The sequence below is a fragment of the Triticum urartu genome, chromosome 1A (genome assembly GCF_056163025.1).
Source record: "Triticum urartu cultivar PI428250 chromosome 1A, HENAU_Tu73, whole genome shotgun sequence".
In the NCBI taxonomy this organism is placed as follows: domain Eukaryota; kingdom Viridiplantae; phylum Streptophyta; class Magnoliopsida; order Poales; family Poaceae; genus Triticum; species Triticum urartu.
The window spans coordinates 472,447,484-472,519,572 of record NC_141873.1 but is presented as its reverse complement, the minus strand read 5'-3'; positions in this window follow the sequence as shown (position 1 = coordinate 472,519,572).

Here is a 72,089-nt window from a genome sequence, read left to right as displayed (position 1 = left end):
CAATCCTAAATGCTTAGTATTGGATGCTAGTTTATCATCAGTGGCCCTACATTCTTGTCTGTCTGCCATGCTATACTATCGGGCCGTGATCACTAGGGAGATGATCACGGGTATATACTTATATACATTGTCGGAGTAATGGGCCACGGGTAGGCCAACCCGAAGCCCATGACCTTTCAAGACATCAAGGCAGGCTGCACCCCTCAAGGCCACAGGGTGAAGAGCTGCCTCCTAGGGAGTCTACGGCAAGACGGCCGACTGCCCGCTCATGGCCGAGTCCCAGGGACGACTTCTAGAGAAGCCGGCTTTGGGGAGTCGGCCGGCGACTCCAACAAATCGTGACCTCATCGAGGGGGACGGGGCAGGGGCATAGCTACAATGAAGCCCACTCCCCGCCCCTTACCAAGGGTAGGCATGGCTACAGCGCACCGTACTAGGGAAGATCTCCCTGCGGCGTGGCACTGTTGCCCAGCCGACCCTGACATTAGCATCACTGTACCTGGTCCTGCGCCCACGACGGCTTGTCTGTACGGCCTGGAGGTAGCGGGGCCCACCAGTCAGCGAGACCTCTGGAGACGGCGGGAGCACCGCCAGTCGGACCCGTCGGGAGTCGGCCCGGGGGAGTCGGCCGAGCCCTCCCCCCGGGCCCCCGCACCATTAATCAAGAAGAGATGGGGAGTGGCCATAGTGATCGCCCGCCAGGCGGCAGGGCTGTTGCCACGACCCCATGACCGAGCTTGCGTCATCAGGAGCACGGCTACAGTAACTAGCAGCCGGCAAGACCCGCCCACGGCGGACGCGGCCTGTCGGCTCCGTACCAGACCAGTCGACTGGCGGGCCCCAGCAGTCGGCGGAGAATCCGGAGGTCGAAGGCACTGACGGCTGGGGCCGCGCCCAGTCGAATTACCATTGTACCCCTGGGGGGTAGGCCTATATAAACCCCCCTAGGGCACCCATGCAAAGGGTTGGATCCCAGTAGTTCTATACCACACCAGATAGAGGGAGATAGCTAGCCTTGCCCTCTCCCACCACCAGACCCAGCTCAAGGGGCAACCGTGTAAACATTTGACCATAGTGATCACGCGGAGACCCTGCAGAGCAGCAGTAGGGGTGTTATCTCCCCGGAGAGCCCCGAAGCTGGGTAAGATTCGCCGGCATGCATGTCTTCGCCTCATCCTGTTTCCAGGCACCGGCGACGTTCTACTCGCCCCCAACATGATAAGCCATCTGTTGGCATATGTCGCACCCAACCCCCGACATTTGGCGCCCACCGTGGGGCTAGGTGCACCGCCGTCCGGAGATCTGTTCTGGACGGGAACCCTTTTCCTCCCTGGTGAGCGCAGCCAGCCTGGCACGCCAGACGAAGTTTGCGATGACGCGCTGCGCGGCGTTGAGATCGCCTGCGCCGCCAGCTACTTGGCCGAACTTGTCGGTGAAGTCTGCCTCTCCGACGAACCTGCGACCGACGCAGGCGCGGGCGGCCCCGAAAACCTCCTCGCGGGCCTCCTCGATCAACTCCATGTTTCCGGCGAGCCTGCCGTAGACTTGGACTCCGTAGGCTCCACCGACCCGATGTTGGTCGACTCCGACACCGCGTCGGTCGACGCGTTTGCCACCAACGTGGTGGTCTACGACGAACCCCTCCCCCACGCAGAGAGCGACGGAAGCACCGTCACTAAGGTGCTGGTCATTAGTCATGACGAGTTCCCTGGCGGAGGGGCGCCTGACTCGCTCGGCGCGGCACTGCAAGACCTAGCTGCGCCCATTCCGGAAGATGCTGACGTAGAGATGTTGGAAGCGCGCTGCCTTCAGCTTGTTGAAGGCGCGAAGAAGCTGGCCAGCATGAGACGCTTGTCAGAAGCTTACCAGCGGGAGATGGATCGCGCTGTTGGCGGCTCGCCGGCCCCGGCAGGGCCCAGCCGCCTTGGCACGGTTCAGCAGCGCGGCGTAGCCATCGCCAGCCTGTTTGGGGCTAGCCGCCCCGTGTATGCCACGCCAGCGGAGAACATCCGAGCCGCCCAGGCAGTGGCGGATGAGCTGGACAATTTCGAGGGCGGAGAGCGCCGCCTCATGATGGAGCGAGTCCAGCGGCTCCTCGACGCGGCCGCCGCGCAGAACGATGCTGGCTGCCGCACGGAGGTGCCCGAGGAAGAAAGGACAAGGAGCCGGCTGTCAGCCACAGTCGAACTCAGATTACCATAGAGCGTGACCGAGACGGCCGCCCGAGAGTAGTGGAACGACGGGACGACTGTCCGCCTCCTCCTCCCCACAAGGAGAGGCGAGTCTCCCCGCCGCCTGTTGACCATCCGACTCTCGGTGACCGCCTTGGCCGCCGAGAGGGAGTTGGAGAGAACGACGCCCGCCACCGGATCGACCGAATTCACCGGTCCCTGGCGCTGGAAGAAGAAGATGAGCTGGGTCCGCCTTGTTTCAGGCCCCGCATTCGGGACGAGCCCTTTCCCAGAGGGTTCACGCTCCCAAGAGACACGCCAAAGTATACCGGCTCCGTGAAGCCGGAAGACTGGCTAGTCGACTACTCCACGGCTGTCAGCATAGCAAACGGCAACAAGCGTGTCGCCATAAAGTACGTTCCGCTCATGCTCCAGGGCACAGCCCGGACATGGCTGAACAGCCTAAAGCCCCGCAGCATCAATAGCTGGGTCGACTTCACTGAAGCATTCGTCTGCAACTTCACCAGAACGTACAAGCGTCCTCCCAAGCCTCGTCAGCTCTCCTTGTGCGTGCAAGGTCCTGACGAGTCGACTCACGACTACCTCACGCGTTGGGCTGAGCTCCGGAACTCCTGCGAGGGCGTGCACAAGGTGCAGGCCATCGAGTACTTCACAGCCGGATGCCGAGAAGGCACCCTCCTCAAGCACAAGCTCCTCTGCGACGAGCCAGAGACCCTCGACGAGCTGCTGATCATAGCGGACAAGTACGCTACGGTCGACTCCTCCATGAAGACAGAAATTCAAATTAGCACGACTGGCAAAGTAGCTCCTCCGGCTCCAAGAACTCCGGCTGCGGACGCCGGCCGGCGATAACAGCAAGGCGACAACAAGCGCAAGGCCCCGCAGCCGGCTTCCAGCAGCCGGCAGGTCACGACCGTTGAAGCCCAGCAGCCAGAAGAGCAGCCTTCGCCCAAGCGACAGAAAGGCGGCAAGCCGAACTGGTTGCCGGCCTTCTCCTACGAGCAGATCTTGGATGGACCATGCAAGTTCCACAGCGGCGCGAAGCCGTCGAATCACACCACCCGGAAGTGCCACTGGCTCACCAGGATCGCCAAGGGAGACGGCCTCCTACCTCCCCGGCCTCCGCCCCAGTAGCTGGCAGTCAGGCCAGTCGGCGCAGTACAAGAAGAATACCCTGAAGAGCACGGAGCCTACGTGGTGTTCACTAGTGTGGCTGATGATCAACGCAGCAGGCGGCTGCAGCGACAAAAGGTGAACGCAGTAGCCTCAGAGATGCCAGAGTTCATGCACTAGTCTGAGAGGCCCATCAGCTGGAGCAGGGCTGACCACCTAGAAGTGATGCCGAGTCCGGGCTCCTACGCCTTGGTCCTGGATGCTACCTTTGCCACGGACAAATGGGCCGCGTGTTTCTCGCGAGTTCTGATAGATGGGGGCAGCAGCATCAACATCCTGTACAAGGACACCATGGAGAAGTTAGGAATCAAGCAGAGACAGCTTCAGAACAGTTGGACTGTGTTCCACGACATTGTTCCTGGGCTTTCCTGCTCACCAATCGGCAAGATCCTGACTGACGTCCTTTTTGGGGACAAAGTTCACTTCCGAAGAGAGTCTGTTTGGTTTGAGGTAGTGGACCTTGAGAGCCCATACCATGCGCTACTTAGCCGGCCCGCCTTGGCCAAGTTCATGGCGGTCCCCCACTACGCCTACCTCAAGATGAAGATGCCCAGTTCCAGGGGAATTCTAACTGTGGCCGGCGACTACCGGAAGTCGTCTGCTTGCGCGGCCGAGAGCAGTCGGCTGGCCGAGTCCCTGGTGATTGCAGCCGAGAAGCGACTCCTTGAACGAGTTGTGGCGATGGCCGGCAAGCAGCCGGAGATATCGCCTGACCCAAAGGAGTTGGAAGCCGAAGGTTCGTTCAAGCCGGCCAAAGAGACAAAGAAGATACCCTTGGATCCGGAGCACCCAGAGAGGTACGCCGTCGTAGGTGCAAACCTCGACAGCAAATAGGAAGGCGAGCTCGTCGATTTCCTCCGTGAGAATCGGGACATCTTCGCATGGTCTCCCAAGGACATGCCAGGTGTGCCGACGGATTTCGCCGAGCACAAATTACACGTCCGATCTGATGCAAAGTCGGTCAGGCAGCCCCTATGCTGCTTATCAGAAGAGAAGAGAAGAGTTGTCGGAGAAGAGATAGCCCGAATCCTAGCAGCCAGCTTCATTATGGAAGTTTTCTTCCCAGAGTGGCTGGCAAATCCGGTCCTGGTGCTAAAGAAGAACAAGCAATGTCGAATGTGTATTGACTACACGAGCCTCAACAAGGCCTGCCCCAAGGACCCGTTTGCTCTGCCGAGAATTGATCAGGTGATAGACTCCATAGCCGGATGCGAGCTGTTGAGTTTCTTGGATGTGTACTCGGGATATCACCAGATCAAGCTGAACCCGGCTGACAGATTGAAGACCGCCTTCATCATGCCGTTTGGAGCATTCTGCTACCTCACCGTGACATTCGGCTTGAGGAATGCCGGCGCCACCTTTCAGCGTTGCTTGCAGAAGTGCCTCCTCAAGCAGCTCGGCAGGAACGCCCATGTTTACGTGGACGACGTGGTGGTGAAGACAGAAAAGCGAGGAACATTGCTGGAAGACCTCAAGGAGACCTTTCAGAACCTGCGGCGGTTCCAGATCAAGCTCAACCCCGAGAAGTGTGTCTTCGGAGTACCAGCCGGCCAGCTGCTAGGTTTCCTGGTCTCTGAACGTGGCATAGAATGCAACCCAGTAAAAACCAAGGCCATCGAGGGAATGGAGGTACCTAGCCGACTGCTGGATGTGCAGAAGTTCACAGGCTGCTTGGCGTCCATCAGCCGATTCATCAGTCGGCTGGGCGAGAATGCTCTCCCCTTATACCAACTCATGAAGAAGACCACTTTTTTCGAGTGGAACCATAAGGCGGACGACGCTTTCCACCAGTTGAAGAAGATGCTGACTACCCTGCCCGTCCTGGCGGCTCTGACTCCCAAGGAACCTATGCTCCTGTACATCGCCGCCACCAGCCGAGTGGTCAGCACAGTCATTGTAGTAGAGAGCAAGGAGGAAGGCAAGGCGCTACCTGTCCAAAGACCAGTATATTACCTGAGCGAGGTACTGTCGACCTCCAAGCAGAACTACCCCCACTACCAGAAGATGTGCTATGGCGTGCACTTTGATGCCAAGAAATTGAAGCCTTACTTTCAAGAGCATCCAATCACGGTGGTCTGCACGGCTCCACTTGCCGAGATCATCAGTAGCCGAGATGCCTCTGGTCGAGTGGCCAAGTGGGCCATAGAGCTGGCTCCTTACACCATCTACTACCAGCCCCGCACCGCCATCAAATCACAAGCACTGTCCGACTTCCTCGTTGACTGGGCCGAGACCCAGTACCTGCCTCCAGCGCCTGACTCCACCCATTGGCGGATGCACTTCGACGGCTCCAAGATGCGCACCGGCTTGGGAGCCGGCGTCGTCCTCACCTCTCCCAAAGGCGACAAGCTCAAATATGCACTGCAAATCCATTTTTCCGCCTCCAACAACGTGGCCGAGTACGAGGCGCTCATTCACGGGCTCCGGCTTGCCAAAGAACTTGGCATCCGCTGGATCTTGTGTTATGGCGACTCGGACTTAGTGGTCCAGCAGTCATCTCGCGACTGGGACGCGAAAGACGCAAACATGGCGAGCTACCGTTTCCTCGTACAGCAACTCAGCGAATATTTCGAAGGGTGCGAGTTCCCCCATGTGCCAAGAAACGACAACGACCAAGCAGACGCCTTGGCACGAATTGGCTCTACCCGCCAAGCAATACCATCTGGCGTCGCCCTTCAACGCCTCCTCAAGCCGTCTATCAAGCCTTCACCAGAATCAGACTCCATTTTTGTGCCGGCTCCTCCCGAAGACAGCGGATCCGACTCCAAAGCTGCCACAGTCGAGCCCGGCCCGGGGACTGCGGTGATGGACTAGAAGATTCCAGAACTCGACCCAAGGACCCAGCCAGTCGGCCTGGGGACTTCATCAGCCCAGCAAGCGGCTGTTGACTCCAGCCTGCCGCCTCCCAGCCCAGCCGCCCTCGTCCAAGTCGCAGTTCTGGTAGTCGAAGAAATAGCAGCACCCTCATGGGCCCAGCCCATCCTCAAATTCCTAGTGAACAAAGAGCTACCAACTGATGAGACCTTAGCTCGGCAAGTACAACGCCGGGCAGCAGCCTATACCATAATCAACAGAGAGCTGGTCAGGCGCAGCATCACTGGTATCTACCAGCGCTGCGTAGAGCCAGAGCTAGGCCAGGCGATCCTCAAAGACATCCATCAAGGCGAATGTGGCCACCATGCGGCTTCAAGAGCACTCGTCGCCAAAGCTTTTCAGCACGGTTTCTTTTGGCCGACTGCCTTGGAAGAGGCCAGGGAGTTGGTCCAAAAATGCAAAGGATGCCAGAAGTTTAGCTCCAAGCCGCACCAGCCAGCTTCCGTGCTCAAGACCATCCCCACTGCTTGGCCTTTCGCAGTTTGGGGTCTAGACATGGTGGGACCATTCAAAACAGCACGACGTGGTCTAACTCACCTACTTGTCGCAGTGGACAAGTTCACCAAGTGGGTGGAAGTGAAGCCAATTAAGAAACTGAACCGTCCGACTTCCGTGACCTTCATCACCGATATCATAATTCTGTACGGCATACCACACAGCATCATCACCGACAACGGCACAAATTTTGCCAAAGGCGCCTTGGCCCGTTTCTGCGCAACACAGGGCATCTGACTGGACCTAGCATCCGTCGCCCACCCGCAGTCAAACGGCCAAGTGGAGCGAGCAAACAGACTCATCCTGTCCGGCATCAAGCCTCGGTTGATCGAGCCTCTAGAGCGCTCGGCTAGCTGCTGGCTCGACGAGCTGCCAGCCATCCTCTAGAGTCTGTGCATGACTCTAAACAAGTCAACCGGCTTCACGCCCTTCTTCCTTGTCTACGGTGCCGAAGCCGTCATCCCAACGAACATAGAGTTCGACTCCCCACGAGTCACCATGTACACCGAGGAGGAAGTAGAAGAAGCACGACAAGACGGCGTCGATTTGCTGGAAGAGGGCCGGCTGTTGCCACTTAGTCGGTCCAGCATCTACCAGCAGAGCCTGCGCCGATACCACAACAGGAAGGTCAGGCCAAGATCTTTCCAAGAAGGCGACCTTGTACTCCGGCTGATCCAGCGAACAGCCGGCCAGCACAAGCTGTCGCCACCTTGGGAAGGCCCTTTCATCATCAGCAAAGTACTAGGCAACGACTCCTACTACCTGATGGACGCTTAGAAGCCCCGAGCACGCAAGAGGGATGACTCCGGCAAGGAGACAGAGTGGCCATGGAATGCAAATCTTCTCCGAAGATTTTACAGTTGATGCAGTATGTACCACGCTACCTTTTGTATTAAAGTACCAAGACTTTGGGGCCCCCGAGACGAGCTCGGGGACTGCCCTCTTTTGTCTGTATGATAAAAAGTATGCCTACAAGTATGTTACTCTTTGTCATGCCGCTTGGCACCGGGCTCGACAAGTCAGCCCGGGGACTTGCCGCCTTGCACTATGAAATGCTTCCTGCAGCCGGACAAGTAGTGTGTAACACCTAAGCCGTCTTCTGTTAGAAACCACAGCTCGCAGAGCGACTGTACGGTGGGTAGAGGTAAGGTAGAATGGGTGCTCGCACGAAAAATGGCTAAGGACTCAAAGCGTAAAACATAGCTCAAGACAGCTTCCAGCCTTTCTCGCAAACTGACTCTCGGACAGTCGGATTGCCATTTTCTATCCAATTTGCTCAAACAATCTTGAAATCGGCTAAGTACTTGCTTTCCCAAAGTAGCCTAGCACTTGACCCAGCAACAGTCCGCAGAAGCGGCTGTCCGATTGGCAAGACAGGCAACTAAGAGAAAGCGGCAAAGGAAAACAGCCAAAAGAACAATGAGCAAGAAAAGATAGACATATATATATATAACATAGGCCCTTGGCCGAATTGTCGAGTAGAGGTTCAAAATACACCCCGCGGGTGGAATTGTGCGAAATAACAAGTTCTTCAAAAGACTACTGAAGCAGATAAAACAAAAGACACAGCGGCATCTTAGGAGGCGGTAGACGGATTCGGGGGGTCGGAGGAGGCGCCAGCGTCAGGCGTCGGGGCGGTCGGCCAGCTAGTCTCGGCTTGATCGCCTCCGGCAGCAGTCGGGTCGGTCGCACGCGGCTCGTTGCTGGAAGCGCGGTCAGGCTGAGGCTGGCCGTCTGCTCCGTCTTCTGGTGCCTCCACCTCGCCATCATCCTCCGCCTCATCCTCCTCCTCAACGCTGGAGCCAATCACCTCCGCCGAGTCTTTGTCGTAGTCTGGGTTCATCCCAAACCACTCCGGTGGTACCTCCTCACCGTCTTCAGACCGCTCGGGGACGAAGATGCTCGTGTCAGTGTGCTTGGCGATCGCCGCAGCATGCTTGACGAGGGCATCTTCCACAGCCGCCAGCTCCGGCTGGGCCTCCGACTGAAGCGTGGCCAACCGGTCTAGATCCAGCCCCGGGTACCACGCCTTGACGAACTCCAAGGCCCGGCGCGCTCCAGCCCGGGCCGAAGAGCCCTTCCAGGCCCCGAGGCGACCAGCCGCGACTTCCAACCAGTTGGCCGTCAGGCTGGGGCTGCATATCCGGCCAAAGGGCAGAAATCGCCTGGGCACCGACGCACTGAAGCCGGCGCAGCATCCGGTGAGCCGGCCGAAGGCGAGCCTCGATGCTCAAGATGTGCTCATCAAGAGTCCGGGGGGCATCGGCGGCGATCTCCGCGCCCTCCGCCCTCCGACTTTCGCGATCGGCCTCGATGACCTGGATAGCGGCCTGCGACTGCCCAGGGAAGAAGTCTGCAAAAGACACGAAGAAACGAAGAAGCAAGTCAAAAACCAGGAATCGGCACGATCTAAGTCGGCAGCTCGAAGAAAGAAAATAAAGAGACTCACCATCAACGATGTCTTCAATCTCGTGGAAGCCGGAGGACAGCAGCGCCTCCTTGTTAGACCAGGAGGAGCGCTCGCTCGCGAACTCGGCCAAGAGGGCGGTTTCCGTCTCCTCCGCCTCCCGCTGTGACTTCGCAAGCAGCTCCTTCTGCTCCGCCAATTGAGTGGCCAGCAGATCGCGCTCTGTGGCGAGCCTGCTGCACTCCTCCCCTTTGGCGAGCAGGGCGGAGTTGGCTTCGCTCAGCTGCTGTTGAAGAGCAGCATTGGCTCCTGGAGGAAAGAAAGAAAGATAACAGTCGTCAATAAAGAAGGTCGCCGGGGAGATCCGGCCCGACTGCTCAGCAGTCGGCCCGAATCTCGGGGACTACAGCCCGTGGGTGCGCTAGCGCGCCCCTGCAGAGAAGAAAAAGAGGGAAGGACTTACTCCGGCTCTCCGCCAAGTTGGCGGTCTGCTTGCCCAGCTCTTCAACATTACGGTTGAAGGCAGTGACGCGGAGGTTGTGGTAATCCTGCAACAAGCATTTCAGACAAAGTTAGTACCCAGAAGTTCATCAATTGGAGTTCCGGGCCGCCTGCTTAGCAGCCTGCCCGAAACTTGGGGACTACACCCAGTGGGTGCGCTGGCGCGCCCCCACAGAGAGGAACAAGAAAAACAAAGGCCCAAAGAAAAGACATACCCGGACGGCTGCCCGCGACGCTAGGAACGCCTTGGTGCAGCTTTGGAGGGCGTCGCCCTCAGCGCGGAGCTTCGCCTGGATGTCCAGGAGCGCCCGGTTCAGCGACCCTGTGCCGCCTCCCCGCACCCACCCAACAGGTGCGGCGCTTGTCGCTTCGGCGTCTGGAGCCGCCGAGCTGGCGGTGCCAGCTTCCAGGGGCGGGGTGCCGAAGTCGCCTTCTCCAGATAACGGCGCGCTGGCAAGCCGACCTGGAGGAGTAGCCTCGCCATGGCCTCGTCTTCGGTCGGCGGCATCGGAGGGTCCGCTGGCTGCTCGCCTTGCACGCCTTCAGACGACGGTGGAGGCGGCGGCAGAACGTTCGCGCCAGGAGTAGAGGGCTCGCCGCCTTCCCTCTCCTCGATGAGGTTCTCCCTGCCGGCTTCTCCAGTCTTCCCCGTGAACTCCGGGGGCGGCGGCGCAGAGTTCAGCAGGGTCACAAGCAAGGCCGACTGGCGGCGTGCGGCTTCCTCAGCCCGCTGCTTCGCCACGGCGGCGGCCTCGGCCTCCGCCTGTTTTTTCTTAGCGGAGGCCTCCGCCCTGTCGGCCTCCGCTTTCTCCAGGCGGAGGGCTTCGTCTTCGTTGCGCTTCTCCTGCGCATTCCGCTCCGTCGCCTCCCGGAGGTCGGCTGCGGGGTCTATCCGCCGAGTGGTGGCGGGCGTCTCCGCTGACCCCATGACGGAGGCGGCGGCGACCCGCTCAAGAGAGAGGGGAGCCCTGAAGAAAGAGGGGCGAGCAGAGACTCAGACAAAACACGAAGAAAGAATAATCTTTGAAGTCAGAATACTTACGCAGAGACCAACGACGGCTTCTTCACTTCCTTACGGAAGCGGATGGCCTTCGCGGCTGCCTCGTCCCGCCGAGTCGCCGCAGCCGAGCCCTTGGGCTTCTTCGGCCGGCTGCCGAACAAAGTCGGTGCAGCCCGGCGCTTCTTCCCGCTGCCTGGAGCGCCCGACGCGGCAGAAGAGTCCGCGCCCGGCTCACTGGCTCCTGGCCAATGGCGAGGGGTGACTCCTCCCTCGGCGTCGTCTTCAGGACAGTCGGCGAAGGTAGCCGAGGGCCTGAGGTCGCCTGTCGTCCCTCCTCCTCCCTCGGCATCATCTTCCAGAGCCGCCGCCCCCAGATCGGGGTCGTCGACGTCACTCTCCACCCGATCGGCGACGAACTCACGGGCCGGCCACGAGGTGCCGGCTGGTGGGTGAAGAAGGGGATTCTAACCAAAAGTAGACTGATCAGAACAAAACTCGGCGAGAAGAAGACAATCCAAAGAAAGAAAAGAAAGGCGACTCACCACGGGCGGGGGGTTGGCGCGGGAGTATGGCTCCTTGCCGAATCGCCAGTCCCCCGGGAGCCTGCTGTCCGAGAGGTAGTTCACCATAAGGGCCACCTCTCCATGAGGCATGTCCTTGGTGCACATCCGACTCGGGTCGCGGCCCCCGCTCATCTGGCATATCAGGTGAGGGCGGCCTTGGAGTGGGAGAACTCGGCGCGAGACGAAGGCGGCCAGCAGGTCCGTACCAGTCAGAACCTCCGACTGCGTCAGCAGCCGGAGTCGCGTGATGGCGTCGGCTCCCGCAGGCGTCAGCGACCTGGCCCGGTACGACCAGTTGCGCAGTCTGCAAGCCGGCGGGCCGGCTTCGAAAGCCGGCAGATTGACCCAGTCGCCACTCGTGGCGACGTTCCTGACGTAGAAGTAGGACCGCTGCCACATCTTCACCGACTTCAGCAGCGTGATGGAGGGGAAGTGGTTGTCGGCTCCTGTCCTTCGCACGGCGATGAAGGCGCCGCACTGAGCCGGCACGCCCGCGGCCTAGGTGCCGAGCTTGGAGAAGAAGAACTCCCCCCAGAGCTCGAGGGTGGGGAGGACTCCAAGGAAGCCTTCACACAGAGCCACGAAGGCGGACAGCAGCACCACTGTGTTGGGGGTGAGGTGGTGCGGCTGGAGGCCGTAGAACTCCATGAACGACCGGAAGAAGCTGCTCACCGGTAGCCCCAGCCCGCGCAGGCAGTGCGAGCGGAAGATGACCCACTTGCCCTCCTGCAGGGCGGGGGAAATCTCCCCCTCCGGCGCGAGACGCACCTGCACACGGTCCTCGCCGGGAAGCCGGCGGGTCCGGCGGAGGAACTCGATGTGGTCTTCATGGACTTCGGAACCATCCCAGGTGCCGGAGCGCACCGAGGGAGGCGCGGCCGCAGAGGAAGAGCTCATCGTGGGCTGTCGCTGCGGTGATCGCCGGAGCTTGGGCGTGCGGTAGGGCGAAGAAGAGGAGAGGAAGCAGGAGAGCGAGGAGCTGCGAGGAGGAAGAAAGCAAGGGGTAGTGGGAAGGAGGGGCGCGCATGCCCCCCTCTTCCCCCTACTTATAGCCCCATGGGCTGCGAAGCCGAGGGGCGGACGTGGGGATTTACTGTGCCCGCAACCCCACGCCCCCCATGATCCACGTAAAGTTACTATGCGCAGTAACTTCACGGGAATCCCAACCGTCCACCGGGCCGCAGTGGATCCGCTCAGGCGCCGAGGCGCGGTAGTGGCGGGCCCCACCTACGGGCCTGTCCCGTCACGCGCGTGGGCTGACAGGATGGCCTGGCCACGTGCCCTCGCGTGACAGGCCCAGAACGGGCGGCGGCCTGGAAGCTTAGCTAGCACGCCACTTGAAATACCGCCGAGACGTTCGAACTACTGAGCAAGTCGGAATTGAGTGAGTCCGAGTTGGGCGAGTCCGACTCCTTCTAGTCAGCCTGGCAGAAGTCAATCAAGACCGTGTGTTGAGCACCCGGAAAGAGAAACTGCTGAGGCTTCTCGGCCGATCGTCCGTGGCGCCTCACCAGCTTCGAGGACTACTGTCGGAGTAATGGGCCACGGGTAGGCCAACCCGAAGCCCGTGGCCTTTCAAGACATCGGGGCAGGCTGCGCCCCTCAAGGCCACAGGCGAAGAGCCGCCTCCTGGGGAGTCTATGGCAAGACGGCCGACTGCCCGCTCACGGCCGAGTCCCAGGGGCGACTTCCAGAGAAGCTGGCTTTGGGGAGTCGGCCGGCGACTCCAACAAACCGTGACCTCATCGAGGGGGACGGGGCAGTGGTGTAGCTACAATGAAGCCCACTACCCGCCCCTTACCAAGGGCAGGCATGGCTACAGCGCGCCGTACTAGGGAAGATCTCCTTGTGGCGTGGCACTGTTGCCCAGCCGGCCCTGACATCAGCATCACTGTACCTGGTCCTGCGCCCACGACGGCTTGTCTGTACGGCCTGGAGGTAGCGGGGCTGAAAGTGCAAATATCCCTAGGTGGTTTTGGTAATTCATAACAACATATAGCTCATTGAGCTAATACTATTCCAAGATAATTATTTCAGGAAAGCTCAATGATTGGCATGGCATGGATGTGAAAGTGGAACCCTCAAAATGCTAAGGACAAAGGATTGGCTCAAGCTCAAAAGCTCAAGACTCTTCATTTTATATTTTAGTGATCCAAGATCACATTGAGTCTTTAGGAAAAGCCAATACTATTAAGGAGGGATGAGGTGTTGCTTAATGAGCCTCTTGCTTCATGTGCTTAATGATATGCTCCAAAACCTTCAACTACTTTCCCATATCCACATATGACCTAAACCCTAAGCCAAACTCGGTCCTACCGATTCTTCCTATCCGGCGCCACCGAGTTTCACTTTTCATTAGCCACTGCCAAACCCTAGCAATTCGGTTCTACCGATAAGGATCTCGGTCTCACCGAGGTGGGGTTGCAAACTCTCTGTTTCCCTTTCGTAACTTTTCGGTCCCACCGAAAGAGCGAATCGGTCCCACCGAGATTGCAATGTAAACTCAGTGTTTCCCCTTTGTAACTTTTCGGTCTCACCGAGTTCCACTCGGTCTCACCGAAAGAGCAAATCGGTCCCACCGAGTTTGCCTGACCAACTCTTTGGTTAGCTAATTACCAAATTTGGTCTCACCGAGTTTGTGTAATCGGTCTCACCGAGATTACGTTATGCCCAAACCCTAACCATATCGGTCCTACCGAGTTGCATATCAGTCCCACCGAAATTCCTAACGGTCACTAGGTTTACTATTTCGGTCAGACCAAGTTTTCTGATTCGGTCCCACCGAGATTGGTAAATTGTGTAACGGTTGGATTTTGTGTGGAGGCTATATATACCCCTCCACCTTCTTCTCATTCAGTGAGAGAGCCATCAGAACACACACACCATTCCAACTCATATGTTCTGAGAGAGAACCACCTACTCATGTGTTGAGATCAAGACATTCCATTCCTACCATATGAATCTTGATCTCTAGCCTTCCCAAGTTGCTTTCCACTAAAACCCTCTTTCCACCAAATCCAAATCCTATGAGAGAGAGTTGAGTGTTGGGGAGACTATCATTTGAAGCACAAGAGCAAGGAGTTCATTACCTACACACCATTTGTTACTTCTTGGAGAGTGGTGTCTCCTAGATTGGCTAGGTGTCACTTGGGAGCCTCCGACAAGATTGTGGAGTTGAACCAAGGAGTTTGTAAGGGCAAGTCCTTCGTGGGCGATGGCCATGGTGGGATAGACAAGGTTGCTTCTTCGTGGACCCTTTGTGGGTGGTTGCTTCTTCGTGGACCCTTCGTGGGTGGAGCCCTGTGTGGACTCGCGCAACCGTTGCCCTTGGGTGGAGCCCTGTGTGGACTCGCGCAACTGTTACCCTTCGTGGGTTGAAGTCTCCATCAACGTGGATGTAGGATAGCACCACCTATCCGAACCACGGGAAAAACATCCGTGTCTCCAATAGCGTTTGAATTCTCCAAACCCTTCCCTTTACATTCTTGCAAGTTGCATGCTTTATTTTCCGCTGCCCATAAACTCTTTGCATGCTTGCTTGAGTGATGTGATGATTGCTTGACTTGTCCTAAATTAGCTAAAATCTGCCAAGAACTAAAATTGGGAAAAGGTTAAGTTTTATTTGGTCAAGTAGTCTAATCACCCCCCCCCCCTCTAGACATACTTTCGATCCTACAAGTGGTATCAGAGCTTTGGTCTCCATTTGCTTGATCTCCATAGCTTTTGGTGGTCATAGCCTTGGTTTCACAACCTAGGAGAGTATGGCGTCTAGCGAGGGAAATTATCACCGTAGAGGTGCTTACTTTGATGGTACTAATTTTGCTAGTTGGAAGCATAAAATGAAAATGCATATTCTTGGACATAACCCCGCTGTTTGGGCTATTGTGTGTGTTGGTTTGCAAGGTGACTTCTTTGACGGGAGAGAACCAAACCGTGAAGCTACCGCGGATGAGTTGAAGATGTTGCAATACAATGCTCAAGCTTGTGATATTCTCTTCAACGGATTGTGCCCCGAAGAATTCAACAAAATCAGCCGCCTTGAGAATGCAAAGGAAATTTGGGACACTTTGATTGATATGCACGAAGGTACCGACTCCGTCAAGGAATCCAAGTTGGATGTGCTTCAAAGCCAACTTGACAAGTTCAAGATGAAGGATGGTGAAGGTGTCGCTGAAATGTACTCTAGGCTTGCTCTCATCACAAATGAGATTGCCGGCTTAGGAAGTGAAGAGATGACCGATAGATTCATCATCAAGAAGATCCTAAGAGCCTTGGATGGAAAATATGATACCGTGTGCACATTGATCCAAATGATGCCCAATTACAAAGATCTCAAGCCAACGGAGGTGATTGGAAGAATTGTTGCTCATGAGATGTCACTTAAGGATAAAGAGGAACTTCACAACAAATCAAGTGGTGCCTATAAAGCCTCATGTGAAGCCCCTACATCATCAAGTGAGAAACAAGACTTCAATGAAGAATTGAGCTTAATGGTGAAGAACTTCAACAAGTTCTACAAGAGTAGAAGCAAAGATAGAAGCTCCAAGTCAAGGTCCTACAATGACAAAAGATCTTCTAGTCGAGAGCGAAACTGTTACAATTGTGGAAGACCCGGACACTAATCCAATGAGTGTACGGCTCCCTACAAGAGAAGAGAAGATTCTCCAAAAAGAAGAAGCAAAGGATCACCACCAAGAGAGAGAGAAGGAGTAGAGATGATCGTTATGAACGAAGATACTCACGGAGAAGCAAGGATTCGGAAAGGAAGGAAAAATCATCAAGGAGCTACACAAGACGAAGACATCAAGCTCATGTTGGTGAATGGGTATCCGGCTCCGACTCCGACAGCCACTCCGAGAGAAGTTATCACTCCGACTCCGAAGATACTCAAGATGAAGGTGTTGCCGGTCTAGCACTTGTGTCAACAAACCCCTGCGACATATTTGACTCACCAAATGAAGGAATTGGAAGATGCTTCATGGCCAAAGGTCCTAAGGTAACACACCCCGAGTATGTTGATTTCAATAGTGATGAAGATGACTTGTTAGGTGATGATTTGCTTGGTGACAACTCTAGTGATGAATACTATGATGAAAGACCAATTAATCGTGCTAATCAAGATAAAACGAATGACAATGATAAGGAGAAGATTGAGGCTCTAACTAAAGAACTAAAAACTCTTAAGTTAGCTCATGACACTATCTTCGAAGATCATCGAGAACTTTTAAGAGCTCATGAGAAACTACGCTTTGAAAAGCTCAATCTTGAGCAAGAGCATGAGTTCTTAAAGGCAATCAATGATGATCTCCGCAAGAAAAGTTCTTCTTACATTGCCAAGCGTTTACTCTTATCCACTTACATGCCTCAAGTCAAGTCTAACAAGAAAGATTCTTCCTCTAGTAGTAACAATGATCATGCTAAATCCAATATTGTTGCTTCTAGTAGTTCTCTTGATTCCACTAATGATCCTCTTAGCCAAGTTACACTTGAGCAAGAAAATAGCTTATTGAAGGGAATTATAGAGAAAGGAGTGTACAAAAGCCTTGCCGAGAGTAAGCAATTCGAGGAAATTGTGCGCAAGCAAGGAATGCACCGGAAGAATCAAGGTGTTGGTTTTGAACGAAAGTTCAATGCCAATGGAGTTGAATGGGAAGAAGATCAATACCCCAAGACAAAGTTTGTCCCTCAACAAGAGAAGTATACTTCTTTCAAGGGGACACAAGGTCAAGATGATCTTCCACCACAAGACTACGAGCAAAAAGGCAAGGACAAGCTTCAAGAGGAAATTGATGCATTTGAAGAAGCTCCTAAGACCTTAGTCAAGTGGATTCCCAAGACTACTTCAAGTTCCACTTCATCAAGTACGACTACAACTCCAAGGATTCCCATCAAGATGATGTGGATCCAAAAGAAGAAGAACTAGAGAGTTCTTGAGGGTGACTCCGCCAACATACTTCACTCTTATCATTTTGGCAAGAACAAGTGCAATCAACTTCCACATCTTGCACTAGTTCAAGGAGTCACAAACCCTCTTGTTGGTAAGACAAGGGACAAGGTAACCTAAAAGTTTTCATGGACATCATCTTTTGTGTGCATCACTCTATGTCTATGGATATCCTTGTTTGTTCCTTATGGGACTAACCCATGTAGGTATTGAAAGTGCAATTCACTCATATGGATAGCTCCAAGAGATCTACATCAACATTGAGCATCCACATCTTCAATATCTACATGAAGTCATCATCGACAAAACCCAAGGTTAGTTCATCCCTCTTAGGGGGGATATCACATCTAGGGGGAGCTTTACTCTAAGACTTGAGCTAAAGCAACTCTAAAGATGTGAACACAACAATGCTTTATGTAAAAGTGGTAACCCCACTTGAGCTTAAACGATGAGTATGACCTATGATCAAGTGTTCTCACTTGACTCCTAAGTCAATATACTCATATATAGATGACCTAGTCATCGCAAATTGCTTGATAGATGCTAGAATTGGTTGTGCATGCCTTGCCACATATTTCATTTGCCATCTTATTGTGTGAGCATGCTGATTGCATATTTTACTCATTCGAGGACATCCACTTGTTGTTTTGATTGCTTGGTTTTATCCTCTTTTACCAAGTGGATGGACAAGAATGCCTAAGAACGTCCTCTAGCTATCTATGCTTTTCTCGTCTCAAACTGTATTCATGCTGCATCACAAAATTTGATCAAGTCAGATTCGAACCACTCTGTGTGAGGAGCGCTCGAAGTCCCCGATTCGTCATAGACTTAAACTTCCAAAACCTCTTTATGATTCTCGGTCTGACCGATACTCCACTTTCGGTCCTACCGAGATCATTAAGTTGATCTAGGTTTTCGATCTCGGTGCAACCGATTTGAACCTTTCGGTCACACCGAGTTTCAGTAACTGCACGCAGCTATGAATCTCGGTGCCACCGAGTTGTTCCACTCGGTCACACCGACAGGGTCGGGCTATATATAGTCACGGGCAAAATTTGGAAATTTCTCCGAACCCCTTCGCCCGCGCGATAGCCTGCTCTGCCCTAGAGGTCTCCGGATCGTCTTCTCGCCGCCAGCAGCCTCCAGTCGCTGGTCTCCATCGCCGTCAACAGGAATTCTGCCCCGCCGTTGCCGCTGTAGCAAGTCCCCGCCGAACTAGGGTATGGACTTGATCTTTGTGCTATTCCTCAATCTGATTCCTAGCACATTGTGATCATATTGTTTCTAGCCACGTTTGATAAACTTCTATCCAGTCAAAACGCTCATAGATTAGGTTTGATTCGAAAATTCTAGGTTTAGGTTTCCGCCGAAACCATCTCGGACCCACCGAGTTGAAAAAATCGGTCCCACCGATTTGGCTTATGCCATTGCACAAGTGAGACTCGGTCTGACCGATAATTACTTATCGGTGTGACCGATTTTTGAACTCAGTGAAACCCTAGCAGTCTCGGTGCCACCGAACTGTGACTCGGTCCTACCGAGTTCACTAGTTTAGGTTCCAAAACTGCTTCGGTATCACCGAGTTTGAAAATCGGTAGATCCGAGATGATTTCAGTGGGAAACTAAAACTAAGTTTTTGGATCATTCTTTTTGCAAAAATCTCTGCATTTTGTGATGCTCATCCACTCTATCTCCTCTATAATCTATTCACAGGGTCAGCAGTCAGTTTGCAGCATGTCAGACCAGAGTGATAGCCAGAATCTGTCAGAGCAGCAAGTGGTGATGAGTGAGGGCACTAGTCCCTCCAGCTCATCTGATGAAGGCAGTAGGAGCACTCCTAGCAATTTGCCAAAGGCTTCCACGAGACAAAGGAAGAAGAAAACTTTAGACTCTGAAGATGAGGACTATGTGGCAGAGGAAGAGGCCACTTCCAAGAGAATTGAACCAGCTCAAGGCACTAAGCCAGGTCTGAAAATCAAAAGGCCAGCAGGCAGGCAGCCCATGTCAAAGGCTAGAGCCTCAACTGAGAAGCCACCTTCCCAAGAGCCAGCTGCATCTGAGGGCAAGAAAAGGAAGGAGAGGGTGAAGAAGACTATGGCTAGAGTGCCTGGCAAAGCTTCCATCATGGAAGAGGAAGAGGAAGAAGAGGCAGCTGCACCAGTGCCCAAGGCACCCAAGCTAATGGGAGATGCCATAAGGTCAGGGGGAGCTGCATCCAAGCCCAAGGAAGCACCTAAGGCTGCATCTAAGCCTAAGAGTGCACCAAAGAGAAACACAAGAAGCATCCCAGCCACTGAGAAGAACAAGGCCCCAGTGCCTGAAGCTGCAGAGGAAGAGGAAGAGAATGTCCTTCGGAAGCTCAAGCCCAAGATCCCAGACCACAATGATGCTCATCCTGTGGCTGAGGATATGAAGCTCAGGAGAGACTCAGGGCTCAGGAAGTGGAGAGAAGCAGATCCATATGCTTCTAGGAGAAGGACTGCAGTGGACTACAAGTTTCATACCAAGGAGCAGCAGGATTTCTATGAGACAGTGCTACTTGACAAGAAGCCAATTGTATGTGACATGAGATGGGTCGACTGGACCTATATCAAGGACAATGAAGAGTACTACCCTGGAGTATTTGACAGCTTTAGTGCGTGTGGAGTTGCAGACTTTGTTGGGAAGAAGCTCACAAAGTGGAACGAGGAGCTAATCATGCAATTCTACTCCACAGCACACTTTTATCCGGATGGCAGGATCACATGGATGTCAGAGGGTACAAGGTACCACTCTACTGTTGAGGAATGGGCGAAGCTGATCAATGCCCCAGAGGAGCAAGCAGATGACTTGGACATTTATGCCAATAAAAAGATGGACCACAACTCCATGTCCAACATGTACAAGGAGATTCCGAATGAAGCACTTGACACGTTCAAGTTTGGCTCATTGCATTATCTGCTATCAGGATTGCCTACGATCAACTGGATCCTTAGGCACACCCTTCTGCCCAAGTCTGGAGACAAGATGATCAGAGGTCACGTGATCAATTTGCTTCATGTCTTTGACGTGCCTCAAAAATTCAAAGTCATGAGCCTCATAGTGGAAACAATCAAAAGGACTGCGGCAGATCAGAAGAGGAGCTGTGGATATGCCCCTCAGATTCAGGAGCTCATCAACTCCAAGATGGGCATGGGCGTATATTTGTTGGATAAGGAACACCTGCCCATCCGTCCAGATTTCGAAGATAATCAAGTTGTTATGACTGAGAATGAACCATCATCGGCCCATGCACAAGCTCAGAAGGAAAAGGCGAAGAAGGAGAAAGCTGCCAGGATGCCTACTCAAGCAGAGGCATCTGATTACTTCCTGAAAACCAAACAAGAGCAGCTTGGTTACCTGATTGCGTCCACCCTACGGATTGAGCAGAGTATAGCCACCCTGACTCAGAACCAGGCGAGTTTAGAGAGGATCATGGAACAGAGGTTCTATGACTTGGACATCAAGGTGACAGAGATACAGACTGCTGTGGAGCAGCTCCAGGAGGACATGAATGAGAGGAGAGGTAGGACCACGACTGCTTTTGCGAGGGTGCCACGAGGTCCGAGGTCGTCTGCACTGCCAGTTGCTGACACCAGAGCTACAACGTCTGCACCAGCCACAGCCTCAGTTCCACCAGCTCCAGCATCCACTTCAACCTCGACTCCGACCACGTCTACCGAAGGCTTCGTCCTTGGAGTGCTCCAGACTCCACCACCACCTGAAGATCAAGCCTGAGCGTCGATCTAGTGCTATACATTTTCTAGGAACTTTTTGGTAACTTGTTGCCAAAGGGGGAGAAGATGTATAGATCATAGGCTTCGAGAGAGAGAGAGTGTTGCTTTTCTCTCTTGCTTTATTTGGTGGTTTTTCGAACTTATCTGCTTTTGAGTGCTTGAGATACTACGTCATTATTTGTGAGACATTGATGATCATGTGTTTGATCATAAGCTACACTTAATGCTTGCTTAATGCTATTATCTTATCTTATGTGATCATTCATTATTCTTGGTGATGAGTGCATGTATTTCATTCTTATCATTTTGAGCGCTCCACCAAGATGTATGTGACATGAAAGAGTAACCCATGACTCTAACTCTTTATGCATTTGCAGTCCAAAGCAAATTTTAAATATGCACAAATTTAGGGGGAGCTCTTACTTATCACATACTTCTCAAAGCGATGATATATTTCATGATTATTATCTTTTGTCAAAGCTTTGATCTATATGTTGTCATCAATTACCAAAAAGGGGGAGATTGAAAGTGCAACTATCCCTAGGTGGTTTTGGTAATTCATAACAACATATAGCTCATTGAGCTAATACTATTCCAAGATAATTATTTCAGGAAAGCTCAATGATTGGCATGGCATGGATGTGAAAGTGGAACCCTCAAAATGCTAAGGACAAAGGATTGGCTCAAGCTCAAAAGCTCAAGACTCTTCATTTTATATTTTAGTGATCCAAGATCACATTGAGTCTTTAGGAAAAGCCAATACTATTAAGGAGGGATGAGGTGTTGCTTAATGAGCCTCTTGCTTCATGTGCTTAATGATATGCTCCAAAACCCTCAACTACTTTCCCATATCCACATATGACCTAAACCCTAAGCCAAACTCGGTCCTACCGATTCTTCCTATCCGGCGCCACCGAGTTTCACTTGTCATTAGCCACTGCCAAACCCTAGCAATTCGGTTCTACCGATAAGGATCTCGGTCTCACCGAGATGGGGTTGCAAACTCTCTGTTTCCCTTTCGTAACTTTTCGGTCCCACCGAAAGAGCGAATCGGTCCCACCGAGATTGCAATGTAAACTCAGTGTTTCCCCTTTGTAACTTTTCGGTCTCACCGAGTTCCACTCGGTCTCACCGAAAGAGCAAATCGGTCCCACCGAGTTTGCCTGACCAACTCTCTGGTTAGCTAATTACCAAATTTGGTCTCACCGAGTTTGTGTAATCGGTCTCACCGAGATTACATTATGCCCAAACCCTAACCATATCGGTCCTACCGAGTTGCATATCAGTCCCACCGAAATTCCTAACGGTCACTAGGTTTACTATTTCGGTCAGACCGAGTTTTCTGATTCGGTCCCACCGAGATTGGTAAATTGTGTAACGGTTGGATTTTGTGTGGAGGCTATATATACCCCTCCACCTTCTTCTCATTCAGTGAGAGAGACATCAAAACATACACACCATTCCAACTCATATGTTCTGAGAGAGAACCACCTACTCATGTGTTGAGATCAAGACATCCCATTCCTACCATATGAATCTTGATCTCTAGCCTTCCCAAGTTGCTTTCCACTAAAACCCTCTTTCCACCAAATCCAAATCCTATGAGAGAGAGTTGAGTGTTGGGGAGACTATCATTTGAAGCACAAGAGCAAGGAGTTCATTACCTACACACCATTTGTTACTTCTTGGAGAGTGGTGTCTCCTAGATTGGCTAGGTGTCACTTGGGAGCCTCCGACAAGATTGTGGAGTTGAACCAAGGAGTTTGTAAGGGCAAGGAGATCGCCTACTTCGTGAAGATCTACCGCTAGTGAGGCAAGTCCTTCGTGGGCGATGGCCATGGTGGGATAGACAAGGTTGCTTCTTCGTGGACCCTTTGTGGGTGGTTGCTTCTTCGTGGACCCTTCGTGGGTGGAGCCCTGTGTGGACTCGCGCAACCGTTGCCCTTGGGTGGAGCCCTGTGTGGACTCGCGCAACTGTTACCCTTCGTGGGTTGAAGTCTCCATCAACGTGGATGTAGGATAGCACCACCTATCCGAACCACGGGAAAAACATCCGTGTCTCCAATAGCGTTTGAATTCTCCAAACCCTTCCCTTTACATTCTTGCAAGTTGCATGCTTTATTTTCCGCTGCCCATAAACTCTTTGCATGCTTGCTTGAGTGATGTGATGATTGCTTGACTTGTCCTAAATTAGCTAAAATCTGCCAAGAACTAAAATTGGGAAAAGGTTAAGTTTTATTTGGTCAAGTAGTCTAATCACCCCCCCTCTAGACATACTTTCGATCCTACAAGGGCCCACCAGTCTGCGAGACCTCGGGAGACAGCGGGAGCACCGCCAGTCGGACCCATCGGGAGTCGGCCCGGGGGAGTCGGCCGAGCCCTCCCCCGGGGCCCCCGCGCCATTAATCAAGAAGAGATGAGGAGTGGCCACATTGATCGCCCGCCAGGCAGCGGGGCTGTTGCCACGACCCCATGACCGAGCTTGCATCATCAGGAGCACGGCTACAGTAACTAGCAGCCGGCAAGACCCGCCCGCGGCGGACGCGGCCTGTTGGCTCCGTACCAGACCAGTCGGCAGGGCCCACCAGTCGGCGGACCCCAGCAGTCGGCGGAGAAGTCGGAGGTTGGAGGCACTGATGGCTGGGGCCGCGCCTAGTCGAATTACCATTGTACCCCTGGGGGTTAGGCCTATATAAACCCCCCAGGGCACCCATGCAAAGGGTTGGATCCCAGTAGTTCTATACCACACCAGATAGAGGGAGAGAGCTAGCCTTGCCCTCTCCCACCACCAGACCCAGCTCAAGGGGCAACCGTGTAAACATTTGACCATAGTGATCATGCGGAGACCCCGTAGAGCAGCAGTAGTGGTGTTATCTCCTCGGAGAGCCCCGAAGCTGGGTAAGATTTGCCGGCGTGCATGTCTTCGCCTCATCCCATTTCCAGGCACCGGCGACGTTCTACTCGCCCCCACCATGATAAGCCATCCGTTGGCATATGTCGCACCCAACACGGGTCGGCTCGTAGAGTACCCGTGAGTTATTCACAGATTGGGGGTTGAAAGGACCTTTGTCTCGATGGCCCTCTGGGTGGATCTTTGTGGCGGAGCGACAGTCCAGGTTGAGACCACCCAGGAGAGAGGTGAGCCTGGTCATGGTCGGCGTTCACGGTTACTTCAAGATAACACGCTTAACGAGATCTTGGTATTTGATCTGAGTCTGGACACTGGCCTATACGCACTAACCAACTACGCGGGAACAGTTATGGGCACTCGACATCGTGGTATCAGCCGAATCCTTCGTGACGTTAGCGACTAAGCGGTGCGTGCCAGGTTGGACTGCGTAACGCAACTTCCTTTGTGATGGAGGTTGCTAGGTCTCACCGGCCGCGTACGCAACGTGCAGGTGTGCAATGGGCGATGGGCCCAGACCCCTGCATGCATAGGATTTAGACCGGCGTGCTGACCTCTCTGTTGTGCCTAGGTGGGGCTGCGACGTGTTGATCTTTTGAGGCCGGGCATGACCCAGGAAAGTCTGTCCGGCCAAAGGGGATCGAGCGTGTTGGGAAATGTGGTGCACCCCTGTAGGGAAGTTTATCTAATCGAATAGCCGTGTCTCTTGGTAAAAGGATGACCCGGAGTTGTACCTTGACCTTATGACAACTAGAACCGGATACTTAATAAAATACACCCTTCCAAGTGCCAGATACAACCCGGTGATCGCTCTCTCATAGGGCGACGAGGGGAGGATCGCCGGGTAGGATTATGCTACACAATTCTACTTGGTGAACTTACCATCTACTCCCTTCTACATGTTGCAAGGTGGAGGCTGCCAGAAGCGTAGTCTTTGATAGGACTAGCTATCCCCCTCTTATTCTGGCATTCTACAATTCAGTGCACCGATATGGCCCCATTTCATTGATACCAATGCATATGTAGTGTAGATCCTTGCTTGCGAGTACTTTGGATGAGTACTCACGGTTTCTTTCCTACTTCTTTTTCCTCTTTTCCCGGTTATTGCAATCATATAATGGAGTCCAGGAGCCAGTGGATCTTGAGGATGATTCTACATGGAGTTCGACTTCAAGGAGTAGTTAGGAGGTCCCAGGCAGGAGGCCTTTCCTTTTCGATCGTTGCTACATTTGTGCTAGCCTTCTTAAGGCAAACATGTTTAACTTATGTCTGTACTCTGATATTGTTGCTTTCACCGACTCTTGTGCCTTTGAGCATTTTTATTCGAGCCTTCGAGGCCCCTGGCTTGTAATATAAAGCTTGTATTATTTTATTTTGTGTCCAGAGTTGTGTTGTGATATCTTCCCGTGAGTTCCTACTCTTGGTCGTACACATTTGCGTGCATGATTAGTGTACGGTCAAATCGGGGGTGTCACAAGTTGGTATCGGAGACGACTGCCTGTAGGAATCCCCCTTCCACACTCCTTGGCCGAAGTCGAGTCTAGTCACTGAAAAACTTTTACTAACATGGATGTGTGCCTTACGGGCCCACGTTGCCATTTGGGTGGTATTAGGATCTTTTATTCCTCGTCTATACTCTGGGACTCTGATCTCTCTATCGGAGTAATGGGCCACGGGTAGGCCAACCCAAGCCCCAGAACCTTTCAAGACATCGGGGCAGGCTGCGCCCCTCAAGACCCCAGGGTGAAGAGACGCCTTCTAAGGAGTCGACGGCAAGACGGCCGACTGCCCACTCTGGCCGAGTCCCAGGGACGACTTCAGGGTAAGCCGACTCCTGACTGGCGACTTCCAGAGAAGCCGGCTTTGGGGAGTCGGCCTGCGACTCCAACAAACCCCATGTCCTCATCGGGAGGGACAAGACCGGAGAGTGGCTACAGTAAAACCCGCTCCCGCCCCTTACCAAGGGCAGGCATGGGCACAGTACGCCGTACCCAGGGAGATCTCCGTGCGGCGTGACACTGTTGCCGTGTCGGCTCTGGCATCAGCACCGCAGGACCGAATCTAGCGCCCACGACGGCTTGTCTGTACGGCCCGGAGGCAGCGGGTCCCACCAGTCAGTGAGACCCCAGGAGACAGCAAGTGTGCCGCCAGTCAGCCCCCGGAGTCGGCCAAGCACTCCCCCGGGGGCGCACGCGCCATTAATCAGATGTGATGGAGAGTGGCAATAGTGATCGCCCGCCAGGCGGCGGGGCTGTTGCCACGACTCCATGATCAAGCCCGCATCATTAGAAGCACGGCTACAGTAATCAGCAGCCGGCAAGACCCGCCCGCGGCGGACGCGGCCTGTCGGCTCCATACCAGACCAGTCGGCAGGCCCCAGCAATCGGCGGAGAAGACAGAGGCCAGAGCCATTGATGGCTGGGCCCGTGTCCAGCCAGATTACCATTGTACCCCTGGGGGGGTAGGCCTATATAAACTCCCCAGGGCACCCATGCAAAGGGTTGTAATCCATTAGCTCTAGACCAGATCATATAGGAGGGAGAGAGCTAGCCCTGCCCTCTCCTACCTCTAGAAAACAGCTCAAGGAGCAATCGTGTAAACACTTGGCCATAGTGATCATGCGGAGACCCCGCAGAGCAGCAGTAGGGGTATTATCTCCCCGAAGAGCCCTGAAGCTGGGTAAGATTCGTCGGCGTGCATGTCTTCGCCTCATCCCGTTTCCAGGCACCGGCAACGTTCTACTCACCCCCACCATGATAATCCATCCTTTGGCATATGTCGCACCCAACCCCCGAAATTTGGCACCCACCATGGGGCCTGGTGCACCGTCGTCTGGAGACCTGTTCTGGACGGGAACCCTTTTCCTCCCTGGCGAGCGCAGCCAGCCAGGCACGCCAGATGGAGTTTGCGCCGACGCGCTGCGCGGCGTTGAGATCGCCTGCGCAGCCAGTTGCCTCGCCAAACTTGTCGAAGAGGTTCGCCTCTCCGACGAACCTGCATCCAACACAGGCACGGGCGGCTCCGAGAGCCTCCTTGCGGGCCTCCTCGATCAACTCCACGTTTCCGGCGAGCCTGCCGTAGACTTGGAGTTTGTAGGCTCCACCGACCCGATGCTGGTCGACTCCGACACCGCGTCGCTCGACGCGTTCCCCACTAATGTGGTGGTCTACGACGAACCTCTCCCTCGCGCGGAGAGCGACGGAAGCACCATCACCGAGGTGCTCGTCATCAGTCATGACGAGCTCCCCGGCGGAGGAGCGCACGACTCACTTGGCGCGGCGCTACAAGACCTAACTGCGCCCATTCCGGAGGACGCTGACGCAGAGACGTTGGAGGCGCGCTGCCTTCAGCTCGTCGAAGGCGCGAAGAAGCTGGCCAGCATAAGACGCTTGTCAGAAGCCTACCAGCGGGAGATGGATCGCGACGTTGGTGGCTCGCCGGCCCCGGCAGGGCCCAGCCGCCTTGGCGCGGTCCAGCAGCGCGACGTAGCCATCGCCAACCTATTTGGGGCCAGCCGCCATGTGTACGCTACACCAGCGGAGAACATCCGAGCAGCCCAGGCAGCGGCGGACGAGCTGGACAATTTCGAGGGCGAACAACGCCGCCTGATGATGGAGCGAGTCCAGCGGCTCCTCGACGCGGCTGCCGCACGGAGGCGCCGCAGCGGCAAAACGACGACCTTCGCCGAGATCAAGGCGCGACGTCTCGGACGCCGACTAGCGGTGCCCGAGGAAGAAGAGATAAGGATCCGGCTGTCAGCCACAGTCGGACTCACATTACCATAGAGCGCGACCGAGACGGCCGCCCGAGAGCAGTGGAACGACGGGACGACTGTCTACCTCCTCCTCCTCGCAAGGAGAGGCGAGTCTCCCCGCCGCCTGTTGACCATCCGACTCTCGGTGATCGCCTTGGCCGCCGAGAGCGAGTCGGAGAAAATGACGCCCGCCACCGGATCGACCGACTTCACCGATCCGTAGCGCTGGAAGAAGAAGGCGAGTTGGGTCCGCCTTGTTTCGGACCCCGCATTCGAGACGAGCCCTTTCCTAGAGGGTTCATGCTCCCAAGGGACACGCCCAAGTATACCGGCTCCGTGAAGCTCGAAGACTAGCTGGTCGACTACTCCACGGCTGTCAACATAGCAAACGGCAACAAGCGTGTCACCGTAAAATACGTTCCGCTCATGCTCCAGGGCATGACACGGACATGGCTGAATAGCCTGAAGCCCCGCAGCATCAACAGCTGGGTCGACTTCACCGAAGCGTTCGTCTGCAACTTCACCAGCACGTACAAGCGTCCTCCCAAGCCTCGTCAGCTCTCCTTGTGTGTGCAAGGTCCCGACGAGTCGACTCGCGACTACCTCACGTGTTGGGCCGAGCTTCGGAACTCCTGCGAGGGCGTGCACGAGGTGCAGGCCATCGAGTACTTCACGGCCGGGTGCAGAGAAGGCACCCTCCTCAAGCACAAGCTCCTCTGCGACGAGCCAGAAACCCTCGATGAGCTGCTGATCATAGCGGACAAGTACGCCACGGCCGACTCCTCCATGAAGGCGGAGATTCAAGTCAACACAACTGGCAAAGTGGCCCCTCAAGCTCCAAGAACTCCGGCGGGAGACACCAATCAGCGACAACAGCAGGGCGACCACAAGCGCAAGGCCCTGCTGCCGGCTTCCAGCAGCCGGCAGGTCGCGACCGTTGAAGCCTAGCAGCCGGATGGGCAGCCTCCGCCCAAGCGATAGAAAGGCGGCAAGCCCAACTGGTTGCCGGCCTTCTCCTACGAGCAGACTCTGGATGGACCTTGCAAGTTCTATAGCGGCGCAAAGCCGTCGAATCGCACCACCCGGAAGTGCCACTGGCTCACCAGGATTGCCAAGGGAGACGGCCTCCTACCTCCCCGGCCTGCTGGGCAGCCGCCTCCGCCTCCGCCCCAGCAGCCGGCTGTCAGGCCAGTCGGCGCAGTACAAGACGAATACCCTGAAGAACACGGAGCCTACGTGGTGTTTACCAGTATGGCCGATGATCCATGCAGCAGGCGGCTGCAGCGACAAGAGGTGAATGCAGTAGCATCAGAGACGCCAGAGTTCATGCACTGGTCCGAGAAGCCCATCAGCTGGAGCAGGGCTGACCACCCAGAGGTGATGCCGAGTCCGGGCTCCTATGCCTTGGTCTTGGACGCCACCTTTGCTACGGATAGACGAGTCGCGCGTTTTTCGCGAGTTCTGATAGACGGAGGCAGCAGCATCAATATCCTATACAAGGACACCATGGAGAAGTTAGGAATCATGCAAAGACAGCTTCAGAACAGCCGGACTGTGTTCCACGGCATTGTTCCTGGGCTTTCCTTCTCACCAATCGGCAAGATTTTGATGGACGTCCTCTTCGGAGACAAAGATCACTTCTGCCGAGAGTCGGTTTGGTTTGAGGTGGTGGACCTTGAGAGCCCATACCATGCGCTACTCGGCCGACCCGCCTTGGCCAAGTTCATGGCGGTCCCCTGCTACGCCTACCTCAAAATGAAGATGCCCAGTTCCAGGGGAATTCTGACTGTAGCCGGCGACTACCGGAAGTCGTCTGCCTGCGCGGCTGAGAGCAGTCGGCTAGCCGAGTCCCTGGTGATCGCGGCCGAGAAGCGGCTCCTTGAGCGAGTTGTGGAGATGGCCGGCAAGCAGCCAGAGGTATCGCCCAACCCAAAGGAGTGGGAGGCTGAGGGTTCGTTCAAGCCGGCCAAAGAGACAAAGAAGATACCCTTGGATCCGGAGCACCCAGAGAGGTACGCTGTCGTAGGCGCAAACCTCGATAGCAAATAGGAAGGCGAGCTCGTCGATTTCCTCCGTGAGAATCGGGACATCTTCGCATGGTCCCCCAAAGACATGCCAGGTGTACCGACAGAATTCGCCCAGCACAAGTTACATGTCCGATCTGATGCAAAGCCGGTCAGGCAGCCCCTGCGCCGCCTATCAGAAGAGAAGAGAAGAGTTGTTGGAGAAGAGATAGCCCGACTCCTAGCAGCCGGGTTCATTATGGAAGTATTCTTTCTAGAATGGCAAGCAAATCCGGTCCTGGTACTGAAGAAGAACAAGCAGTGGCGAATGTGTATTGACTACACGAGCCTCAACAAGGCCTGCCCTAAGGACCCGTTTGCTCTACCAAGAATTGGTCAGGTGATAGACTCCACAGCCGGATGCGAGCTATTGAGTTTTTTGGATGCATACCCAGGATATCACCAGATCAAGCTGAACCCGGCTGACAGACTGAAGACCGCCTTCATCACGCCGTTTGGAGCCTTCTGCTACCTCACCATGACGTTCGGCTTAAGGAATGCCGGCGCCACCTTTCAGCGTTGCATGTAGAAGTGCCTCCTCAAGCAGCTCGGCAGGAACGCCCACGTCTACGTGGAGGACGTGGTGGTGAAGACAGAAAAACTTGGAACACTGCTGGAAGACCTCAAGGAGACCTTTGAGAACCTGCGCCGATTCCAGATCAAGCTCAATCCCGAGAAGTGTGTCTTCGGGGTACCAGCCGGCCAGCTCCTTGGCTTCCTGGTCTCTGAACACGGCATAGAGTGCAACCCTGTAAAGATCAAGGCCATTGAGAGAATGGAGGTACCCAGCCGACTGCTAGATGTGCAAAAGTTCACCGGCTGCTTGGCGTCCATCAGCCGATTCATCAGTCGGCTGGGCGAGAAAGCTCTCCCCTTATACCAACTCATGAAGAAGACCACTTTTTTCGAGTGGAACCATAAGGCGGACGAAGATTTTCTCCAGTTGAAGAAGATGTTGAATACTCCACCCATCCTGGCGGCTCCGACTCCCAAGGAACCCATGCTCCTGTACATCGCCGCCACCAGCCGGGTAGTCAGCACGGTCATTGTAGTGGAACGCAAGGAGGAAGGCAAGGCACTAACTGTCCAGAGACCGGTATATTACCTGAGCGAAGTACTATCGACCTCCAAGCAAAACTACCCCCACTACCAGAAGATGTGCTATGGCGTACACTTTACTGCCAAGAAATTGAAGCCTTACTTTCAAGAGCATCCGATCACTATGGTCTGCACGGCCCCACTTGCCGAGATCATCGGAAGCCGAGATGCTTCTGGCCGAGTGGCCAAGTGGGCCATAGAGCTGGCTCCCTACACCATCCACTACCAGCCCCGCACCGCTATCAAGTCACAAGCACTGGCCGACTTCCTCGTCGACTGGGCCGAGACCCAGTACCTACCTCCAGCGCCTGACTCCACCCATTGGCGGATGCATTTCGACGGCTCCAAGATGCGCACCGGCTTGGGAGCCGGCGTCATACTCACCTCTCCTAAAGGCGACAAGCTCAAATATGCACTGCAAATCCATTTTGCCGCCTCCAACAACGTCGCCGAGTATGAGGCGCTCATTCACGGGCTCCGGCTTGCCAAAGAACTTGGCATCCGCCGGATCTTGTGTTATGGTGACTCGGACTTAGTGGTCCAGCAGTCATCTGGCGACTGGGACGCGAAAGATGCAAACATGGCGAGTTACCGTTTCCTCGTACAGCAACTCAGCGGGTATTTCGAAGGGTGCGAGTTCCTCCATGTGCCAAGAAACGACAACGACCAAGCAGACGCCTTGGCACGAATCGGCTCTACCCGCCAAGCAATACCATCCGGCGTCGCCCTTCAACGCCTCCTCAAGCCGTCTGTCAAGCCTTCACCAGAGTCAGACTCCATCTTTGTGCCGGCTCCTCCCGAAGACGTCGGATCCGACTCCCGAGCCCCGGCAGACCGTACGGGGATTTTGGCAGATGGCTCCAAAGCCGCCACAGTCGAACCCGGCACGGGGACTGCGGGTGCGGACTCGAAGACTCCAGAACTCGACCCAAGGGCCGCGCCAGTCGGCCTGGGGACTTCATTAGCCCAGCAAGCGGTTGTTGACTCCAACCCGCCGCCTCCCAGCCCAACCGCCCTCGTCCAAGTCGCAGTTCTGGTAGTCGAAGAAATAGCAGCATCCTCATGGGCCCAGCCCATCCTCAAATTCCTGGTGAGCAAAGAGCTGCCGACTGATGAGACCTCAGCTCGACAAGTACAACGTCGTGCGACAGCCTACACCACAGTCAATAGAGAGCTGTTCAGGCGCAGCGTCACTGGTGTCTACTAGCGCTGCGTAGAGCCAGAGCAAGGCCAAGCAATTCTCAAAGACATCCATCAAGGCGAGTGCGGCCACCATGCGGCTTTAAGAGCACTCGTCGCAAAAGCCTTTCGACACGGTTTCTTCTGGCCGACTGCCTGAGAAGAGGCCAAGGAATTGGTCCAAAAATGCAAAGGGTGCCAGAAGTTCAGCTCCAAGCCGCACCAGCCGGCTTCTGCACTCAAGACCATCCCCATTGCCTGGCCTTTCGCAGTTTGGGGTCTAGACATGGTGGGACCATTCAAGACAGCACGAGGTGGCTTAACTCACTTACTCGTCGCAGTGGACAAGTTCACCAAGTGGATAGAAGCAAAGCCAATCAAGAAGCTGAATGGTCCGACTGCCATAACTTTCATCTCCGATATCACAATTCGGTACGGCATACCACACAGCATCATCACCGACAACGGCACAAATTTTGCCAAAGGCGCCTTGGCCCGTTTCTGCGCAACACAGGGCATCCGACTGGACCTAGCGTCCGTCGCCCACCCACATTCAAACGGCCAGGTGGAGCGAGCAGACGGCCTCATCCTATCCGGCATCAAACCCCGGCTGATCGAGCCTCTGGAGCGCTCGGCTGGCTGCTGGCTCGACGAGCTACCAGCCATCCTCTGGAGTCTGCGCACGACTCCAAACAAGTCAACCGGCTTCACGCCTTTCTTCCTCGTCTACGGTTCCGAAGCCGTCATCCCAACGGACATAGAGTTCGACTACCCACGAGTCACCATGTTCACCAAGGAGGAAGCAGAAGAAGCACGACAAGACGGCGTCGATCTGCTGGAAGAGGGCCGGTTGTTGGCACTCAGCCAGTCCAGCATCTACCAGCAGAGCCTGCGCCGATACCACAACAGGAAGGTCAAGCCAAGATCTTTCCAAGAAGGCGACCTTGTGCTCCGGCTGATCCAGCGAACAGCCGGCCAGCACAAGTTGTCGGCGCCTTGGGAAGGCCCTTTCATCATCAGCAAAGTACTGGGCAACGAATCCTACTACCTGATTGACGCTCAGAAGCCCCGAGCACGCAAGAGGGACGACTCCGGCAAGGAGACAGAGCGGCCATGGAATGCAAATCTCCTCCGAAGATTTTACAGTTGATGCAGTATGTACCATGCTACCTTTTGTATTAAAATACCAAGACTTCGGGCCCCCGAGATGAGCTCGGGGACTGCCCTCTTTTGTCTGTATGATAAAAATTATGCCTACAAGTATGTTACTCTTTGTTATGCCGCTTGGCACTGGGCTCGACAAGTCGGCCCGGGGACTTGCCGCCTTGCACTGTGAAATGCTTCCTACAGCCGGACAAGTAGTGTGTAACACCTAAACCGTCTCCTGTCAGAAGCCGCAGCTCGTAGAGCGACTGTACGGTGGGCAGAAGTAAGGTAGAATGGGCGTTCGCATGAAAAATGGCTAATGACTCAAAGCATAAAACATAGCTCAAGACGGCTTCCAGCCTTTTTTTCGCAAACCGAACCTCGAATAGTCAGATTGCCGCCTTCTATTCAACTTGCTCAAAAACTCTTAAAAACGGCTAAGTACTTGCCTTCCCAAAGTAGCCAAGCATTTGATCCAGCGGCAGTCCGTAGAGCAGCTGTCCGATTGGCAAGGCAGACAACTAAGAGAAAGCGGCAAAGGAAAAAAGCCAAAAGAGCAATGAGCAAGAAAAGATAGAACTCAGATAAATATATTTACATAACGTAGGCCCTTGGACGAATCTTCGAGCAGAAGTTCAAAATACACCCCGCAGGTGGAATTGTGCGAATTAACAAGTTCTTCAAAGACTACTAAAGTACATAAAGTAAAGATAAGGCGACAGCTTAGGAAGCAGCAGACGGATTCGGAGGATTGGAGGAGGCGGCGGCGTCAGGCGTCGGGGCGGCCGGCTGGGTAGTCTCGGCTTGATCGCCTCCGGCGGCAGTCGGCTCGGTCGCACGCGGCTCGTTGCTGGAGGCGCGGTCAAGCTGAGGCTGGCCGTCTGCTCCGTCTTCTGGTGCCTCCGTCTCGCCTCCGTCCTCCGCCTCGCCTTCCTCCTCGACGCGGGAGCCAATCACCTCCACCGAGTCCTCGCCGTAGTCTGGGTTCATCCCAAACCAGTCCGGCGGTACCTCATCGCCGTCTTCAGACCGCTCGGGGACGAAGATGCTGGTGTCGGTGTACTCGGTGATCGCCGCAGCACGCTTGACGAGGGCGTCTTCCGCAGCTGCCAGCTCCGGCTGGGCCTCCGACCAAAGTGTGGCCAGACGGTCTAGATCCAGCCCCGGATACCACGCCTTGACGAACTCCAAGGCCCGGCGCGCTGCGGCTCGGGCCGAAGAGCCCTTCCAGGCCTCAAGACGACCAGTCGCGACCTCTAGCCAGTCGGCCGTCAGGCTGGGGGTGCATGGAGCCTGCATGTCCGGCCACAGGGCGGCAATCGCCTGGGCACCGACACGCTGAAGCCGGCGCAGCATCCGGTGAGTCGGCCGAAGGCGAGCCTCGATGCTCAGGATGTGCTCGTCAAGGGTTCGGGGGGCGTCGGCGGTGATCTCTGCGCCCTCCGCCCTCCGACCTTCATGGTCAGCCTCGATGGCTTGGATGGCGGCCTGCGAGTGCCCAGGAAAGAAGTCTGCCAAGACGGAAGAAACGAAGAAGCAAGTCAAAAACCAGGAGTCGGCACGACTTATAATTGGCAGCTCGAAGAAAGAAAGTAAAGAAACTCACCATCAACGATGTCTTCAATCTCATGGAAGCCGGAGGCCAGCATCGCCTCCTTGTCAGACCAGGAGGAGCGCTCGCTCGCGAACTCGGCCAGGAGGGCGGTTTCCGTCTCTTCCGCCTCCCTCTACATCTTCGCAAGCAGCCCCCTCTGCTCTGCCAATTGAGTGGCCAGCAGATCACACTCTGTGGCGAGCTTGCTGCACTCCTCCCCTTTGGCGCACAATGCGGAGTTGGCTTCGCTCAGCTGCTGTTGAAGAGCAGCGTTGGCTCCTGAAAAGAAGGAAGAAAGAAGGCGTTAAGTCATCAATAAAGAAGGTCGCCGGGGAGATCCGTCTCGACTGCTCAGCAGTCGGCCTGAATCTCGGGGACTACAGCCCGCAGGTGTGCCAGCGCGCCCCCGCAAAGAAGAAAAAGGACTTACTCCGACTCTCTGACAAATCGGCGGTCCGCTTGCCCAGCTCTTCAACATTACGGTTGAAGGCAGTGACACAGAGGTTGTGGTAATCCTGCGACAAGCATTTCAGACAAAAAGTTAATACCCAGAGTTCATCAATTGGAGTTCCGGGCCGCCTGCCCAGCAGCCAGCCCGAAACTCGGGGACTACACCCAGTGGGTGCGCTGGCGCCCCCCCACAGAGAGGAACAAGAAAACAAGGACCAAAGGAAAAACATACCCGAACGGCTGCCCGCGATACCAGGTACGCCTTGGTGCAATTTTGGAGAGCGTCTCCCTCAGCACGAAGCTTCGCCTGGACGTCCAGAAGCGCCTGGTTCAGCGGCCCTGTGCTGCCTCCTCGCACCCACCCAATGGGCGCGGCGCTCGTTGCTTCGGCGTCTGGGATCACCGAGCTGGCGGTGCCGGCCTCCAGGGGGCGGGGTGCCGAAGTCGCCTTCTCCAGATGGCGGCACGTTGGTGAGCCGACTTGGAGGAGTAGCCTCGCCACGGCCTCGTCTTCGGTCGGCGGCACCAGAGGGTCCGCTGGCTGTTTGCCTTGTGGGCTCCCAGACGGCGGGGAGGCGGCGGCGAAACGATCACGTCTGGCGTAGAGGAGTCGTCGCCTTCCCTCTCCATGACGGGGTTCTCGCCGCCGGCTTCCCCAGTCTGCCCCGTGAACTCCGGAGGCAGCGGCGCAGAGTTCAGCAGGGTGACGAACACCGCCGATTGGCGGCGCGCGGCCTCCTCAGCCTGCCGCTTCGTCGCGGCGACGGCTTCGGCCTCCGCCAGTTTCTTCTTGGCGGAGGCCTCCGCCCTATCGGTCTCCGCCTTCTCCAGGCGAGCGGCCTCTTCTTCATTGCGCTTCTCCTGCGCATTTCGCTCTGTTGCCTCCCGGAGGTCAGCAGCGGGGTCAATCCGCCGTGTGGTGGCGGACGTCTCCACTGACCCTATGACGGAGGCGGCGGTGACCCTCTCAAGAGTGAGGGGAGCCCTGAAGCAAGGGAAGCAAGCAAAAGACTTAGACAAAGCCACAAAGAAAGAATAAAGCATTGAGATAGAATACTCACGCGGAGACCAGCGGCGGCTTCTTCACTTCCTTACGGAAGCGGATGGCCTTCGCACCCGCCTCGTCCTGCCGGGTCGCCGCGGCCGAAGCCTTGGGTTTCTTCGGCTGACTGCCGAACAAATTCGGCACGGCCCTACGCTTCTTCCCGCCGCTCAGAGCGCCCGGCGCGGCAGAAGAGCCCGCGCCAGGCTGGCTGACTCCTGGCCGATGGCGGGGGGCGACTTCTCCCTCGGCATCGTCGTCAGGCCAGTCGGCGAAAGTGGCCAAAGGCCTGGAGCCGCCTGCTGCTCCTCCTCCTCCCTCGGCGTCGTCCTCCAGAGCCGCCGCCCCCAGATCGGGGTCGTCGATGACGCTCTCCGCCCGGTCGGCAAGGAACTCGCGGGCCGGCCCCGAGGTGCCGGCTGGTGGATGGAGGAGGGGATTCTGACCAAAGCCGACTGGTCAAAACAAACTCGGCAAGAAAGAAGACAATCCAAAGAAAGAAAGAAAAGGCAACTCACCACGGGCGGGGGGTTGGCGCGGGAGTACGGCTCCTTGCCGAACCGCCAATCCTCCAGGAGCTTGCTGTCCGAGAGGTAGTTCACCATGTAGGCCACCTCCTCGTGAGGCATCTCCTTGGTGCACATCCAACTCGGGTCGTGGCGCCCACTCATTTGGCATATCATGTGGGGGCGACCTTGGAGCGGGAGAACTCGGCGCGCCACGAAGGCGGCCAGCAGGTCTGGACCAGTCAAGCCCTCCGACTGCGTCAGCACTCGGAGTCGCGCGACGGCGTCGGCTCTCGCAGGCGTCAGCGACTTGGCCCGGTACGACCAGTTGGGTAGCCTCCCAGCCGGCGGGCCGGCTTCGAAAGCCGGCAGGTTGACCCAGTCGCCCCTCGCGGAGACGCTCCTGACGTAGAAGTACGATCTCTGCCACATCTTCACCGACTTAATCAGCGAGATGGTGGGGAAGGGGTTGTCGGCCCCCAACCTTCGCACAGCTATGAAAGCGCCGCATTGAGCCGGCACGCCTGCAGCCTGGGTGCCGAGCTTGGATAAGAAGAACTCCCCCCAGAGCTCGAGGGTGGGGAGGACTCCGAGGAAGCCTTCGCACAAGGCCACAAAGACGGACAGCAGCACCACCGTGTTGGGGGTGAGGTGGTGCGGCTGGAGGCTGTAGAACTCCAGGAAGGAGCGGAAGAAACTGCTCGCCGGCAGCCCCAACCCACGCAAGCAGTGCGAGCAGAAGATGACCCGCTCGCCCTCATGTGGCGCGGGGGAAATCTCCCCCTTCGGCGCAAGACGAACCCGCACGTGATCCTTGCTGGGGAGCCGACGAGTCTTGCGGAGGAACTCGATGTGGTCGTCGTGAACTTTGGAGCCGTCCCAAGTACCGGAGCGCACCGGAGGAGGCGCGGCGGCAGAGGAAGAACTCATCGCGAGCTGATCGCCGCGGCGTTCGTCGAAGCTTGGGCGCGCGGCGGAGCGAAGAAGAAGAAGGAGGAGAGCAAGGAGCAGTGAGAAGGAGGAGAGCGAGGAGTAGTGGGAAGGAGGGGCGCGCGTGCCCCCCTCTTTCCCCTACTTATAGCCTCATGGGCTGCGAAGCCGAGGGGGCGGTCGTGGGATTTACTGCGCCCACGGCCCCACGACCCCCATGTTCCATGACAAAGTTACTGCGCGTAATAACTCCACGGGAATCCCAACCGTCAGCCGGGCCGCAGCGGATCCGCTCGGGCGCCGAGGCGCGGTAGTGGCGGGCCCCGCCTATGGGCCTGTCCCGTCGCGCGCGTAGGCTGGCAGAATGGCCCAGCCACGTGTCATCGCATGACAGGCCTAGAACAGGCGGCGGCCTAGAGGCTTAGCTAGCACGCTACTTGGATCCCGCCGCGACGTTCGAAATATTGTGCGAGTCAGAGTTGGGCGAGTCCGACCCCTTCTAGCCGGCCCGGCAGAAGTCAACCAAGAACCATGTGTTGAGCACCCAGAAAGAGAAACTGCTGAGGCTTCTCGGCCGATCCTCCGCGGCGCCTCACCAGCTTCGGGGACTACTTTCAGAGTAATGGGCCACGGGTAGGCCAACCCGAGCGCCAGAACCTTTCAAGACATCGGGGCAGGCTGCACCCCTCAAGACCCCAGGGCAAAGAGCCGCCTTCTAAGGAGTCGACGGCAAGACGGCCGACTGCCCACTCACTTCCGAGTCCCAGGGACAACTTCAGGGTAAGCCGACTCCTGACTGGCGACTTCCAGAGAAGCCGGCTTTGGGGAGTCGGCCTGCGACTCCAACAAACCCCATGTCCTCATCGGGAGGGACAGGACCGGGGAGTGGCTACAGTAAAACCCGCTCCTGCCCCTTACCAAGGGCAGGCATGGGCACAGTACACCGTACCCAGGGAGATCTCCGTGCGGCGTGACACTGTTGTCGTGTCGGCCCAGGCATCAGCACCGCAGGACCGAATCCAGCGCCCACGACGGCTTGTCTGTACGGCCCGGAGGCAGCGGGTCCCACCAGTCAGTGAGACCCCAGGAGACGGCATGTGTGCCGCCAGTCGGCCCCCAGAGTCAGCCGAGCACTCCCCCGGGGGCCCATGCGCCATTAATCAGATGTGATGGAGAGTGGCAATAGTGATCGCCCGCCAGGCGGCGGGGCTATTGCCATGACTCCATGATCAAGCCCGCGTCATTAGAAGCACGGCTACAGTAATCAGCAGCCGGCAAGACCCGCCCGCGGCGGACGCGGCATGTCGGCTCCGTACCAGACCAGTCGGCGGGGCTCACCAGTCGGTGGGCCCCAGCAATCGGCAGAGAAGACGGAGGCCAGAGGCACTAACGGCTGGGCCCGCGTCCAGCCGGATTACCATTGTACCCCTAGGGGGGTAGGCCTATATAAACTCCCCAGGGCACCCATGCAAAGGGTTGGAATCCATTAGCTCTAGACCAGATCATATAGGAGGGAGAGAGCTAGCCCTGCCCTCTCCTACCTCCAGAAAACAGCTCAAGGAGCAATTGTGTAAACACTTGGCCATAGTGATCATGCGGAGACCCCGCAGAGCAGCAGTAGGGGTATTATCTCCCCGTAGAGCCCTGAAGCTGGGTAAGATTCACCGGCGTGCATGTCTTCGCCTCATCCCGTTTCCAGGCACCGGCGACGTTCTACTCGCCCCCACCATGATAAGCCATCCTTTGGCATATGTCGCACCCAACCCCCGACACTCTCTTCTATTCGGGTTAAAATGGTTTTACTAACTCTAACATTAGGATCTCGTGATCACATCCACCTGGAGTTCCCCTTATTACAGTTGATCGCCTGCTGCACCAGAAGATTCCGAAGATAATCTTCGATGTTCTCTTGAGATACTTGTGCCCACCGCCTTTGCTTCCCTACCACTATTATATCATTATGGATAACTACCTACACTTGCCATTTTCAATCCCATTGATCCTCTTATTACAAGATATCTTGGAAATTATGTCTATTGTTCTGAGAATACTTTGTGCCTACTGCGTTGCAGTTCTTTGCCACCTCAATACCCCTACGGATAATTTCTCGCACTTATCGAGTATCCGCTCATCCCCAGTTGATTCATGTATTTCACAAAAGTCTTCAAAATACCATTCGATCTTCGAAATCCTCAACAAACTATTGCTTTTGAAATTCTTGCTTGCTTGCATTATGATTAACCTCATAAGTCTGATAATCTTATTGGCATCCTTAGTCATTATCAGTTGGAGTCTATTGAATCAATATGTTGCGAATGCTCGCAATCCTTAATCAGATCCTTCATTTCATCCTTCCGGCTCAGACGTCATTTTAAACATGAGCTGGATCTCGACCAATCAAATTGCCATCGATTGTACCCCTAAGGCTATTCAACTTATCCATCCCTAATCAGAGCATTGCTTCTGATCCCTTATCTTGTAATTCATAATTCCTTTTGCATTTGAGCTTTGAGTTTGTCAGTTGTTTCTATAATCTAATCTCCTTGCATTCTTTCTTCCTCTGGTTGAGTACCGATGCTCACATCGGATCCCTTATGGACCACCAAACCCTTTGTCGGATTTTATCCAACAACGTCCTTCATATTCAATAAGCTTGTGAGCCTTTCCTTGGATACATATTGCCTTTGGTAAATTGTATCCTCTACTTTCTCAAACATGATCTACTATTGAGCTTGTGTTATTTACTCCGAAGTTTGTGGTATATGTTCCTAAGATGCCCTGATGGGTTGAACCTACGTACGCCTTCCCTAATCCGTGTGAACCCGAAAGATTTCACGGGTCATACTTATCTGGTATTGCACCAGGTAAAAACTTTCAACAACTAATGTCATTTACGAAATAAGAGAGGTGAATGGAAGGTTATGCATTGAGGAAGTGGGAGTCGACCTTGAACCTTTGTGTTCATGCCCATGGACACGATGTAGATCCTATCATGGAAGCTTCTTGTAATAATAACTATTTCCTTGATATAATATCCTTTGGTATCGGTGAATTGATCCTTTGCAATCGTGGTTCTGACCATATGTTCTTCTTTGATCCCATTTCTCGGGCAAGTTTAAGCACTTGTCTTCTGTGGATCAATACACCTGTCAAGCCTTTACTTTGATCTACTGTCGAGTATTACACTCCAATTCAATAACTCTAAGTAATCTTTGTTGCTTATGAGTTTAATAATCCTTCAAGTCATTCCTAGCCTGATCAACTATATCATTATCGTGCTAATTTTAACTATGCCACCTGATCCTTCTTTTCGGAGCACAATTTTTGATGATGAGCTAAGCTTACGTCGCTCTTCCTCGTCATATCGTTTCACCTCGAACACAAGCTTCATTCCGAGTTGGAGCATTCCTTGGTCCTCGTGTTGTTTCTAATCAGAAAACCGACAATTGAACTATGATGTGCGAATCCAAAACTTCTAGCAACCCTATTGCTTCGAAGTTAATGATTGATAGTTCATTCTTTGACTATAAGTTATTGAATCACCATTCTAGCATTGATCATGCTACCTAAGCCCATATCTCGCGTGCACCTTTCAACCAATGTTTAATTGTGTATGTTTTCCTCGAGCATACACAAATATATCATTTGATCTGACAAATGTTATCTCCTTGTTCTCATAATTGTCGAAAAACGTCTTTTTGGGAATCTCGATGAATTGTCGCTGAGTCCATCAGCCACCCCCTCATCCTCTTCTTGGTTTAATGATGACCTCTTGATTCGGAACTCGCTTTCATAGTTCATTACCCGAGAATCTTACAATATCATCTCGACAATTTCTATTGCACCTTTTCTTCTCAGACATCTCGAGCCTGAGGTATCCTGACACCAATCAGATCTGAATCTCGGTTAGATATGATGGATGGGACATATTTCCAAGAGTTATACATTGGTATTTATGTGACCTGGTAAGGTGATGCTGTGCCGAGCACACCTGACCGAAGGCCTATTGTTATAGTATCCCTTTTGGTGAGATTAACCATTTTCGCATGAGTAAATTATAAGACTTATTCTATAAATTTTTCATGATGGATCCTTTGTGTATCCAAGGTCTGACCTTTGCTTGAAGACCTTGTCAATGCTATCTCAAAGCATGTATGTGGTACTGCGAACTTCAAAAGGAACATTTGAAGCACAATGCTGCATTTTCTTCATCAATTATCCTAACACCGTTGTTTGGGTAATGTCATACAATTACTCTCCCCTTACCAAAATGGTTTTCTACTTTATATCATGTCATGGATATCATGCCCTATTTGTCCATGGGAAGGATATACCCCTGGAATGTGTGTTTTAACACATTTTCCTTTCCATTGTTCTGTTTAAATCTGGTAATCATATTTTCTTTTCCATTGTTTGGTTTAACCTTTCTTGTGATCTATATGATCTAAGCAGAAATAATTCCCTACATATGCAAACACCTCGGTTGTACAACTCTGTCAGCAAGACCCTGTTACTATTGTTGATGACATTCCGATAGCCACCGATGGACGAGAACTTTTCCTATTGGTCTACCTCGTTCAACAAGCAGGAAAATGGTTCTCTTCGTCCCTCGCCCTTGGTACCGGCGTTGTTGCCGACATAACTAACATGCTACCCTCTGACGTGCCTTGCTATCATGACCGTGCAAGATGTCATCGCTCCTTCTACTTTTAACCCACATGGTGGACCATAACCCACAACTCCATAGGATCGAAACCAGACTCTCCCTTGCACACCCGGTTTCCAAAGTTATTCCTTGTACGTGGCCTCGTGTGTTAATCACGGGCCACCTTCCTAGTGATCTATTTTGGTAACAAACGCAATACTTAATCCCGTTGCTCTCGACCCCTTTTGCACCTTGTTTCAGACATCAAACGATTGCCTATCCATTTGAAACATCTCATGGTACCTTCTTACTTTGCTCTTGATATCTTCTTAAGTTTCAATTCGAGAGATACTTATGCTTCTTCCCCTGAGTTAACCGTCCGATGCTCAATCTTGTTAGGATCCGTCCTTATAGAGTTTTCCCCTCTTATCCTTTCGTAAGTATGATGAAGACCCCGACGAAAGGATGATGACTTCATCATGATGCCCTGATGCAGAGAATTGAAAACATCAACGTAATGGATCAATCTCTTAGATGAGAGTAACAAGAACAAGAAGATTCATTAGAATTTTGTAACCAATTCCTTCCCCTTAACTCTTCGTCTTAAATTTCGGGGCAAGATTTCTTGTCGTAGAGGAGATTTGTGACACCCTGATAGTTAAGTTACCATAAACCTCTGTTAATGATGCCAGGTCATCATAGTTAAAATTTTGCTAAACTCATTTGCTTCAAACTTAGTCCAAATACAAATTCAAATAACAAGTCAAATTATAGTTTTCGTAAATCAAAGAATTAAAAATGTTCAAAAGGTTACAATTATGCACTAACTATTTAACAGACGGCAACCAAAAAATTATAAAGTGTTTAAGCACTCTAAAATAATTAAAACTAGGACCAAATCAATATTTTAAATGCTTTTTAAATTATAAGAAATTTCAAGATATTTTATTTGAGTACCAAACCTACTGTGGCAGTGGCATAATATATATGAAAAATTGTGGTGCAAGTTTTGTATTTCATAAAGCTAAAATCATTTGAAAAGAATTAGAAAACATAACTAAATAAATAAAAAGAAACAAGAGTAATATAAAAAAGAGGAAAAACCTGGCACTGTGCACTTGAGGCCCAAGCGCACAACACCAAGCCCAACCCAGCTCCACCTCTCCTTCCTCTTACAGGAGACAAGGGATCGTGGAGGGCATCCAACCGGCCATGGCCGCGCCACGGCGCGTGTCGGCCATCTCGCGCCCCCCTCGTCCCCTTCATCTACAAGGTGCCCTCAAACCCCCTTGTGAACCCTAGCTGCCCCTCTCCTCTCCCCCTTGCTCCCCCTCCTCTCTCCCGCGTGCAACAGAGCCGCCGCCGCCACGGACCTCCCCGTCCCCGCGCTCACCGTCGTCGTCTTCGCGTGGGAAGACGTTCAGGAGATCCGCATCTATCGTCTTCATCCATCCCGTGCACCCATTTGAGCTAGGACCGCTCCAAGCCTCACCATCGAGCTCTTCTCCGTCGCGGACGTCACCATCTCGCCGTTGACTCGCCTAGCTCTGTCCAGTCTTCGGCCTCCCCGAGCTCACCGGCGACACCGTTGTGAGCTCCTCTACCAAAACCCTCTCTCCCCCCTCGTTTTCCCTTGCTGTCGCCCCGTAGTTCACCGTTCCCCGTGGCCGCGCCTGCCCTGCGCTCGTCCTCGTGTCGTTGCGCCCTCGCCGCCTCACGCCACGCCAGTCGTTCTTGCGGCCTTGACCCATTGTTGTTGCCCGCCTCCTGCACTACCCACGTGTGCATTACCGTTGCTCGCTGCCTTCTGCTCGAGCCCGGCCACCCCCCTGCTACTGCTGCTACGACCGCGCCGCCCCGCACGCCTCCTCCCTCGCCCGCTTCATCTGCAGCCATGCCTGCGGCCCGCATCCGCTTGCGGCAGCCGTGGCCCTGTCCGCCGCTCACCCGCGTGGCTGCCTTCCCCCATAGCCTCTAGTACCCACGCACCCCGCCTCGCCTGCTTCAGGGCCGAGCGCCACCGCCGCCCCGCTCAATGCCACCGCCGCTACAGCCCCTCTCCAGCTACCCCGATGTCCCCTGGATGCGCCGCGTAGAGCCCGACCCAACGGTGCCTCCCGCGCGCCCCCTCAATGTCGGACATGGCCGGCCGGCGAGCCCCGCCGCTCCCTGCGCCCGCCCTCGGCTTCCGGCCCGGCCGCGCGCTTGCTGCTCCGACCGGCCGGCCGAACATCATGGCCGCCGGCCGTCCTCCCTACATGCGGCTCGCCTGTGCCGCTGCTGCTTGGCCCTCCGCGCCCGGCTGCACCCGTCTCCGGGCGTCGTTGCCGGTGCTACACCGAGCCGGCCGCCGAGCGCCTCCCCCTGCTTGCCTACCGCCCCTGCCCCACCCCGTTGTTGCCCTCGCCGCCGCTCGCTACCACCGCCGCACGAGCCCAGCCAGCCCCTGTTATGTTGGTGGGGGATAACCCCCTGTATTAGTTTAGGCACTAACCCCCTAATTAGTTTAGTAAATAACCCCCTCCACTAATGGTTGGCTGGCAGTAGGTCCCACTTACTAATTAGTCTAAACTAAACAAGTAAATCAATAGTCAAAGCTGACTCAGAAATTGACTGGGTCCACTCGACCCACCTATAAGCTTCTTTGCTGGGTACACCATTGGGTACCCATAGCAATTTAACATTTAATTTTCGAATTAAAACAATTTAGAAGGGGTAAAGCTTTGAAAAATGATATAAAATAAACCGTAACTCAGATGAAAAAACTGTGTACATGAAAGTTTCTCATAACGACAAGACGATTCTGGATACGCAGCCCGTTCGTCCGCCACACATCCCTAGCATCGCAGACACGCAACTTTCCCTTTTCGGTTTGTTTGTCCGAAAACGCGAAACACCGGGAACACTTTCCTGGATGTTTCCCCCCTTTTCCGGTGTCACCTAGTACTGCGTTAGGTCACCTCTAGCACCGCGTATTGCCATGTTATGCTTTGTGATGCTTTGATTGCTCTGTTATTTATTGTGTTCCCCCTCCATTACTTCTTTCTGGTAGACCCCGAGACCGACGCTGATACCCCTATGATCGACTACATCGTCGACGACCCCTCCTTGCCAGAGCAACCAGGCAAGCCCCCCTTGATCACCAGATATCGCCTATTCTCCTCTCTACTGCTTGCATTAGAGTAGTGTACCATGTTACTGCTTTCCGTTAATCCTATTCTGATGCATAACATGTCCTTGCTAATATTGATTGATATCTTACCCGCAATCCTAAATGCTTAGTATAGGATGCTAGTTTATCATCAGTGGCCCTACATTCTTGTGTATCTGCCGTGCTATACTATCGGGCCGTGATCACTAGGGAGATGATCACGGGTATATACTTATATACATATACATGATACATGTGATGACTAAAGACGGGTCGGCTCGTAGAGTACCCGCGAGTGATTCACAGATTGGGGGCTGAAAGGACCTTTGTCCCGACGGCCCTCTGGGTGGATCTGTGTGGCGGTGCGACAGGGCAAGTTGAGACCACCCAAGGGAGAGGTGGGCATGGCCATGGTCGGTGTTCGCGGCTACTTTAAGATAACACGCTTAACGAGATCTTGGTATTTGATCTGAGTCTAGCCACTAGCCTATATGCACTAACCAACTACGCGGGAACAGTTATGGGCACTTGACGTCGTGGTATGATACGTCTCCGTCGTATCTACTTTTCCAAACACTTTTGCCCTTGTTTTGGACTCTACCTTGCATGATTTGTATGGAACTAATCTGGCTGACGTTGTTTTCAGCAGAATTGCTATGGTGTTATTTATGTGCAGAAACAGAAGTTCTCGGAATGACCTGATACTTCACGGAACATCTTTTCGGAAATAATAAAAAATCCTTGCAAAAGATGAAGAGCAGGGGGGCCCACCACCTATCCACGAGGGTGGGGGCGCGCCTGCCCCCCTAGGGCGCGCCCCTACCTCGTGGGCCCCCTGGAGCTCCTCCGACCTCGACTCCAACTCTATATATTTGGTTTCGGAGAGAAAAAAACCAGAGAGAACGATTCATCGCGTTTTACGATACGGAGCCGCCGCCAAGCCCTAAAACCGCTCGGGAGGGCTGATCTGGAGTCCGTTCGGGGCTCCGAAGAGGGGAATCCGTCGCCATTGTCATCATCAACCATCCTCCATCACCAATTTCATGATGCTCACCACCATGCGTGAGTAATTCCACCGTAGGCTTGCTAGATGGTGATGGGTTGGATGAGATTTATCATGTAATCGAGTTAGTTTTGTTAGGGTTTGATCCCTAGTATCCACTATGTTTTGAGATTGATGTTGCTATGACTTTGCTATGCTTAATACTTGTCACTAGGGCCCGAGTGCCATGATTTCAGATCTGAACCTATTATGTTTTCATCAATATATGAGAGTTCTTGATCCTATCTTGCAAGTCTATAGTCACCTATTATGTGTTATGATCCGTTAACCACGAAGTGACAATAATCGGGATACTTACCGGTGATGACCGTAGTTTGAGGAGTTCATGTATTCACTATGTGTTAATGCTTTGGCCCGATACTCTATTAAAAGGAGGCCTTAATATCCCTTAGTTTCCGCTAGGACCCTGCTGCCACGGGAGGGTAGGACAAATGATGCCATGCAAGTTCTTTTCCATAAGAACGTATGACTATATTCGGAATACATGCCTATATTACATTGATGAACTGGAGCTAGTTTTGCGTCACCCTAGGTTATGATTGTTACATGATGAACCATATCCGGCATAATTCTCCATCACTGATCCATTGCCTACGAGCTTTCCATATATTGTTCTTCGCTTATTTACTTTTCCGTTTCTATTGCTATCATCACTACAAAAGACCAAAAACATTACTTTTGCTACCGTTACCTTTTGCTACCGTTACCACTACTATCATATTACTTTGCTACTAAACACTTTGCTGCAGATATTAAGTTTCCAGGTGTGGTTGAATTGACAAATCAACTGCTAATACTTGAGAATATTCTTTGGCTCCCCTTGTGTCGAATCAATAAATTTGGGTTGAATACTCTACCCTCGAAAACTGTTGCGATCCCCTATACTTGTGGGTTATCAAGACTATTTTCTGGCACCATTGCTGGGGAGCATAGATCTATCCTTTGAGTCACTTGGGATTTATATCTGCTTATCATTATGAAGAACTTGAAAGATCCAAGAACCAAGATTTATCCCTCAACTACGAGGGGAGGTAAGGAACTGCCATCTAGCTCTGCACTTGATTCACCTTCTGTTTTGAGTAAGCTTGCGACACCTAAACCTGCTTCTGCTATTCGTTCTGATATGTCGCATGTTATTGATGATGCCACTTCTGCTATACATGATACTTATGATGAAACTACTTCTATGCTTGATACTACTGTGCCACTTGGTGAATTTCTTGATGAACAACTTGCTAGGGTTAGAGAGAATGAAAATATTGAATATGATAATATTGATGAAAGTGATGATGAAGACTCACCTGTTATTCCTGAGGGTTATGTTTTTGATAAAGAAGCTTCTTTAGCTATTTTAGCTTGCAAAGATAGATACGAGCTCAAGAGGTTATTAGGTAAATGTAAGCAGAAATCTCTTAATGCTAGAATGAATCCTGACCCTGCTTTTGCTACTTCACCTATCTGTGTTACTGATAAGGATTATGAATTCTCTGTTGATCCTGATATAATTACTTTGGTTGAATCTGATCCTTTTCATGGCTATGAATCTGAAACTGTTGTGGCACATCTTACTAAATTAAATGATATAGCCACCCTGTTCACTAATGATGAGAGAACTCGTTACTTTTATATCCTTAAAATATTTCCGTTCTCATTAAATGGTGATGCTAAGATATGGTTTAATTCTATTGATCCTGGTTGTGTGCCTAGTCCCCAGGATATGATTTATTACTTCTCTGCTAAATATTTCCCTGCTCATAAGAAACAAGCTGCTTTAAGGGATATATATATAATTTTGTGCAAATTGAATAAGAGAGTCTCCCACAAGCTTGGGGGAGGCTTCTCAAGCTACTTAATGCTTTGCCTGATCATCCTCTTAAGAAAAATGAAATACTTGATATCTTTTATAATGGACTAACCTATGCCTCCAGAGATTACCTGGATAGTTGTGCTAGTTCTGTTTTCAGGGAAAGAACACCGGATGAAGCTGAAATTCTATTGAATAATATGTTGACAAATGAAAATAATTGGACACTTCCTGAGCCTATTCCTAAACCAACTCCAAAGAAAAGGGGTATTCTATTTCTCAGTCCTGAAGATATGCAAGAGGCAAATAAATCTATGAAATAAAAAGGTATTAAAGCTGAAGATGTTAAGAATTTACATCCTATTGAAGAAATAAACGGTCTTAATTTACCGCCTGTTGAAGAAACATATGATCTTAATCCATTACCTATTGAAGAAGTACATGGTCTTGATAACCCGACACAGGTAGTAAAGGTAAATTCTCTCTATAGATATGATAAAGCTGAAATCCCATTTACTAAGTTTGCTAGCCCATGCTTAGATGAGTTTGATAAATTTATGGTTAAACAAGAAGATTTCAATGCTTATTTTGGTAGACAATTGAAATACAATTCCGATATGCTTGAACACTTGGGTGATTATATGGCTAATGTTAAAGGTGAACTTAAACTTATTAGTAAACATGCTTCTATGGTTACCACTCAAGTAGAACAAGTACTTAAAGCTCAAAATGATTTGCTCAATGAATTGAATAGTAATAATAATGATAATGATGTTAGAGTTATGACTAGAGGTGGTAGAATGACTCAGGAACCTCTGTATCCTGAAGTCCATCCTAAGAGAATTGAGCAAGATTCTCAGAGAAATAATGTGGATGCACCCAGTCCTTCTAATAGGAAGAAAAGGAAAAATGATAGGACTTTGCATGCTTCTAGTGAACCTATTACTGAAATACCTGAGAATCCAAATGATATTTCTATCTCTGATGCTGAAACACAATCTGGTAATGAACCTGAAACTAGTGATAATGTTAATGACAATGTTCATGATGATGTTCAACCTAGTAATGATAATGATATACAAATCGAACCTGTTGTTGATCTTGATAACCCACAATCAAAGAATCAACGTTATGATAAGAAAGACTTTGTTGCTAGGAAACACGGTAAGGAAAGAGAGCCTTGGGTTTAGAAACCCATGCCTTTTCCTCCCAAGCCATCCAAGAAAAAGGATGATGAGGATTTTGAGCGCTTTGCTGAAATGATTAGACCTATCTTTTTGCGTATGCGATTAACTGATATGCTCAAAATGAATCCTTATGCTAAGTATATGAAAGATATTGTTACAAATAAAAGAAAGATACCGGAAGCTGAAATTTCCACCAGTCTTGCTAATTATACTTTCAAGGGTGGAATACCAAAGAAACTTGGAGATCCAGGAGTACCCACTATACCATGCTCCATTAAAAGAAACTATGTTAAAACTGCTCTATGTGATCTTGGAGCCGGTGTTAGTGTTATGCCTCTCTCTTTATATCGTAGACTTGATTTGAATAAGTTGACACCTACTGAAATATCTTTGCAAATGGCTGATAAATCAACTGTTATACCTGTCGGTATTTGTGAGGATGTGCCTGTTGTAGTTGCAAACATTACTATTTTAACAGACTTTGTTATTCTTGATATTCCCGAGGACGATAGTATGTCTATTATTCTTGGAAGACCCTTTTTGAATACTGCAGGGACTGTTATTGATTGCACTAAAGGCAATGTCACTTTTCATGTTAATGGTAATGAGCATACGGTACACTTTCCGAGGAAACAACCTCAAGTTCATAGTATCACTCTATTGGAAAAATTCCATCGATTATATTTGGAGGTTTTGAATTTCCTCTTCCTACTGTCAAGAAGAAATATGATATTCTTATTATTGGGGATGTGCATATCCCTGTTGAGGTAACATAGTGTTATTCGAAATTTCTCTGGTTCCATGTTATTATGAATGAGTTCGTTAACAAGACTTGATGAACCTTGTTAGTGGATTCCTTTTGATGAGCATGAGATGGATGAAACTAGAAGGCACAACCTTCTGTACCCTCCTTTTACTTTTTGTTATTTATATTAAATAAAATAAAAATAGTGTTTTCTGTCTGTTATCTGATTATCCATGCAATATAAAAATAGCCCGAAAATAAAAGTTCTCCAAATGCCCTGAAATTTAAATATGATTTTTTCTAGAATATTTAGAATATTTGGCACTGAGAACACATCAGGGGGGTCATCCACCTGGCCACGAGGGTGGAGGGCGCGCCCTACCCCCTGGGCGCGCCCCCTGCCTCGTGGGCCCACGGTGGCCCTCCTCCACTTATTCCTGCACCCACACACTTCTTCTTCCTCCCACATACACAAATATCTAGCTCAAGCTCGAGTTCTAGCTCATTTTGCTGCCATTTTCGATCTCCTTGCTCAAAGCACCTCTCACAAAACTGCTTGGGGAGATTGTTCCTTGGTATGTGACTCCTCCATTTGTCCAATTAGTTTTTGTTCTAGTGCTTTATTCATTGCAAATTTATGCTGCCTAGGTGACCATGGTCTTGAGCATGCATGTCAAATTTATATGGTCAAAAGTAGTTTTGATGCATGATATTTGCTCTAGGCACTTGTAGGAGTAGTTGCTATCAATATTATTGAGCTTTGTTCACTTTTATTTTGATGTTACTAAAAATTTCAGAAATTCTTTAGAGGAAGAAATATGTTTAGGAAAATGTACCAAGGTGGCTCTTCAAGGAAACAAGAGCCCAGCCTTGCAATGCGTGATGTTGATGATGAGCCACCAAGAAACGCTCCAATGCGTCCTTGTGAATGGCCTTCGGAAAATTTTATGGATCGAGCGGGAATTAAGGAAGAATTTAACGCGTATTTGCATAACGCTGATCTTGTGAGCTTCGAGGAAGAGAAGTGCGGCCAGTATCATTATCTCACTAGTTCCTTTGTGAGGAGGTTTGAATTTTCATCTTCACGTAAATCTCCAACTGTCTTGTTTGATCTTTATGAAAATTCATACAGTATGGACTCAGAGGATTTTACCACTGCTTGCAAACTTCCACAATGGGGTAGTATCAGGGATCCTCGCAAATCTCAATTTAGAGATTTTCTTGCTAGTATAACTGTGGGGGAATCTAGAGATATAACACAAGCTACCATAGGGAGCATTCACTTTCCTGCTATACATTATTTTGCTCTCTTCATAGGTAGATGCATTAATGGTAAAGATGAGGCATGTCACATGTGTGTCCCTGACCTCAGTATTCTTAGGAGTGCTGTGTTAGAAGACAAATCTTATAATTTGGGGGCCATTGTTGCATGTAGGTTGCATCTTAATAGATTTAATGGAGATTTCTTTGGTGGAATTTATGCAACCCGCATAGCTAATTTTCTTGGTGTGGCCATACGCGAAGATGATATTGAGATGCCTCCTGCTTATTTGGATTATGAGGCTATGGTTCACCACTAGTTTGTCGAGAAGAATGAATCACCTCTCCAGTATCGCTTAATCTTTGACAGAGGCTGTGTTGTCCGTATTACTCTCCCTGCTCCTGCCTTCTTTGATTATCAGGCAAAAGGAAGATATGTTATTACCAGAGAGGAGGCATATGAGTACGAGAGGAGGGCGGAGGCCGCTCGTCGCCACGCTGCAGCTCAGGAGGCGATAGCCGCTGCATCTCAGTACGACCCCAACTATTACTATGGATATTCGCCAGGCCAACCGTGGCCATAGACCAACTTAGGCCAAAAGCCTAAGCTTGGGGGAGTACATATTTCTCACCGACATCTTATTCATGTTCACACACTCATTGCTAGATGTCGGTACTCATACTTTTTCATTGTATCATCCATGCTAGTTTATTTCCTTTTTATGCTTTCTTCTTGTGTGTTTGATAAACCTTAAGAAAAACCAAAAAAATTAGTTGTAGCTTTTAATTAGTTTACTTTCCATGCTTGTAGTAATTAAAAAGAAAACCCAAAAGATTTCCTGTTCTTCTTTTGCTTGTTGGGAGTTTTCCCGGTATATAGTTTTATTTCTTTTCTTTGGGGGTCGATAGGAGAAGACCATAATTAAATTGTTGAAGTAGCTCTTATATGCATTATTGTTGATCTGACAAAAAGAGCCCATATTGCCTTGCCTTCTCCTATTTATTGAATGCTTGCAGATTCCAGCTTAGTCCAATGCACGTGCACTATTATTATTATTCACACTATTCGGTCGTGCAAGTGAAAGGCAATTATGATGATATATGATGGACTGACTGAGATGAGAAAAGCTGGTATGAACTCGACCTCTCTTGTTTTTGTAAATATGATTAGTTCATCGTTCCTGATTCAGCCTATTATGAATAAACATGTTTGCAATGACAACTAGAGATCATAGTTTCTTGTGCCATGCTTGATTAGCTAGGAGCTTATAATGGCTTACCTTGCGTGCCAACATGCTATTAAAATGGTTGTGATGTGGTATGATAGGGTGGTATCCTCCTTTGAATGATTTAAGTGACTTGACTTGGTGCATGTTCACGCATGTAGTTGAAACAAAATCAACATAGCCTTCATGATATTTATGTTCATGGTGGATTATATCCTACTCATGCTTGCATTCGGTGTTGATTAATTTTAATGCATGTTTATGACTGTTGTCGCTCTCTAGCTGGTCGCTTCCCAGTCTTTTGATAGCCTTCACCTGTACTAAGCGGGAATACTGCTTGTGCATCCAACTCCATAAACCCCAAAGTCATTCCATATGATTCCACCATACCTACCTATATACGGTATCTACCTGCCGTTCCAAGTAAATTTGTATGTGCCAAACTCTAAAACCTTCAGATAAATATCCTATTTTTTATGCTCGAATAGCTCATCTATCAACTAGGGTTGTCCGTATCTTCCAAGTTAAGCAGGTTATTCTCAAGAGGAGTGGACTCCGCTCCTCACTCATGAGAAAGTGGCTGGTCACCGGGATGCCCGGTCCCATGCTTTATGCAAATCAAATCAAAATAATTGCAAACAAAACTCCCCCTAGGACTCTTGTTAGTTGGAGGCACTCGTTGTTTCGAGCAAGCCATGGATTGATGCTTGTTGGTGGAGGGGGAGTATAAACTTTACCATTTTGTTTGGGAACCGCCTATAATGTGTGTAGCATGGAAGATACCGCCATCTCTTGGTTGTTATGTTGACAATGAAAGTATACCGCTCAAAATATTATTCGCCTCTATTTCAAAACCGAGCTCTGGCACCTCTACAAATCCCTGCTTCCCTCTGTGAAGGGCCTATCTATTTACTTTCATGTTGAGTCATCATCTTCTTATTAAAAAGCACCAGTTGGAGAGCACCACTGTCATTTGCATTCATTACTGTTAGTGTACATTGAGTATGACTTGACTGGATCTCTTTTACCATGAATTACAATGTCTAGTCAGTCCTTGATCTTTAAAGGTGCTCTACATTTATGTTTTGCGGTCTCAGAAAGGTCTAGCGAGATACCATCTTGTTATATCATAATATGATTGTTTTGAGAAAGTGTTGTCATCCAAGATTTATTATTATATTGCTCGCTAGTTGATTATTCCATTGATATGAGTAAACTTGAGACCTAAGCGTTATTGTGAATGTGGTTAATCATAATCTTTGCTGAAAACTTGAATGTTGGCTTTACATATTTACAACAACAAGAGCAAACAGAGTTTGTAAAAGTTTTTCTTTATCACTTTCAGTTTATCAACTGAATTGCTTGAGGACAAGCAAAGATATAAGCTTGGGGGAGTTGATACGTCTCCGTCGTATCTACTTTTCCAAACACTTTTGCCCTTGTTTTGGACTCTAACTTGCATGATTTGAATGGGACTAACCCGGACTGACGTTGTTTTCAGCAGAATTGCTATGGTGTTATTTATGTGCGGAAACGAAAGTTCTCGGAATGACCTGAAACTTCACGGAACATCTTTTCGGAAATAATAAAAAGTCCTTGCAAAAGATGAAGACCAGGGGGCCCACCACCTGTCCACGAGGGTGGGGCGCGCCCCCTACCTCGTGGGCCCCCTGGAGCTCCTCCGACCTCGACTCCAACTCTATATATTTGGTTTCGGAGAGAGAAAAACCGGAGAGAAGGATTCATCGCGTTTTAAGATACGGAGCCGCCAAGCCCTAAAACCTCTCGGGAGGGCTGATCTGGAGTTCGTTCGGGGCTCCGGAGAGGGGAATCCGTCGCCATCGTCATCATCAACCATCCTCCATCACCAATTTCATGATGCTCACCGCCATGCGTGAGTAATTCCATCGTAGGCTTGCTGGACGGTGATGGGTTGGATGAGATTTATCATGTAATCGAGTTAGTTTTGTTAGGGTTTGATCCCTAGTATCCATTATGTTCTGAGATTGATGTTGCTATGACTTTGCTATGCTTAATGCTTGTCACTATGGCCCGAGTGCCATGATTTCAGATCTGAACCTATTGTGTTTTCATCAATATATGAGAGTTCTTGATCCTATCTTGCAAGTCTATAGTCACCTATTATGTGTTATGATCTGTTAACCCGAAGTGACAATAATCAGGATACTTACCGGTGCTGACCGTAGTTTGAGGAGTTCATGTATTCACTATGTGTTAATGCTTTGGTCCGGTACTCTATTAAAAGGAGGTCTTAATATCCCTTAGTTTCCGCTAGGACCCCGCTGCCACGGGGGGGTAGGACAAAAGATGTCATGCAAGTTCTTTTCCATAAGCATGTATGACTATATTCGGAATACAAGCCTACATTACATTGATGAACTGGAGCTAGTTCCGTGTCACCCTAGGTTATGACTGTTACATGATGAACCACATCCAGCATAATTCTTCATCACTGATCCATTGCCTATGAGCTTTCCATATATTGTTCTTCGCTTATTTACTTTTTCGTTGCTATTGCTATCATCACTACAAAATACCAAAAACATTACTTTTGCTACCGTCACCTTTTGCTACCATTACCACTACTATCATATTACTTTGCTACTAAACACTTTGCTGCAGATATTAAGTTTCTAGGTGTGGTTGAATTGACAACTCAACTGCTAATACTTGAGAATATTCTTTGGCTCCCCTTGTGTCGAATCAATAAATTTGGGTTGAATACTCTACCCTTGAAAACTGTTGTGATCCCCTATACTTGTGGGTTATCATGGTATCAGCCGAAGCCTTCGTGACATCAGCGACTGAGCGGCGCGCACCGGGTTAGACCGCGTAACGCAACTTCCTTTGTAATGGAGATTGCTAGGTCTGCTCACCGGCCGCGTACGCAACGTGCAGGTGTGCAATGGGCGATGGGCCCAGACCCCTGCGCGCATAGGATTTAGACTGGCGTGTTGACCTCTCTGTTGTGCCTAGGTGGGGCTGCGACGTGTTGATCTTTCGAGGCCGGACATGACCCAGGAAAGTGTGTTCGGTCAAAGGGGATCAAGCGTGTTGGGAAATGTGGTGCACCCCTGCAGGGAAGTTTATCTACTCAAATAGTCGTGTCCCTCGGTAAAAGGACGACCCAGAGTTGTACCTTGACCTTATGACAATTAGAACCAGATACTTAATAAAATACACCCTTCCAAGTGCCAGATACAACCCAGTGATCGCTCTCTCACAGGGCGATGAGGGGAGGATCGCCGGGTAGGATTATGCTACACGATATGCTACTTGGTGAACTTACCATCTACTCCCTTCTACATGCTGCAAGGTGGAGGCTGCCAGAAGCGTAGTCTTCGACAAGACTAGCTATCCACCTCTTGTTCTGGCATTCTGCAATTCAGTCCATCGATATGGCCCCATTTCATTGATACCAATGCATACGTAATGTAGATCCTTGCTTGCAAGTACTTTGGATGAGTACTCACGGTTGCTTTCCTACTTATTTTTCCTCTTTTCCCGATTATTGCAATCATATGATGGAGTCCAGGAGCCAGTGGATCTCGAGGATGACTCTACGTGGAGTTCGACTTCGAGGAGTAGTTAGGAGGTCCCAGGCAGGAGGCCTTGCCTTTTCGATCATTGCTACATTTGTGCTAGCCTTCTTAAGGCAAACTTGTTTAACTTATGTCTGTACTCCGATATTGTTGCTTTCGCCGACTCTTGTGCCTTCGAGCATTTTTGTTCGAGCCTTCGAGGCCCCTGGCTTGTAATATAAAGCTTGTATTATTTTATTTTGTGTCTAGAGTTGTGTTGTGATATCTTCCCGTGAGTTCCTGATCTTGGTCGTACACATTTGCGTGCATGATTAGTGTATGGTCAAATCGGGGGCGTCACAACAGGCATGCCTACAACATGTCTATGTTTATTTTAGTATTGGGTCTAGCAATTCTAGCAGGTTCATCACAGAAGTAAATAACATGCCCATCAATATTATCGACCAAGCGATCTTTAACCATAGCAATACTAGGTTCAACTTTAATTTGCTCAGGGGGTGTAGGTGTTCTAGCATTACTCTTACGAACCACAGTCGAAGCTTTAGCATGATCCTTTATTCGAACAGGGAAAGGTGGTTTCTCAATATAAGCGGTAGGAACAATAGGATCAACATTATAAGTGATAGTCTTTTCTTCAACGTTAGGTTCAACTACTTTTACTTCAATGGGAGGATGATATTTAAACCACTTATCCTTAGGGAGATCAACATGAGTAGCAAATGATTCACAGAAAGAAGCTACTATCTCAGAGCCAAGTCCATATTTAGTGCTAAATTCATGAAAAGCATCGGTATCCATAAAAGACTTAACACAATCAAACTTAGGTATTATACCTGACTCCTTACCTTCGTTGAGTTCCCAATCTTTAGAGTTGCGTTTAATTCTTTCCAATAAATCCCATTTGAATTCAATAGTCTTCATCATAAAAGAACCCGTACAAGAAGTATTGAGCATGGAGCGATTATTGAGAGAAAGCTGAGCATAAAATTTTTGAATAATAATTTCTCTTGAGAGCTCATGATTGGGGCACGAATACAACATTGACTTAAGCATCCCCCAAGATTGAGCGATACTTTCTCCTTCGCGAGGCCAAAAATTCTGATGAAATTCCAATTTCAATCGGTTGTAGTTCCATGATCCAATATCATCACATAGCCTAAACTATGTCAATGCCATTCCCTTAAAAGATAGCGGGAAGACCTTCTTCTTGATAATATCCTCAGGCATACCTGCAAGCTTAAATAATCCACAAACTTCATCCACATAGATTAGGTGCATATCGGGATGTAATGTTCCATCTCCTGTAAAAGGATTAGCTAGCAGTTTATCTATCATACCCAAAGGAATTTCAAAATAAACATTTTCAGTAGGTTCAGTAGGTTGAGGAGCAACACTTTTCTCTACTGGTTGGGGTGAAGATACCCCGAACAAGCCCCTCAAAGGATTATTTTCCATAGTAACAAGTGACAGTAAATTTCAGCACACTATATAAATTTTTCCTTACCAAAGGCGATTCACTACCCGGCAATGGCGCAAGAAAAGAGTCTTCATGACCCAAAAGTATAGGGGATCTATCGTAGTCCTTTCGATAAGTAAGAGTGTCGAACCCAACGAGGAGCAGAAGGAAATGACAAGCGGTTTTCAGTAAGGTATTCTCTGCAAGCACTGAAATTATTGGTAACAGATAGTTTTGTGATAAGGTAATTCGTAATGGCTAACAAGTAACAGAAGTAAACAATGTGCAGCAAGGTGGCCCAATCCTTTCAGTAGCAAAGGACAAGCCTGGACAAACTCTTATATAAAGGAAAGCACTCCCGAGGACACATGGGAATTATCGTCAAGCTAGTTTTCATCATGCTCATATGATTCACGTTCGTTACTTTGATAATCTGATATGTGGGTGGACCGGTGCTTGGGTACTACCCTTACTTGGACAAGCATCCCACTTATTATTAACCTCCCTCGCAAGCATCCGCAACTACGAAAGAAGAATTAAGGTAAACCTAACCATAGCATGAAACATATGGATCCAAATCAGCCCCTTATGAAGCAACGCATAAACTAGGTGTAGGATCGAAAGTATGTCTAGAAGGGGGGTGATTAGACTACTTGACAAAATAAAAACTTATCCTTTTCCCAATTTTAGTTCTTGGTAGATTTTAGCAACTTTGGACAAGTCAAACAATCTTAACACAATTCAAGCAAGCATGCAAAGAGTATATGAGCAGAGGAAAGTAAAGCATGCAACTTGCAAGAATGTAAAGGGAAGGGTTTGGAGGATTCAAACGCAATAGGAGACACGGATGTTGTTGTCGTGGTTCCGATAGGTGGTGCTATCGTACATCCACGTTGATGGAGACTTCAACCCACGAAGGGTAACGGCTGCGCGAGTCCACGGAGGGTTCCACCCACGAAGGGTCCACAAAGAAGCAACCTTGTCTATCCCGCCATGGCCGTCGCCCACGAAGGACTTGCCTCACTAGCGGTAGATATTCACGAAGTAGGCGATCTCCTTGCCCTTACAAACTCCTTGGTTCAACTCCACAATCTTGTCGGAGGCTCCCAAGTGACACCTAGCCAATCTAGGAGACACCACTCTCCAAGAAGTAACAAATGGTGTGTTGATGATGAACTCCTTGCTCTTGTGCTTCAAATGATAGTCTCCCCAACACTAAACTCTCTCTCACCGGATATGGATTTAGTGGAAAGAGGATTTGAGTGGAAAGCAACTTGGGAAGGCTAGAGATCAAGATTCATATGGTAAGAATGGAATATCTTGGCCTCAACACAAGTGTAGGTGGTTCTTTCTCAGAAAAATTAAGTTGGAAGTGTAGGTTTGTTCTGATGGCTCTCTTCTAGAATGAAGAGGTGGTGGAGGGGTATATATAGCCTCCACACAAAATATAACCATTACACACAACTTGCCAATCTCGGTGGGACCGAATTGATAAACTCGGTCGGACTGATTCAGCAAAGCTAGTGACCGTTAGGAGTTTCGGTGGGACCGACATGCAACTCGGTAGGACCGATATGGTTAGGGATAGGGCATAAAGTAATATCGGTGAGACCGATTACACAAACTCGGTGAGACCGATTTTGGTAATAAGCTAACCAGAGAGTTGGTTAGGTAAACTCGGTGGGACCGATCGCTCATTTCGGTGAGACCGAAACGTTACAAAGGGGAAACAGAGAGTTTACATTGCAATCTCGGTGGGACCAATCGCTCATCTCGGTAAGACCGAAATGTTACGAAGGGAAACAGAGAGATTACAATCCCATCTCGGTGAGACCGAGATCCCTATCGGTGAGACCGATTTGCCTAGGGTTTGTGGTAGTGGCTATGACATTTGAACTCGGTGGCGCCGGATAGAAAGAATCGGTGGGGCCGAGTTTGATTTTTGGTTTAGGTCATATGTGGATGTGAGAAAGTAGTTGAGGGTTTTGGAGCATATCACTAAGCATTTTGAGAAAGAGCCTCATTAAGCAACACCTCATCCCTCCTTGATAGTATTGGCTTTTCCTATAGACTTAATATGATCTTGGATCACTAAAATAGAAAATGTAGAGTCTTGAGCTTTGAGCTTGAGCCAATCCTTTTGTCCTTAGCATTTTGAGGGGTCCACTTTTCTCATCCATGCCATGCCAATCATTGAGCTTTCCTGAGATATTAATCTTGAAATAGCAATAGCTCAATGAGCTATATGTTGTTAGGAATTACCAAAACCACCTAGGGATAGTTGCGCTTTCAATCTCCCCCTTTTTGGTAATTGATGACAACATATAGATCAAAGCTTCGACAAATGATAATAAGAATGAAAAACATTGTCGCTTTGAGAAGTATGTGAAAAGCAAGAGCTCCCCCTAAATTTGTGCATAGTTTAAGATTTGCTTTGGACTGCAAATGCACAATGAGTTAGGATCATGGGTTACTCTTCCATGTCACATACATCTTGGTGAAGCGCTCAAAATGATAATAATTAAATACATGCACTCATCACCAAGCAAAGTGCATGATCATATGGGGATATAAAAAGATAATGTCATCCAACAAGCATTAAGGTATTATATGATCAAACACATGATCATCCAAGTATCACACAAAAGCATAAAGTATCTCAAACAAGCAAATAACAAAGTTCAACCACCAAGCAATAAGAGAGAACAAAAATCAACACTCTCTCTCGAAGCCTATGATCTATACATTTTCTCCCCCTTTGGCAACAAGTTACCAAAAAGTTCATAAAAATGCATAGTGCTAGATCAACTCTCAGGCTTGGTCTTCAAGTGGTGGTGTAGATAAAATGCCAAGGACGAAGGCATCAGTTGATGTAGATGGAGCTGGTGGAGTGAGTGATAGAGCTGGTGGCACTAAAGCTGTAGCTGGTGTAGATGAAGTTGCTATGGTGTCTGTAACAGGCACTGCAGCAGATCTCTGTCCTCTGGGCACTCTAGCAAAAGCATCAGTCGTAGAATTGCCCTTCTTCTCCTGCACTTCATCCTAAAGTTGATCAACAACTGACTAGATCTCAGTGACCTTCACATCTAAGTCATAGAACTTCTGCTCCATGATCCTCTCCAAGCTCTCCTGGTTTTGAGTCAGGATGGACAATCCCTTCTCAATCCTCAGAGTGGAGGCAATCAAGTATCCAAGATGATCTTGCTTGCTCTTCAGAAGATACTGAGATGCCTCATCAATGGTTTGCATCTTTGCAGCCTTTTCAGTCCTTGCCTTCTCCCTCTTTGCTTGTGCGTGCACAGAAGATGGTTCATTCTCATCCATCACCACAGTGTTGTCCTCAAAGTCTGGGTAGATGGGCATGTGTTCCTTGTCCAAGAGATATGTGCCAGTGCCCATCTTGGAGTTGATTAGCTCCTGGATCTGTGGGGCATACCCACAACTTCTCTTCTAATCTGCAGCTGTTCTCTTTATGGTTTCCACAATTAGGCTCATGACTTTGAACTTTTGAGGCACATCAAATATGTGAAGCAGGTTAATTGCATGGCCTCTGATCATCTTGTGATCACCTGACTTTGGCAAGAGAGTGTGCCTGAGGATCCAGTTGATTGTTGGCAAACCTGACAGAAGATAATGTATTGACCCAAACTTGTGTGTCTCAAGAGCAGCATCTGGGATCTCTTTGTACATATGTGCCATGGTGTTGTGATCCTTCTTCTTCTTGGCATAGACATCCAAGTCATCTTCATTCTCCTCAGGAGCATTGATCAATTTTGCCCATTCTTCAACCGTTGGCTGGTACCTAGTACCTTCAGACATCCAGACAATCCTTCCATCTGGGTAGAAAGGAGCTTTGGAGTAGAACTGCATAATAAGCTCATCATTCCACTTTGTGAGCTTCTGAGGCACAAACTCATTGACTCCACATGCCTTGAAGCTGTCATATACACCAGGGAAGTGATCTTCATTTTCCTCAATGAATTTCCAATCAACCAATCTCATGTCACACACTATGGGCTTCTTGTCAAGTAAAATGGTCTCATAGAAGTCCTGATGTTCCTTTGTATGGAACTTGTAGTCCATAGCAGCCCTTCTCCTGGTGGCTGCCTTAGGCAAGTTGCTGGGTGTACTCCTGCTTCCCTCATCAAAGCTGCTAGAGGGACTAGTGCCCTCACTCATGTTAACTTGCTCTTCAGACTTGTTCTGACTGTCACTCTGATCTGACATGATGCAAACACTAACAGCAGACCCTGTGAATAGATTATAGATGAGGTAGATTGGATAAGCATCACAAAGTACATAGGTTTTTGCAAAAGAATGAGTGAAAAACTTAGTTTTGGTTTTCCACAGAAAGCATTTCGGATCTACTGGTTTGAAAACTCGGTGATACCGAAGCAGCTTTTGGAACCTAAACTAGTGAACTCGGTCAGACCGAGTCACGGTTCGGTGGCACCGAGACTGCTAGGGTTTCACAAAGTATTGAACTCGGTCACACCGATTTGCAAATCTTGGTCAAACCGAGAATCACATGTGCAATGGCCTTAGCCAAACCGGTGTAACCGATTTCAACAACTCGGTTGGTCCGAGATGATTTCGGCGGAAACCTAACCCTAAATTTTTAATCCACGACTAAACTATGGAGTGATTTCGCTAGATAGAGTGATCTCAATCGTGGCAAGATACATGGCAAAACAATGTGCTAAGAATCGGAGTGAGATTAGCACAAGGATCAAGTCCATACCCTAAGTGCGGCGATGGACTTGCTACGGCGGCAACGGCGGGGACGATTCCCGTTGACGGCGGCGGAGACCAGTGGTGGGAGGCAGCTGGCGATGAGGAGGACGATGTGGAGACCCAGGGAGGCAGAGCAGGCTGAGCGCGGGCGAAGGGGTTCGGAAAATTTTCCAAATTTTGGCCCGGTGATATATATAGCCTGACCCTGTCGGTGTGACCGAGTGGAACAACTCGGTGGCACCGAGATTCATAACTGCAAGCAGTTACTGAAACTCGGTGTGACCGAAAAGTTCAAATCGATTGCATCGAGATTGAAAACCTAGATCGACTTAGTGATCTCGGTATGACCGAAATGGATGAATCGGTCAGACCGAAACGCACAAAGAAGTTTTGCAAGTTTAAGTCTATGAAGAATCGGGGACTCCGAGTGCTCCTCACACAGAGTGGTTCGAATCTGACTTGATCAAATTTTGTGATGTAGCATGAATAGAATTTGATACAAGAAAAGAATAGATAGCTAGAGAAGGTTCTTAGGCATTCTTGTCCATCCACTTGGCAAAAGAAAAAGGAACCAAACAATCAAAACAACAAGTGGATGTCCTCGAATGAGTACATTATGCAACCAACATGCTCACACAATAAAATGCCAAATGAAATATGTGGCAAAGCATGAACAACCAATTCTAGCATCTATCACGCAATTGGCGATGACTAGGTCATCTATATATGAGTATATTGACTTAGGAGTCAAATGAGAACATTTGATCATAGGTCATACTCATCGTTTAAGCACAAGTGGGGTTACCACTTTTACATAAAGTGTTGTTGTGTTCACACCATTAGAGTTGCTTTAGCTCAATTCTTAGAGTAGAGCTCCCCCTAGATGTGAGATCCCCCCTAAGAGGGATGAACTAACCTTGTCTTTTGTCGATGATGACTTCATGTAGGTGTTGAAGATGTGGATGCTCAATGTTGATGTAGATCATTTGGAGCAATCCTTTGGAGTGAGTTGCACTTTCAATACCTACACGGGTTAGTCCCACAAGGAACAAACAAGGATATCCATAGACATAGAGTGATGCACACACAAGATGATGTCTATGATAGCATTAGGTTACCTTGTCCCTTGTCTTACCAACAGGAGGGTTTGAGACTCCTTGAACTAGTGCAAGATGTGGAAGTTGATTGCACTTGTTCTTGCCAAAATGATAAGAGTGAAGTATGTTGGCGGAGTCACCCTCAAGAACTCTCTAGTTCTTCTTCTTTGGGATCCACATCATCTTGATGGGAATCCTTGGAGTTGTAGTCGTACTTGATGAAGTAGAACTTGATGTAGTCTTGGGAACCCACTTCACCAAGGCCTTGGGTGCTTCTTCAAATGCATCAATTTCCTCTTGAAGCTTATCCTTGCCTTTTTGCTTGTGGTCTTGTGGTGGAAGATCATCTTGAGCTTGTGTCCCTTTCAAGGAAGTAGGATCATACTTCTCTTGTTGAGGAACAAACTTCGTCTTGGGGTATTGATCTTCTTCCCACTCAACTCCATTGGCATTGAACTTTCGTTCAAAACCAACACCTTGGTTCTTCTGTTGCCTTCCTCGCTTGCGTACAATTTCCTCGAATTGCTTACTCCCGACAAGGCTCTTGTAAACACATTTCTCTATAATTCCCTTCAATAAGCTATTTTCTTGCTCAAGTGTATCTTGGCTAAGAGAATCATTAGTGGAATCAAGAGAACTACTAGAAGCAACAACATTAGATTTAGCATGATTATTGTTACTACTACAGGAAGAATCTTTCTTGTTCTTGTTGCTAGACTTGACTTGACGCATGTAAGTGGATAAGAGTAAACGCTTGGCAATGTAAGAAGAACTTTTCTTGCGAAGATCATCATTGATTGCCTTTAAGAACTCATGCTCTTGCTCAAGGTTGAGCTTTTCAAAACGTAATTTCTCATGAGTCCTTAAAAGTTCTCAATGATCTCCTAAGATAGTTTCATGAGCTAACTTAAGAGTGTTTAGTTCTTTAGTTAGAAACTCAATCTTCTCCTTATCATTGTAATTCGTTTTATCTTGATTAGCATGATTAATTGACGTTTCATCATAGTATTCATCACTAGAGCTGTCAACAAGTAAATCATCATCACCTAACAAGTCATCTTCATCACTATTGAAATCAACATACTCGGGGTGTGATACCTTTGGGCCTTTAGCCATGAAGAATCTTCCAAGTCCTTCATTTGGTGAATCAAATATGTCATAGGAGTTGGTTGATACAAGTGCTAGACCGGCAACACCTTCATCTTGAGTATATTCGGAGTCAGAGTGATAGCTTCTCTCGGAGTGATTGTCGGAGTCGGAGCCGGATACCCATTCACCAACATGAGCTTGATGTCTTCGTTTTGTGTAGCTCCTTGATGACTTGTCCTTCCTTTCCGAATCCTTGCTTCTCCGAGATGTTCTTCGTTCATAATGATCATCTCTACTCCTTCTCTCTCTTGATGGTGATTCTTCTCTTCTACTTCTTCTTTTTGGAGAATCTTCTCTTCTTTTGTAGGGTGTTGTACACTCATTGGAATAGTGTCCGGGTCTTCCACAATTGTAGCAATTTTGCTCTTGACTAGAAGATCTTTTGTCATTGTAGGACCTTGACTTGGAACTTCTCTCTTTACTTCTACTCTTGTAGAACTTGTTGAAGTTCTTCACCATTAGGCTTAATTCTTCATTGAAGGTTTGTTTCTCACTTGATGATGTGGGAGCTTCACATGAGGCTTTGTAAGCACCACTTGACTTGTTATGGAGCTCCTCCTTATCCTTGAGTGACATCTCATGAGCAACAATTCTTCCAATGACTAACGTTGGCTTGAGATCTTTGTAATTGGGCATCATTTGGATCAATGTGCATACGGTATCATATTTTCCGTCCAAAGCTCTTAGTATCTTCTTGATGATGAATTTGTCGGTCATCTCTTCACTTCCTAAGCCGGCGATCTCATTTGTGATAAGAGCAAGCCTAGAGTACATTTCAGCGACACCTTCACCATCCTTCATTTTGAACTTGTCAAGCTGACTTTGAAGCACATCCAACTTGGATTCCTTGACGGAGTCGGTACCTTCGTGCATATCAATCAAAGTATCCCAAATTTCCTTTGCATTCTCAAGACGGCTAATTTTGTTGAATTCTTCGGGGCACAATCCGTTGAAGAGGATATCACAAGCTTGAGCATTGTATTGCAGCATCTTCAACTCTTCCACGGTAGCTTCATGGTTTGGTTCTCTCCCATCAAAGAATTCACCTTGCAAGCCAATACACACAATAGCCCATACGGCGGGGTTATGTCCAAGAATATGCATTTTCATCTTATGCTTCCAACTAGCAAAATTAGTACCATCAAAGTAAGGACCTCTATGGCGGTAGTTTCCCTTGCTAGACGCTAGACGCCATACTCTCCTAGGTTATGAAACCAAGGCTATGACTTCCAAAAGCTATGAAAATCAAGGAAAATGGAGACCAAAGCTCTGATATCACTTGTAGGATCGAAAGTATGTCTAGAAGGGGGGTGATTAGACTACTTGACCAAATAAAAACTTATCCTTTTCCCAATTTTAGTTCTTGGCAGATTTTAGCAACTTTGGGCAAGTCAAGCAATCTTAACACAATTCAAGCAAGCATGCAAAGAGTATATGAGCAGCAAAAAGTAAAGCATGCAACTTGCAAGAATGTAAAGGTAAGGGTTTGGAGGATTCGAACGCAATAGGAGACACAGATGTTTTTGTTGTGGTTCCGATAGGTGGTGCTATCGTACATCCACGTTGATGGAGACTTCAACCCACGAAGGGTAATGGCTGCGCGAGTCCACGGAGGGTTCCACCCACGAAGGGTCCACGAAGAAGCAACCTTGTCTATCCCACCATGGTTGTCGCCCACGAAGGACTTGCCTCACTAGCGGTAGATCTTCACGAAGTAGGCGATCTCCTTGCCCTTACAAACTCCTTGGTTCAACTCCACAATCTTGTCAGAGGCTCGCAAGTGACACCTAGCCAATCTAGGAGACACCACTCTCCAAGAAGTAACAAATGGTGTGTTGATGATGAACTCCTTGCTCTTGTGCTTCAAATGATAGTCTCCCCAACACTCAACTCTCTCTCACAGGATATGGATTTAGTGGAAAGAGGATTTGAGTGGAAAGCAACTTGGGAAGGCTAGAGATCAAGATTCATATGGTAAGAATGGAATATCTTGGCCTCAACACAAGTGTAGGTGGTTCTTTCTCAGAAAAAGTAAGTTGGAAGTGTAGGTTTGTTCTGATGGCTCTCTTATAGAATGAAGAGGTGGTGGAGGGGTATATATAGCCTCCACACAAAATCTAACCGTTACACACAACTTGCCAATCTCGGTGGGACCAAATTGATAAACTCGGTCGGACCGATTCAGCAAAGCTAGTGAGCGTTAGGAGTTTCAGTGGGACCGACATGCAACTCGGTAGGACCGATATGGCTAGGGTTAGGGCATAATTTAATCTCGGTGAGACCGATTACACAAACTCGGTGAGACCGATTTTGGTAATAAGCTAACCAGAGAGTTGGTCAGGTAAACTCGGTGGGACCGATTGCTCATTTCGGTGAGATCGAAACGTTACGAAGGGGAAACAGAGAGTTTACATTGCAATCTCGGTGGGACCGACCGCTCATCTCGGTAAGACCGAAATGTTACGAAGGGAAACAGAGAGATTACAATTCCATCTCGGTGAGACCGAGATCCCTATCGGTGAGACCGATTTGCCTAGGGTTTGTGGTAGTGGCTATGACATTTGAACTCGGTGGCGCCGGATAGAAAGAATCGGTGGGGCCGAATTTGACATTTGGTTTAGGTCATATGTGGATGTGAGAAAGTAGTTGAGGGTTTTGGAGCATATCACTAAGCATTTTGAGCAAGAGCCTCATTAAGCAACACCTCATCCCTCCTTGATAATATTGGCTTTTCCTATAGACTCAATGTGATCTTGGATCACTAAAATAGAAAATGTAGAGTCTTGAGCTTTGAGCTTGAGCCAATCCTTTTGTCCTTAGCATTTTGAGGGGTCCACTTTTCTCATCCATGCCATGCCAATCATTGAGCTTTCCTAAGATATTAATCTTGAAATAGCATTAGCTCAATGAGCCATATGTTGTTAGGAATTAGCGAAACCACCTAGGGATAGTTGCACTTTCACTAGGGTTTAAGCTTCTGTCACTCTAGCAACCCATCATCTACTTATTACTTCCCAATGCCTTACCCTAGGCCCAAACAATGGTGAAGTGTCATGTAGTCGACGTTCACATAACACCACTAGAGGAAAGACAACATACATCTCATCAAAATATCGAACGAATACCAAATTCACATGACTACTTATAACAAGACTTCTCCCATGTCCTCAGGAACAAACGTAACTACTCACAAATCATATTCATGTTCATAATCAGAGGGGTATTAATATGCATAAAGGATCTGAACATATAATCTTCCACCGAATAAACCAATTAGCATCAACTACAAGGAGTAATCAACACTACTAGCAACCCACAGGTACCAATCTGAGGTTTTGAGTCAATGATCGGATACAAGAGATGAACTAGGGTTTGAGAGGAGATGGTGCCGGTGAAGATGTTGATGGATGTTGACCCCCTCCCGATGAGAGGATCGGTGGTGATGACGATGGTGACGATTTCCCCCTCCCGGAGGGATGTTTCCCCGGTAGAACAGCTCCGCTGGAGCCCTACATTGGTTCTGCCAAGGTTTCGCCTCGAGACGGCGGCACTTCATCCCGAAAGGTTCCTTATGATTTTTTTCAGGGAAAAATACACCTTATACCAGAAGATGGGCATCGGGGGGCTTCCAGGTGGCCCACGAGGCAGGGGGCGCGCCCTCCACCCTCATGGACAGTGGGTGGCCCCCCTCTGGTGCTTCCTTCGCCCAATATTTTTTATATATTCCAAAACTGACTTTAGAGTTTCAGGACTTTTGGAGTTGTGCAGAATAGGTCTCTAATATTTGCTCCTTTTCCAACCCAGAATTCCAGCTGCCGGCATTCTCCCTCTTCATGTAAACCTTGTAAAATAAGAGAGAAAAGGCATAAGTATTGTGGCATAATGTGTAATAACAGCCCATAATGCAATAAATATCGATATAAAAGCATGATGCAAAATGGACGTATCAATGGCCTCGAAGAGGAGTGCGATATCGCACAAGCCCATTCCACATTTATCAACAACAGGCCAGGCGATACCAAAGCAGAGAAGTGCGGGCCAAGACATATAACGTTGGCGATCTCGTCTTGTGTCTCCCATTAAAGAAAAAAGATAAGATCAAACCAAGATGGGAGCCCCCCTTCATCATAGATGAACTCACAGGAGGAGACTATCACCTTCGTAATGCATCGGATAATCGCCTTAAGCCGAATCCATCGAACGCTGCTTAGCTCCGACGATTCTATGGATAGTTCGGTAGCACCTTTTTGTTACTTTGACTAGGTTCCTTTTTCTCCTCTCCTTTTTTTCTTTTTCTTTTTTCCCAGGGTATGTTCGGATCTACCGAACTGTTAGGGGTACTCATCTTTAAATGTACATACCCCACTATAACTAGGGCCTTCTTTGACGAAGCTTATTACTAAAAGCTTGTTTCTTACATTGTTTACGTCGTATGTTCTATACATTTTTTGCCATTATATGCACCTCTATGACTTAAGTTTTTGCCAAGCTAGGTTGCCTCGTTCTTGTGTTTATACCCTACGTTCCCGATTGTTCGGCTAGGGTGTAAAGGGAGCACCTCTGTGATTATTACAACTGGGTAATCCGGATCTGTACCTCAAATGGGTGAAGCCAAAAGCTAGTGTTCTTAAGGGAATAATTGGTCAGCAAGAAACGACAAATTATTTACATTTATATAATCCTTCTAAACAATAAGGGATAGGCTGGCTGTAATTCTATCTTTCGGATCAAAGCCTAGGCATGCATAATTAAGCATGCTGGCCCAAGGAAAGGAACCTTTAACGAAACTATTTTCCTTGGAAGATGTTTCTTACGTTAAAAAGTAATATAACATAACTCCTCGAACAAATTTTGTCTGCTTGAGCAATATGACCGGATTGCCTAGTTTTCGAGCATCATGAGTGTTTATTACATTTAAACATGGTATCCGAAAACACTCCAACCTTTTGGTTTGGAGGTTGAAGCCGAAGGCCTGCGATGACAAAATTTGACAGGTTCGGTTGGAGATAAGTTTGATGATAAAGTACATTGAGCCATTGAATCAAACGCCTACTCTTTATCTATGCCATTTATAAGACTGTTTAAGCTACAGTCTTCTTGTGAATATTTCGCAGCTATCATCACTTGGTCATATACCAAGTTCACTGTAATCTCTTTTCCGTCCGGTCCCTGAGGTCCAACTTGGGCCATACGGTTCGGCTCAAGCCCGGTGTAGCGTGTTTTCACCATCGCCCATGCCTCTCGTGCACCTTCCCGGCATGCTGAAGCCTTCCATACCTCAAAACGGCGTCGGGCACCTTTGAACAGGTTCGCCAAATCCTCCATACTTTCTAGAGGGGCATCGGATGGCCATAAGGCTTTGACCATACTCTTCATGACTTTCCGGGCTCGCTCATGCACTACGAAAAGCTCTCTTAGAGTGTCGTCTCGGAACCCGGAAACTTCTTCTTCATGACGCCCGGTTAACGGACCTGCAAAAATAGCATTATAATACTCCGAATTACAGGATAATATGAGTCCCCCGGATGGTTCAAAGGTCATACCGAATATGCCGCCTTTCAACTTTTTATTTTTCTTTTAGTGTGTCCGATAATGTAGCCTTTAAGCTCTTTATCTCTTCGGTTTGCTTATAGTTTTCCTCCTCCAGTTTCTTCTATTGATCAATGGTCCGTGCTAGTACTCAACGACCATCTGCTTCTTACCCTTCAGCACATTCCTGGGCTTTCTTGGCACCCTTTAAACTCTTTTCAAGTTGACCTATAGATTCCGCTACTAAAATACAACAATGTATGCTTAAACATCATTGCAGCGGATCATATTTTTCGGATACTATTTTTCCTTACCATGAGCCCCCCTCGTGAATTTCTTCATTTCCTCTAGCTCTGTGGTGGCAGCATTTAGCTTTTTCCGGCTCGTTTCAAGCTCCTGGGATAGCGCGTTGTTCTTTTCTTTGAGAACCTGTGGTCATAACGATCCTTAAATCGGTTGGTATAACCGCTTCAAGTCTTGGGGACTACTGGCATATATCTATTAAATTTACACAAACTCTTACCTGCATATCCTTTGAAAATAGGTGAGCGACTCCTACAAGTTCGTCCCGGGCGGCTCGGATATATGCATCCATGGAGCTGAGGGCATTGAATTCCTACTCAGTGAAAGCTGGAGCACGCATGGTATCTTTTGGTCGTCCATGATTCATCACGCTCTCCACTTCAGAATTTGTGATGGTTACGTCATTTGAATCCTCATTAGGTGGATGATTTGGTGCTGCATCCGTATTGGCTCTCGTCCTGGTTGATGAGTGTGGTGCCGGATTAGCTAGGGATCGGCTAACTGGGTCTTCAGACACAGTTCGCCGTGTACTCCTTCTGAAATGATATGAGAGGAAATATGTGACAATCTGGTCTTATGCCTAAGCACATATTAAAGGTTATACCTCTTTGATGAAGGAGGCAGCTCAACTGCGCTCCCGGTTTCCTTTCGTTTCAAAGGCTCGCCCTGCATAGGCGCTATGAGAGGCCGCCCTCGATGGAGTGCGACTAGTTGAGCGCCGACCCTTTGGAGCACGATTCAGTGCGATGGGTGAGGCACAAGTAGGGGGCTCCTTTTTTGAGGATGACTTCTGAGTACTTACATTGGAGAAAGGGAGAAGGCCGGGGTAATCGGCCATAATAGCCACTTCCGAGCCGTCAAGGCTTGATTGATAAAAGACTCCATCACCAAGCTCTATAAATATATCCGGATCCTCGCGGAATCCAGGGTCTTCATTACGAGCATAGTCCTCTGGCTATGGGGAGGGGCAATGAACCTTTTCGACCATCCTCCTCCATGTCTGTTTTAAGACGACCAGAATAATTTGATTAGCACACCTCAATAATGAGGTAGGACAATGCTGGTAACCAAAAACTTACCCATTCAATAGGGTTATACATGGAAAAAACCTTCCCGACAATTTAAACGGGTGAATTCTTCTTTCTCCCCCTTATAAAGATCTGCCAGAATGGCGGCCAGAGCGGCTGGGGTATCCAGGCCCTGGCGCTTGTAATGAGACGCATCGTCCATTCCATTGTAACACCATAAAGGGTGCTCCCTAGACTGAACGGGCTGGATGCATCGCTTTATTGCGATGGACATGACTTCGATTATCGAGAGTTTGGGATGGGCAAGTACCTTGACCTTGTTAACTAACCTCTTTACTTCTGCACTATCTCCGTGCTTGGGGCTCCAGGGGTGCCAATTGAAGCATTTCTTCAAAGGAGTGCTGGAGAATTTAGGAAATCCACGCCGAAATGGGTCCGGAAGGGGAGCGTCCTCAATATAAAACCATTCCAAAGTCCATTCTTCGGATTCCTTCTTGGGAGTTCTGACAAGGTAACTTGATCCGGCTATGCGCCATACTTCGGCGCCGCCCACTTCAAATATGGAACCCCCTTGG